Here is a 72,089-nt window from a genome sequence, read left to right on the forward strand (position 1 = left end):
TCTTCAGGGACGCTAGCAACCTCACGCTGAGAACTTACTGCCTGCAATTCTGTAACAGAAGAAGTGGTTCTTCAGCTACTACAAAGGTGACAAGGAAAACAGTATGTGTTCTGAGAACATAAAAATATTAGTAATCACTGATATTACACCTTGAATTCATAGGTTTCACCTTTCTTTGCAAAGTTTTCCAGACATGATTTCTTGTATGCTTAGAAATGTAGGAAAATAGAGACAAATCAAGTCCAGAAAGTTGCTTGGAAATTTCCTAAAATAATCCATAGGACAGATGTGAAACAAATCCCAGTTATCTTGCATTTCAATTTCTTTTATTTATACTGTGACCCTATTTTAAAGGGACAACTTTCTAAATACACAAGCTTTCCCATAAAGTCTGTATCAAAAGAGAAAAGCTTTTCAGGAGTGGAAGAAAGACTCCTGAATGTGTCATTCCTGAGTCGTCTTCTATTTGAAGTTTTTTTGTGTTCCTTCCACCCACTCAAAGGTACTTCCAGCATGTGATCACTTAGAATTTTCACAGTCACATGTGTTGGTCAAAAAAATTATTCCAGAATGTATTTTTCCATAAAGTGACTGAAAATTTCTTGGCAGAGAAACCCTCCTAAGGACAGGCATCTTGAAGTGGAAAAATCTATTCACAAAGCTTTTTGATGGGTTCCATGTGAGGTTCTTAAGATTTTTGGCAAAATCCATCAGAAAGAGAAGTCCCCAAATTAAAAACTTTACATTTTCCCTGTGGATTATATTCATGCACCCTGAAGCTTACAAATACCAGAGAAAGAACCACACAAACTGTTCAGCCTAAAAGTTTTGTGGTCATCCCTTGACATGGTTTGGGGCGGAGTGAGGAAGAATCTGGACTGTGTTCAAAACAGATACTTCTTGATGTAACCCAGTGAGATGAGCCCCTGAACTGAGCACCCTGCAGCGCTGAAGCAAGGCGTTACCTAGTTGTTGTGTATTGTGGATGCTTAACTGTAATCTGGAGAATGTGCAAGAAGTGTGAGGCAAGCAATTTCCACCCCAGGCTCTACAGTCAGCTGTCTGGTCTGCGCTCCGAAGAAGGTGAGAGAAAGGTTATCGTGGAGGCCTCTCAGTGACTGTTGCTTCGATAAACAGAAAACACATTGCCGAGCCTGATGACACAGATGTGGGAATAAGTTATTAACTGATACATACAATGGAGCTGTAAATGGTTCTAGGGTGTTTCACGCTTGTTGTTGATGCCCTACACCAACTGCAGAACTTAAAGCAGTCCTCTGGCTGCAAACTCCTGTTAATCTCAAATTCTTGAGGGCAATTAAGTATGTCACACTTTTGAGCCCCTGGGACTATACACTTCTGTTAACAGCCCACTTGCCACCCTCTGCCAGCTGCACTGAATCTCCACGTTGCTGCTGCTGCTGTTGTTAAGGCAGAGCTTAAGAATGAGTTTTTAATATCTTTTCACTTGATTAATTTTAAGACAAAATCTTGCTTTAATAAACCTGAGTGGAACCCAGAGATAAGAACATTTAGTGACACTGTTACTTGTGGGAAAAATATTGCTAGAAAGATTAACTCTCTTGGAAAATAATTGCTACTCTGGGCCATTATTTCCCATTTTCAGTTACTTTTTGTATCCAGACTGAACTTCCGGGCCTCTGGGTTTGAGAATGGGAAGACAAACATCTAGTTCTGTGAGGCAGTCATTTTCAATCAACTCAGACTCTACCTCTGATACAACAAATCCAGTGTCCATGTAAATGCAAAACAGCTGACTGTGGATTTTATTAATATCCAACAATAAAACCTTTTATTTGCAGTGGACATCAGCGGAGTAAAAAGAAAGAGGAGATTAGCAATGCCAATCTACTTTATTTCACTCTTTCAAAAGCTATGGATACTGTATCTTTTCAAACCAATGCATTTCCTATGATATTCCCCAAACGCAATTCCATAGGACTTTTCTGGTGTGCAGGTACTAGCAATTTCTTTTATTGATGCTCCTTCACTTTGCATAAAATATTTGCTGTTGGAAGACATATAGTCCAGGTGCTAGAGTGCCGCCATATGAAATGGAACAAAAGATTGCCAGTCTCTGCGGCAGTAAAAATTATCAGCAGGACAACAACTCACTCCTGAATCCCCAGTAGCTTTAGAAGAGGGAATCATGTGCTCATTCATGTCAGGCAGAAGAAAGAACTGAATCTGTCTCTATGTATGTCTGATGAATGATGTGATCATTGCCGAATCCTGTTGTTTCATAAATGGTATCCAACTCTCCCTTTATTTCCATTCAGAAGGTCCAAAATGGAATCGAAAAGCTTTGTTTTGTAATTAAGGCAAAGAAACACTTTTTCTGTGAGGGGAAAAAAACCCCTTTAGTTCAACCTCAACCATTTTCCCCCAATTATTCAGTTCAGTGATTGAACTGAATAATTATAGTGCCTAACTGCTCCTCATCTATCATTCAGGCCAAACTGGAATTGCAGTTATTAATCAAAGTATATTATGATGGTTGGCAAAATGAATCGCTGTTCCTCCAAAAAAAACTCTTTGTCAGTGAAAACTGATACATGTATGATATTTCAGAAAACTTTGCCATTTCTTTTGGTACCTAGCTACAGCTTTAGAGTTCTACAGGACCATTTCTGAAAATATTTATTTAGTGGAAAATACAAGCACATATGAGTTATGGATACCTGAACAAGATTATGTAAGACAAATCTTTTCTATTAGTATTCAGTTTAAACTTATTTTAACAGAAACTTTTGAGAGTTTTAAGATGTTTGAATAACACATTTTCCTAAATATTTCACATGGCTTTTGTGCTCAGAATTCAAATACCATATAAAGAGTTTTATTAAATGCTTGTGGTTTTTGTAGGTCTCCATGAACTTCGTTGAGGACAATAAAACCAAAATAGATAGTGCTGATGAACTTCTGCCTGTCTTAAATTAAGCAACAAGGGAAGTGGCATTAGCAAATTTCCCATTCTAATTTCATAAACATTAAAGGGTTCAAATAGATTGTGCACATTTCCAGCTTATGAAAAATGATATGAAGGGGAAGTAGGAAGAGGAACAGCCATAAGACTTGACTGGCACTTCTATACTTGGTATAGAAGGCACTAAAACTCTTCTGCTGTCACAATAAATCTGCAAGAGTTTTATACAGAAAATATATATTGCTTGATTAACTGCAGTTACACAATTTCCAGGGAGGAAAAAAAAATTAAATTCAGAAAAAAATAGACATATCAAAAGAAAAAAAATTCATAGCTTTTGTAACAAAACAACAGAAACCCTTGCATAGATACTACTGTTTAAAAGCACTCAAAATTGACAATTTCCAGACGTTAGCATCTAATTCTACCTTTAATTGAAATAATATGTGCAAGATTTTAGGATGATATCTACAAATGCTGAACAGTATCTCCTCCAGTCATGCATTTTGATTCAGCTTTTTCTTTATGGAGACTTGGCCATTTCCAAGAAATTTCTTAGACATCTCATCTAAAACATGAGAGTTTTTGCTTTTCCAAATGGTTGGAAAATAACTTTTTTTTTCCAAAATTTTTTTTTACTTACTGTTGTTGTTTAGGTGTAATTTTTTTAAAAGAAGATCCATGTCTAGCAGCTAAAATATATTACTTTACTTGATGGATATTTTTGTCAGCATGGTCAGTATAAGTGAAAAAGTTAGGAGGAGAAGAGTACTTGAAAGAGTGGAAGTAATTTAATTACCTTCCAGGCTGATTTACTCTAAATTTTGACAAAATGCTAAAAAGAAAATAATTTGAGATTAATATTAGTTTTTTACAACTTTATTTTCTTTCAGCTATACTAATTTGAAATATTGATTTGAGGTAATTTGCAAATAATACTTGGAATCTGCAATTCTAAAATTTTAAGCTGAATTGAAGAAAGTACAGTTCCAGATGTTTTAAATCCATCTGTGCTAATGGACAAAAAGTGGGTTAAGTGTCCTTAAAATATCATTCTGCCTGAGTGTTTCTGGACTTTCTCCAGGTAAATCATCGGGTTTTTTATGTCTTGTGAGAAAAACAGTGGAACTGTGGATTAGGTCAAGAGTTCCTTTGCACAGAAAAGACTACAAGACTGAGGTCTCATGCTAGTCAAAGAAACAACAGAATCATGTCTTTACATCTCACTTTTGAGGTGAAAACATCATTACATTATACAATAGGATCCTGTAGGATGTTCCTATGAGGAAAACAGCTGTTTGAAGGGGTGAATATATTCTAACCAAATATTTGTTGTCTCATGGGATATACTTACAGTTTGATGTCACCAGGCACTGGAAATTAGAAGTCACTTAATGAAAATTGAACTACTTATTCAACCAGTGAATGTCAATCACCAATTATGTGTCTCTTGTTAATGCACTATATATACTATTTATTTTTCTTTGCCTTATGATTCTGAATTTATATTTAAACAATAAACTTGGTATCTCTGATCTCTGGAGGATTGTCTTATCTCAATTTAAGAAGATGAACTGAAGCATAATGCGCTAAGGCAAATGCATGCATACCAGGGCATACGAAGAGGAGGCATGAGGAAAAATAAATGTTCACATACATGCTATTGAAGATATAATTATATTATATGTATTATAGTATATGCATATTATGGATTAGGAACTTTATTGAATGGCAATGCTTTTAAGTCTTGATTAGAGGAATAAAACTGTGGAAGTGATTACTGCTGAGCTGCAGTGGTAAATGTAACCTATTAACTCAATTTGGGATAACCAGTAGAGTTAAAAAGGCTCATTACTAGAATAAAATACCATTTGTGGGAAAACATAGTAACAGCTGACCTTGGAGACAAACTACAGATTGAGGTCTCCATCTGTCTTGCCACTGAACTATCAAAATACAAAACCTCAGGAAAAGGTATGATTTTTCTGAATTCAGTGTCTATTAATCAGCAATGTATTTTAGTTATGCAATCAGATTCAGTGAGGCAACATATCTTTAGGCATGCAAGTGATATCAACAATGTCTTTGAGCAGGGTTAAATATCATACCTGGTTCATTGTGCCAAAGGGACAATTTTACCACTATGTATTTCTAACTTTATTTTTGGTTTTTGCTTGGTTAATGCCTGAAAATGGATTATTTATGAACATTACAAATATTCAAATATGCAAATATTACAAGGGGCTAGAATCTAAACAAAATCTAAATACACTCTGGTAGCTGAATCAACACTTCCATATCAAGAAGATTATAGATAACGTTCTTTGAAAATAGATTTTACAGTTATTAGAAATATAAAAATAAAGACCATTCGCTTTCATAGACAAAGTTATTTATTTCTTATTCAGTAGTTCATCTTTTACACCTTTGTTTCTCTAGTATCTTATTGTGCTTCTGTGTAAAAAGTGTGTAGATAGCATGCAAAGGATGTTAGTATCTCTAATATTAATAGTATCTCTAATATCTCCTTAATATCTCTAATTTTAAAAAGCCAATCACATTCTATATATAAACACCAATTTAACTGGGGCAAGCAATCACAACCTTAAGTCAACTGACAAATACATAGATCTGGGAACGCTTAGAAAGATGAGATGAAGTAGAGTTATCTATATCTACTATTTCAAGCCATACCGATAAATTCCTCTTCTGTATGAAAACGAGTATTAGTGATAAACGAATGATATTGCATGTACATGGAATATAGAAAAACATCCCAATCAGAGTAATGGGGAAAAATCCTGGGTATCCAGATGGTATTTGAGTAATGCATGAGATTAAATCATAATTATGGTGGAATTAGGAATAGCAAGGGGTTGGTAGCACGTTCTGCTGCTGGTAGTATCTTTCTTACACAGGAGATCTTCCAGTTCTGTTTCTGTATGCAAGGAGAAGTGATTTTGAGATCTTAGCTACATTTGAATGGTGAATCAATTTCTATATCGATGAATATTTGCACACTTTAAAAGTGTAAATAACTTGCTATTAAAAAGTCTGAAAAACCAGCATTTACCTCCTTTCAGAAACTTTACACAGAAATTTTATTTTCATTTTTCTTTTTTTTTTTTTTTAATTCTTTATCATACACATTTTTCATTGTAATTTTCCATAAATATATATGGACCAACTTGACATACTAGACACTAGTACTAGCCTGGAATAGAAGTTAATGAGCAAAAATGCATTTAAATACAATGTAATGCATTGCATAAGCATTTTACAGGGTTAATATAAATTATGAACAATGAATTTTGTCAGGTCAAAAAAGAATTTGGCATCTAGAAAGAGAATGTTATCATTCACCCAGATCTCTTTGGAACATAAATAGCACCTCTAGCTAATAAACAATTGTCAAAAAAAAAAAAAATATCTAGCCAATATATTCAAGTAAAAACCGTACAGTATTGCAAAATACAAAAAGGAAGAAAAAAATTTGTTAGTCAACAACAATGGCTACTGCATGTTTAATTATTGCATAGCAATACCATGTTCTGTTGGTAGACTGCAGATACGGTGAACTTTCCAAGTAGGCTGTAAGTGGAAAATGCACCTATGTCACACTTCAGGAAGGGTATTTATGTAAGTGCTTTATGTACTACACTGAAAAAATCTCTCAATAACTTTAAGGTAGAGCTTTTAAAGAGTCAGAGACAAATGTAGACTTTTCATGGGCCTGCCTACTTGCAGACAAAGTGAAAAAACCAAAACCTGGTAACGGTATGAAAAATTGTGAGTGTTTTTAGAGCCTAGTGTTCTGGGGAGTTTTCCATAAGAATTTAATGGGAATATTGGTTGCAGGGCCTTGAGTATTCTTATTTTCCATACTTTTTACAAGAATATCATGTCCATGAATACTTCACATGACCTTGTCATACGTACTACAATAGATGAAAACTCAGTCTATGTGTTGCAGTCTGTTCGGAGATCATCCAGTTAATACCTCTACAGCAAAAACACCCAACCAACCCCTTCACCAACAACGTAGGTTTTACAGTCTAACAACAATGAAAATTCTCAGTGATCTTAGGCCACTTTGAACTGAGTCATGGTTGAAATACCAGTGCTATGTAATATATGCAGTTTTCTGAATGAATTTCTACTGTAAATAAAACCAGCAGAAACTGAAAAATAATAAAATACACTCTTACAGAAAATCTTTAAATTTTTCTGTCATTTGCTGAAGTTTTATTTGCTTATAAATATGTTTTATTTATCAGGCACAGTATGCAACTTACTCTAAAACATTATATATATTTTATATATACATAAATATATATAATATATATAAATTAGAGTTCTATATATAGGGGAATACATATATACACACATATGCATATATATTCCCTTATATATATGTCTATATATACATTCCCAAAAGACATAAACCATTCTCTCTGGAAATAAGAAAAATGAAGATTATAAACTGCTGAAGGAACGCATGAAAGGAAATAGATAATTTCCTTCGGGGTTAAACAGATTTGTTCGGATATTTATTTAAATATATCCTCTATATTTTATAATCTACATTCAGAGTTCATGGTGGTTTTTTTTCTATTTACATAGACTATTAAAATAATACATATTGTGCGTTAATTTAGGGACTGATTCATTAGAAATACTATGCAGGCATAGCTAAATTTGCCAGTTGCAACAAATCCTGCATTTGGTGTGTTATATCTGATACTCCTGAGCTTTGATATGGAGAAAATAAGGCTGAAGCCTCCACTGAAGCCACATCACCTGCAATGTCTGATAAAGCTCTTTGATAGTTTTTTTTTATGTTGACTTCAGTGGACTTTGTACTAGGTCCTAGAAGGCAAGAATGGTTTGCAGACTAAAAAGAAGAATATCGTTGAAGAAACAATCATTTATGGTTTTGTAAAGAGCATATGAAGAACAATCATTATTCCTTGGCCCCAATCCAACATTTTGTGACCATCTCCCTCAACTGCCCCACAAAAGGGAAAGCAAGCTAAAATCCTGTATTATTTCTAAACCAAAGAAACATTTTTTTTCAGGGGTGCAAAATGCAAAGTGTTCTGTAATACTTTTTAGAACTGTTTGGATGTATTAACTGTGTAATATTTCCATTTAATTCCACTAACGCAGAAATGGAAAGAAAACAAAAAAAAAAAAAAAAAAAAGGAAGGCCAGCATCTCACAGAAAGGGCAGTAGACTTTGGATATCTAAATGACACATTGAGTTTTTATACCAGTTCAGTGATGTAAAAACTACACCAGTATGGGTCAAGTCTTTAGACTTAATAAAGCTATGCCAATTGATACAAAGGATTTGGTCATAAATATGCACTGCCTTAAAAATAGAACTGTAAGTAGCTTCAAATATTTGGCAGACTTTCTAATAGTCTGTACAGGTTTTATCATTATGCTTTTTGTTAACTGTATTCTTCCAGGGTGGTGCAAGTCTCCAAACTTCAATTGAGAGGTAGATGATGAGAAAAATTTGAACTGCAAAACAACAACATGCAAATTATGTTGAAATTACATAGGAATGCTTATGCAAATTGTGATCAAAAAGGTGATAATACATGCAAACACTTTCTCTCTCTATATATATGCACATATATCAGAAAAGCACCGACCCCCAAAAAAATCCAGAGAGCCTTGTTAAAATTGATATGTCATCTCTGAAAATAATTATTTTAAAATTCCCTTTATATTCCTCTCTGTGAGTAGAAAAATAGTCATCTATAGAGAAACTAACAAAAGTTGCCTCGATTCAATTTTGTTATAGGCAAAATTGTCAGTATCAGTTACAGCATGTTCATCTATAAAAGTGGTCACTGGCTTTGTTTAGTGAAATCCTGACGGTTGCCCCAAATCTGGCTGTATGTGGTGTCTGTAGCTTATTATGTATCTGAATAATACCTTCCCACTAATACTCACAACCATCCAGACCTGACAGCAGCAAGTGAAAAAAGTTGCTTAGGCGTTTGAGGAAAGAGAATGACAAGAAAGCATTTAAGAAAAATCACTACATTCCAGGTCCAAATTCTTTGTGTTACATCAAAATGGAGAATGGGGTGGGGGTGGGGAACCTTCAAGAGGAACAAGAGTTCTCTGGGAGGAACAATTATGTACACACTGCAGATGTTTTTTAAGCACACTGGATGCTGATATGCAAAAAGACCATTAAAATTCATGTGAATTTTGAATCATGATGTCAGTGAAATTGCTGCCATTCACTTCAGCAGTAGGTAAAGTTGAACTTCCTCTCATAAGGACAGCATCATTTAGAAAAAAAATCTATTTGAAGATAAAATAAGACTTTCTCTAACTCTGTCAAAACAGTTCACAAATCACACTCCTGAAATAAAAGGATTGTAGTCTGACTACTTATGCTACAGGATTTCATATAAAAAGATGCTTTTGTGAACTTAGTGGAAATACAGAACTGGCAACAGTTGCAACCATAGTTCAATGGGGACAGGTGGGAGGGGTGAACTTTTGATATATTCCTGAAAAAGTACTGAGAATTGTTGGTGAGAAGTCTTTCTCTGGAGTTGGAAAGGGCAATACAGAAGAACCCTCCAGCTACTTGAGAGTACGATGTCAAAAAACCCTGAAGAGACAAAAGTATCTGGATGTGCACTCTGAAACTACTTGAAATTTAACCTTGGTGTTAAATAGGAAAAATATTTGTGATGTTATCCCCTTTCCTACTAATTTTAAAATTTTGGCATTATTTTTCTTGATTGATCAAATAAGAGCAAGATGATAATTAGGCTCAGTGATATTGTGGCAGAGAAATGAAAAGGATGAAGCATACATGAGTATAAATGAGATTAAGACCAATTAAGGATTTGCTTGCACTGACTGACAGAGACTACAGACTCCATAGTGCATAACAGATCCATGTGGTAAGTCTTGAAGTCTGAGAGTACATTTCTTCATTGTAGGGCAGGGGCATCGTTTAGTCCTGACCCTGCAGTGGTCCAGACTCGGGGCGAGGTAATTAAAAGAAACCAGGGGAACGTAGAGAGATGGTACATACCCAGGTCTTATCCTGAAAGCAGAAATGTAATGATGAAATGATTTGCAGTACAAATTACAGCTCAGTGCAAGTAAGTGATATTCAGGGGTTTGAAGGCAAGTTATACTCATTTTGCTGCCTAGCATAGAGTTGATTCAAGGCAATTTATTATTATTATTATTACTTTTAGAAATAAGAGCTACCTATACAAGGCAATTGCCCCTTTAGGACCTGTTATTTGGAAGACACAGTTTTTTAATTCCAGGCAGTTTTTGCATAGATATGGTTCCAATTTTCTTCATTCATCTCTGGATTTTAACTTCTTTAATATTCAGTAATATCAAGAGTATTCTGATGGGTTTTATTTTGTTGCTAGTATTAAGAGGAAAAGTAATGAAAGAGGTGTAAGAAAATGTTTCACTTGACTCAGTTCCTACTTTATATTGCTCCAGTCGCCTACTACATTATTTTACCTTATGGGATTAAAAATTGCACATTGGTGAGTGGTGGTAAAGTAGCTCTTTCATTCCTATTATTTTTTAACATAATTGACCAGAGATGAAAAAGTAGTATCTCTGCTGAGGATTGTGTTTATATAAATTTTTATTTCCTCTGAGATAGTAACATAATTTTTGTTACTGGTGGTCAGATATGTCTATGGCTTGAGGAACCTTGTTTTTCCCTTATTTCCTATGCCATGTTGCATCATATTCTGCGATCCTGCATAGAACAGGTAGGTTGCCTGCATGTTTCCTGAGAGTCTTTTTTTAATCACCTTTTTTCTGAGTCCTTTATTTACTCAACAGCAACTTTTAACAGACTTAAGTCAAAAGTTGACACTTGTTGTCTTCTACCCTGTATTTCTTAATCACGCTGGTTTTTGCAAAAAGATAATAAGCACCTAGAATTTTGCCTCACTCATGTTGGTTCAGCCTCTATATTAATCTCTTTTCAAATAATCTCTGCCTTTCTACCATTTGCTGTCAAGAGCAGAGTGATGTTCCTGATGACTACTCTTTAGCTAAAATTTCAGTTCATCTTTCACAATCCAGTATTTATAACCGATATTCCTCACTGTATGAAAGCTTAGTGTCTATGAAACTCCTCATCACTTTCTGGCTCTGGGCACGTAGGGCCTTCACAGATCCTGGAATTCACCCTGTATGTTTGTATAGCCAAAACCAGAGCAATGCTTTTACTTCATGGAGTGCTGGCAGGGCTGCGGTTCGGAAGGAGGTGCAATGTATTTATTTCTTCTCTGAACCTGGGGGCTAGGAGAGGAACTGTAATTTTACTGGGACTAAATCATTCTCCTTTACGCAGTTCACTGCTCAGATCTGAGCATGTAACCCATATTTTCTCCCCAAACTCTGAAATGCACATATTTTGTTGCTGATGCACCTGTAAAATTACAGGACTTGTAGAAGATGTTTGGTTTTCCTGCATATAATTAGGTAAAAAGTAGGTATTAATTTCTGTACCATGCTGCGAGTAGATTCATGATGCTTCTCCCCCAAAACAGTGCTGAGATAATGAAAAAGTTCAGCATTACTGTGGAACTTCATAGTATATAATATGGTAACCTAGCAAAACACAAGCAAGTACTACCAACATTTTTTGAAGAATGAAAATAATATTGAACACTACTCTTAAGAAATGGCTATCTTAAAATCTGCTAGATTTTACTATTCATTTTTTTCTTTTGTTATTGGCACTTCAAAGTGTGTTTTACACAGCTAGCTGTCTGTCCAATATATTTACAACTTTTTGAGATTTAAAAGAGGGCTAAAATGAATGATATTCTTTTCCCGAAATTAAGTGTATGTGTATCCTGCATAAACAGTGCATAAATGTTTTATGAATCAGACCCTTAATTTTCACAATTTCTGAGGCTTTTATATGCATCTATCCAAAATGAATAGCACTTTTCCTCACCTACAAATAGAACAGAAATATTTTCACTTAATACCTTCAGAAACTTGCACTTTTAGCTTTCAAGTGCAATGTTAAATGATTTCTGTAAAGTAAAATTGTAGACTTATGCTTTGTTTTGCCTAAAGGAAGAGGAACAATTGTGTACATTTTAATTGATATGAGTGTCTGTGTGAAATTGTAGACACAAGACCAAATATTCTGCACAAAAATGATATGTAAGTACAAAGTTTCCAGACTGGCACTGTCAATGTGCCTTGCAGCATTTTTGCTCGAACTGGCATTACAAAAAAAAGAAGTAGCATTTCACTAAATACATGGGAAAGGGAGGTGAGAACTGGTATGAAGTTACCTGTCTGCAAAGACTTGAAGTTAGACCTTAAATCTCCTCTCAGTAGACCGTCAAACAACTAATGACTTGCCAATAAACCCAAGTATGTACTTTAAAGTCATTACCATGAAACTGATTCAGGCCACAAAAGCCAAGGGTGAGTATCCTTTTAGCATCAGCAGGTTCTGAATCTAGTCCCTTTAGGAAGAAGGCTTCACAGTCCAATCCAGATCCTTCAGCCATACAGGAATACATAATCAAACAAAGTAATTGCCACTCTTGTTAGCAATGTAAATCTTGGTTTTAAAACCTTTTATGTACAGGCAGATTTTAGCTTAGTTTGAATTAGTGAGGTCTGAATGTACTTTGTGTTCAAATATATATGTTGAAGTACAATGTAGTCAGCTATCACGGGAGGAAACAACTTCTGGAATATATCGTAATTCAGCTGTTTATTGTATTTTAGAGATGGTGCCCACCAGTTGTTCATCTTCTAGCCTTAACTTTTACAGCTATATTATAATTGTTTATACAGATATAATGTATCTTTTTGATCTAGTGGGCATACAAAAGAGAAAAAAGTTTCAGTGTGCTTCACTCAGGTACTCTGTCTCTTTTGAAACAAATCTTTGAGCTTATATTCTCTTTAATATTAGTGGTAAGAACAGTTTGGGCAGATTATTTCAACAGACTTTAACAATACTCTAAAGTTGAACACAAAGTATCTTCCCAAATAAGAGCAGGAGATACTTTTGCATTAGATATACTTTTGAAACAAAACTGTTTGTCATTGGAAGGCTTTATAGTCTGGTTTACCTGACTCTTGATTGTCCAGAGTCATAGTTTGATGGACTCATTTGCATGGAGTCACTACCTCTGTAATCTCAATTTTGTATCACTGAAATAAATAAACTGTAGATAGTAATTTAACTCAGAGTCTTGCCATGGGGCAAAAAATCTGTTCCCATCCAATATTGTGACTGAACATTATTACCACAAAACCTGGCCTGTGTCTTGAAGACGTATTTCTAATGGAAGTCATAAATGTTGCCTTCTGAGCTATATTGCAGATTAAATATTGGTTTCTCTTTCTGAAGGATCTTCAAGAGCTTTATCAGCTCTGCTGGCAGTATCTTCGTTCTCATTGTTTGTTAATGGTTCCGCTTCCTTTGAGTCAGCATTCTTCTGTGCTTTCTGCTTCTCATCTTCTAACTTCTTTTCTTTTGCCAAAAGCCTGTAGTTAATAGCATTGCCAATGAACAACCAGATACTGGCCACAATCACAATCACTCCGCAGACAAAATACATGTACTGATATTCACCAGTAACATCCACTAACCAACCTGAAATACAAAGACAAGAGGAGAGAAAAAGAGTCTTTAGAATAGGATGCCCAATACAATCCAGATCTTTCCCTAGGAGAAATATCTATATATTGCTTGGTTTTGAAGTTAGAGCAGAAAAGCATTTTCAGCATGTTCAAATTGTCTAACATATACAGCCCAACTCTAACGAAACCTGTATTAGTCAAAGTAGCAATTGTCATTGGAATCACTGACAATGATAAAATATTGAAGAACAAAGTAAGTAAAGCTTAACGAATAATGACAGACAGTTTTTTAGTTCTTTCGTTTTCATTCTTTCATTGCCTTATTATTTTATTCACCTCCTAATTTTGTTTTCTATTGTTTTGGAGTGACTGTCTGACACTCACGGAGGCTGCATACAGACAATAGGATGAAGAGGTATGTGCCTTTTTAGGCTGCTGTCACTGTGCATCAACTGCCTGCTTTTCATTTTTACTTTCCTGTGACTGGTGAAAGAAATAGAAAGGCTTGTCCATTCAGCTATCATGCTCAACTGCTAAGTTTTAAACTACGAAGCCTGTACCTAAAAATTACATCCTCTTATTACCTCTGAGATTAATTTGATCATGACAAGGAAAATAAAATATAACTGTTCTTCCACTTTATGAGACATTCTTTCTAAATTTTCCCAACTCCCAAATTAACATTTGTACGCATCCAAGTATTTAGCTCTGAACTCTGCTACACTGTAATTGAAATTCACAGGATAACCTGCGCACTTCAATTTAGTATGTATTTAGATGCTTTTACTGGGTTGAAGCCATAATGCCAGCCTGTTCACCTGATACACATTTACAAGCCATCAAATTATTTTAGTCTTTTCTTTATTTCACAAGCCTAGTATTAGGAAAAACTCAAATAGCACTGCAAGTGTATAATTCACCTATTAGTGTAAATAATACAATTTACTGTTTTTTATCGATGAGCAGTCTCATAAAACTGATGATTAAAAATGAAATTCTGCATTAAAATTACTTCAGCATAATATTTTAAAGGCTATGAACTAGTCAAAACTGGAATTTAGCTTTTCCATGTGTTCATCTCCTTTGTTGTCTCTGTTTAACAAGATAAATCAATTATTCATACAGTTATAGCACAAACACATGCTTTTCAAAACTCCTGCAAAGCTAATATACTGAAAAATAAATAGCTTCATATGCTATTGCTCCATAAATATTAGATTTAATGTCTTTAGAGTTAATATTAATATTGATTTCAGAACCTGACTGAAAAGGCTGGACTCCAGCGGTCACAGGCTCAGTCCCCCCACTAGGTGGCATAGGAAGAGTCTGTGTGAGAAGAATATGTTTTGTTCCACCATTACCAAAATGAATTTGTATGTTAAAAGATGAGGGAAATATGGAATATCTTGAGGACTATTAAACATTTACATGTACAAATATTATTGTACTGAAGTGAGTGGAATTGTTTTGGCATACTTAAAATTTCACTCAACAATGCTGTTTTCATAGAAATACTGACAGTAACCCTTAAAATACTTCGATATGTATAAATGGTTTTAGGCACATATAATCTTGCTGACTTCTGTGGCACTGTTTATGTGGGTATAGTGTATGTTCACAAGGCTGGTAATCTCACTGTCTTTATATGCTCATATTGTTGGGCTTACACTGCAACACACACACACATACATTTAACCAATACTTTTCAATAAGATTTGAGCATCTATTTCTTTAGTCTCTTATATAATCAGAAATTTTAAGATTATAAAACTTACTAACACCATTACTAAATACTGACTAAAAAGCTAGCAGACAGAAAATACTTTAGATAAGACTCTTCATCATTTTTGGTGCTAGAAGCCCAAAAGTTATGAATATAGTCCAAGCTATACAACCAGGTTCCCTTTAAGCTCCCCTTACACTCAAAAGAGAGAAGTTGGCAACATTATCATCTTTCAGTCAGTTCACACTCTGAATTGCCTTACATATATCTGTTGGCTATAGAAACAGGCTAAAGGACTGGCTGCGAGCAGGGCTGTGGTGTGAAATCATGGCAGGGCGCAACGCTCCACGGCACTGCACTTGAATCCCACCATGCGCGGACCCTGCCTAGGCTGCTGAGCATGCCCCTGTCCTTTCTGGCACCTCCCTGCTGGTTTCTTCTCTCTAGAAATGCCAATCATCTCCATTTAGACAAAATAAAGTTGCTATTTTAAATTTAAACGAGGGCTCCTCTAGCTGCCACTAGGCTAGAGAAACTGTAAGCCACTCTGTGACATCTTCACAAAAACTGACCAGTGGATTTGACCAATTCAAGAGAGTAAGAACTGTGTTGGCAAAGAGCAAATTGGAGCTGAATACACGTAAATCAAGGTTGCAAAGTTAGCACTACGTGCTATAAGGAAAACATGTATTTATCACTTGGATTTATGGGCCAGTAGAGATACGGTCTTTATCTACTGCACATACATGTAATGTATGCTTTTAGCTTCTCATGTGGACCCGCAGCTGTGAAGCCCAAAATAATTGATGCAGTACACTGTTGCTGCAGTACACTGTTGCTACAGTACATTCCTAGTCACAGCGAAAACATTAAATAACATTAAGAACAATGTTTATATTAATTTAATGCTAAATTGCAAGATTATGCTGTAATGTCTGAAAAAAATGGAATAAAAGAGATTCTTACCTCCTAAAGGAGGGCCTATGAGCACAGGGCAACATTCCACGATGGTGACAAGTCCAACCGCACTGGAAAATCTGGCAGCCCCAACGAGGTCCATCAATGTCTCAAAAAGAACGCTGCTAACCATTCCAAATGCAAACCCAAAAAATACAGCATATATCACCAAGCCAGTGTAATTTGTTGCCAGAGGGCACAAGATATGACAGACACCATTGTACAAGACAGCAAAACTAAAAAAGTACTGAATCTTTGGCCGGATAAACTTGGAGTTTGCTACGAGTCCCATTGAAGGCCTAGCGAACATGTCTACAAAGGCTAAGATAGATAGCAAAAAAGCAGCAGAATATTCATCAATTCCCTTGTGCTTGGCATAAGGAGCCAAGAATACTATTGGAGCGAAGAAACCGATAAACATAATGACATTTCCTGACAAATAGATCAGAAACCCTCTGTGTTTGAAGAGGGACAGATCTAGATATTTATTCATAGTTTGCCAAAAAGACTTCTTGTTGTTTTTGTGCAAGGTAGAATCTCCTGTGCCTTTTTCAACATCTTTTTTCACAGGAGGGACTGTTTTCGGTCCAACAGGTCTCATAAGTGACCCAGCCACACAGCAGTTCAAAAGAAGTCCTCCCAGAATGAGAAAGCTTCCTTTCCAGCCAAATGCATTAAAGAGGAATTGATTGAGAGGTGCCAATGTGCTCAGAAACACTGGACTTCCAGCCATGGCCAACCCATTAGCAATGGGACGCTTCTTATAGAAATACTTGCCAATCATGGTCAAGGCAGGCTGTAAGTTGAATGCTAAACCCAGACCTAAACAACACATAAAAGACAGTATTATTGCAGGTCATGCACTGAAAAACATATCACACCTCTTTCAAGTTATTTTTAAAATGACTAGTATCTAATCCAGTGATTCCCAATGAAGATAGAAACCAACTAGCATCAGAGAATGAAATACAGCTTCATTGCTGTCTATGTGTGTTAATGCCAAGACTATGTCATGGTGGCATTCTGCCATTTCCCCCTGTAGCACTGCAATAAAAGCCAAAACTCCTTGTTGCATTTCAGCAATGATAGAGACAGGGGAATCACAGAGGAATGATGGTATCAGTGCCTTGACTCACCATTTTTATATTCCCTAAGCTATAATGCAATTCTCTCTTGGCTCATTTCACAGAAGTTATTAAATGTCACCTCAGCTACAATGAATGCAGGGCGTATTTAAATGCATAAGTCTCCTCATTTCTTATTTCCAGCCCTATTTAAGATCAAACTTGTGTACAAAAGTGGAGCTTAAAATGGCTAATTATTTTGGAGCACACTCTGCTCTACCTTCCCTGGTATGGAAGTCATTACTGAAGGTGGAAGAGTTGCAGAGGACATGCATGGGAGCAGACCACCCATCCACATCAGCTGAGTGTATAAGCTGAACGTCTAGGCCTTCTCTCTGTATTAAGACATCTAGGCAATAAGGTCTAAGTAGCTATGCCTCTGCTGCATGGCACAAGAGAGCAGTTTTCTTCTCTGATAGGCCCGTTCCTGGACCCTGACTCTATTCTTTCAGTGGGCCCCAAGTTTAGGATGTAAAAAATAAGAGCTTTAAGAAATAATTACTGAACAAAGAAGGACTCCTTTAGTCCCAAGATAAAGAAAGATGAGCTTGAATAAAGGAACAAGTATTATCTCATTCATTTATTACCTGCCAATATTTCACCTCACTTGCCTTCCTTATTCTGAGGAGGTAGTTTAAGAAAAACCCCACAGCTTTTGATAAGGAGGTTATTTAATTTACTGGCTTTATGATCACTTTAGTTCATTGCCTTAGGCAATATCCAGGCCTTTGATGTTATATGAATAATTTTATTTGGGGATTGACCCTGGGGGATTTTAAACAGAAAGCTATTGAACTGAAAGTTGTTATACTTTTCTGTGAAAGTATATGTATGTACAAACCTACAGAAAGCTGGTACTAGCTTTCGCATTTTTACTAGAATTCTTCTAGCCTCTGCCACCCCGTTTGAAGTGCAACATGATTGAAAGCTAAAAGAATGAATGTGAAATTCTACACAAATGACTGTAATAAGTGCTGTCACGAGCCAATCAATTTTTATACCATAATTACAGTGCAGTGTGGAACAGTACATACATACAGCATTTATTGAATAAAATCATCAGTTGTTCCTGAAATATCCTAAGAAATAATTTAACATCATACCAGCTAATTTAAAGGATTAGATCATTCAGGTAGCTGAAATGAACTGATCTTGCTACCTTCTTGGTTTGCATTTGTACAATGCCTTGCACAGTGGGTTCTTGATCAGTAAGGCTCATTGGTAGAACAGTATTAGAAATAATATAATATGATATAATAATAATATGATATAATATAATATAATATAATATAATATAATATAATAATACCTTTTAAACAGGACTCTTACCTCCAACGACACCAATACATAGATAAAGTTCCAGGACACTATTGCAGAAAGAGGAAGCAATCATTCCAAATGAACACAGGATACCTCCTGCTATCATCACAGGTCGGCTACCATACTTATTCACCAAAATGCTGCTTATGGGACCTGTTGGTAGAAAGAAAACACATTAACAGGTAACAGGCAACTCCATCATACATGTCTTTGTATTTAGGATATGTTGGAACGCTTTCCTGTTCCATCCTGGAAAATGTTTAGCTGTTTCTATACCAATCTGTCTTACAAACACACTCTGTGAGTTTGCAGACACCTGAGCCTGGATGTGGATATATTGCCTCCATGACAATGTAAATATTGATTAGTCACGGAGATGGATAAAAAGATTAAAGACATCAGACAAGCAAGAGTGATTGTTATAGTTCACAAGCAATCAATACTGAGATCGGTCAATGGAAGTTTTGAAAGTGCAAGGACTGAAGAATTTCAAGTATGAGACGGATAGCAAAACTCCACAGAGCAGGAGGAATCTCCAGGCAAGCAAACTAATAAGTGACCTTAATACTGTAGCATCTCCTGGACCTCTACTTAAAACTATACATAGACTGAAAAATATTGTCAAATCAGAATGTAAATCTCTGGCCCCTGAGGCTCGTTTTCCCTTACCTCATCCAGAAAGGAGTGTTAATGGGCAGTAAGATGACTATAGGTTGTCTGAGAAAATCTAAGATGTGGTTTAGCATAAAGACCTATAAACTTTGAAAATATTGCTACAGGTCCGTTTTTCAGTTTCAACTGCAATTCAGTTTATGGTGTAATTACGTCCATACTACACAAACAGCTAGTGTGCAATTTAGCATGACATGCATTATATGTTTTTTAAACGACCATGACTAGAATAGATGGTGTGCTACATATCAAGATTAAGAGGTTGTCAAAGCTCTTTAGGGAAACCTGCATACCATCTGACTGCACTATATTTGGCCCAAAACATTACGAATAGTCTTGCTTTTGCAATAACTAAACTTATCCAATTCAAAAACAAAAAAAAACCCAACATAATAAAAAGCAATAAATTTCGAACTCAAGATAAAGCAAGCACCTGGCATAAAGTGGAATGCCAAGCTCTGCATCTGATTGCACTGCAAATCATTCACTGTACTGGTAACTCTCTTTTTATAAATATCTAAAGGAATAAATGCTAGAAACTCCATGATGTGAAAAAGCCAAATCCAACCAAATTTAAGAGTGTATTTTCATAGGTACAGTGTTATTTTAGACTCCACTGTTTGAATTACCTTAAATGTACTAAAGTATTATTATGGATGTACTGTAAATGCTAATTACAACTTGCATATCAACAACAAAAGTCTTAAGCATATGCCAAATGATCAATTTTTACCTTACTTCCTTACGGAAATAAGCCTCTACAATAGTGTTGCCCTGTGCCTGCCCGTCTTTTCTAATAGCTTGTGAATCCAGTCGTCAGTTTGAAACTAACTTGACTGAAAAGCAAAGATTTGAGTGATGTTTAGATCTTACGGTTTGTGCATTCATTAAATAGCTTGGGTCTCAAGGAGTCTAGGGAAGCTCCTACAGGCGCCCTGTCCAGGCAGCACAGACACTGGCCAATACACTCAGCTTTTCACCAGTAAAAGCCATCTATCTTCTTGCCTAGGCAGCTGTACCTTTCAAGGTAGGTGAGGGCATAGAGGATAAACAGGGTGGCTATTTTACTGAGAAGGTAAAGGATGCTCAGGCTGAAGGCATTAGGGCTCATCTTACAGACACATAAGCATAGGAGATCAGGCTCTGCTGCTCACTGAACTGCAGCTTAAGCACAACCATATATTGAAACCAACAGACTTAAACAGCCACAGCACGGAACGGCCCACCAAATACACAATAGCCGAGAGATTTATTAAAAGACTTTAAATCACATATGAAGCACTAAAACATTTCACCGACAGCTTATATGATGAGATACCTAACACTTCTTTATTTCCATTTGGGAGGAACCACTGAGCAGAACAGTGACGAGGTGGGCTTTCTCCTTTGGGGCCATATGGAGAAAACAGTGAAACATGAAGGACGGACAAACTACACTCCAAGCACTTCCCAAATATATCATGCTTATTTCTCCTGTCTTAATAAACTTGTGCTCTCATAACTATGCTGAAGCATAACTTCAATCACGATTTTTTTATTTATAGAGCTATGTTTGGACAATCAGCAGTTTGGCTCATGTTTGAGTTAGAAAGAAAGCCCTTTTGAAATACATGAACAACACAAATATTTTCTCTGGGCCAAAAAAGCCCCTTTTAACTGGAACTCTTTGTTTAACTCAAAGCAAAAAGTTTCAACCCAATATCAAGTAATATTTAAATTTTTGAAAATAAATTAAATCTAAGGCAATTTTCTGGAAAAAAAAAAGATTTAATTGTTATCATTGCTAAACGCAATAACAGTATTTCACTTCAAAGGTATCAAAATAATGATTTTTAAAATTATTTTCAAGTTCTTTTTCATGTGATGAGATGGAAGTATTTACAAAATTGTAAATGAAAAATTTGTTTAGTATTTGTTAATATTCTGACCTCTCCCCCAAATTACGGCTGTAATAATGTTGCCTTGTTCTAGTCTTACTTAAAATTTTCCTTTGCTGATCCTTAGAAAAAAATGCAGGAAAGAGGCATCATAGCAAAGAAATATTTGACCGTACTATTTACAGATTTATTCACTACAGGCAGCACCTTGAATGGTACCCTTACCTAAATACTTCAGTTATGATGTAGATAGACCAGTTAGCAATCTGTTTCTTTTCTCATTAAACAAAGAGCGTGAAAAGCCAGAAGGATAGGTGTGAGATCAAATGAAAAAGATGAGGTAAATCCACACATAGCAGACTATCAAATATTGGAAAGAGAGGAATGGCATTAAAGATTGTTGTGCAATATTGCTATATTTTTAGCATTTTAAATAAAATTATGGATCAAAAAGACAGCATTGCACAGCACTGACAAAGTTTTCCAACCATAATCAAGGACAAAGATGAGCTCTGCTGTAATATTCACCCCAAAAGAGTACTGACCATAATATTAATATTCTTTAATACTGTTCCATCAATCCTTCCTTCCTTCTTCTCCAGTAGGACAGGAAAATGAGCCAGATTCTTGTTTGTTTAGGGTTTGGGGAAGAGGTTTGTTTTTAGTGTTTGGTTGGTTGTGTTTTTTGGGGGTTGTCCAGAAAAGGCAAGTTTCCCTCTCCTTTGAGGGAAATCATTTTGCAGAGAGTTCCTTATCAGGAACAAGAAAACTGCATCTCTGCAGATCTTAACTGTGGCATTTAGGCCAGGACTACAAGTTACAGCTTTTCAGATCAAAACATGAAATGTTAGCCTCACCTACAAGACCTGTTAGCTGAGGTCAAATATGGATGTATTAATTTAGGTAGGCAGTGGATGAAGACACCAGAGGAAAGACAAAGCTGTCTGATGGGTCTGAGCTCTGTACTTTCAAATGACCTAAATCTGGAATGTATTATGAATTTAAAATTCCTTTAAACATAATATTCTCTTTGAGATGTTTTCCTTAAGTTAATGATGTGTATTTACCACCACAGCTCCATTTAATTTTGGGTTTTCTTTTAGTATATTCCAGTATTTTGATTTAAAATTTGTGCCTGTGGGAAATATTAATTGTTCTGTAAGCCATAAAGTTAGTTTAAGCTTACTCCCTAAGTTACCTAGGAACCCTTCCAATCTGATGAGTAGTTTAAACATTTTCTTGTGACATCTGTGTAGATACTTGGTTTTGGAGTCTCATAAAATAATACATATTCATATGTATATTAATCTACATAAATTCCAGCTGTTTTCCTGCCGTCATACTTTTTATAACCATGCACAAATTTCATTTCACATCTAACAGCTTCTACAATTATTTAAGCAATGCTCACATGCCATCATGTATCTATATTCCTTGCATATTTTTTCTTTGTAGCAGAAGGAAGATTAAGCTGTTTAAGTGCTGTGACACTGCCAAAACCATGCTATACATTAATGCACATTAACGCACTAAAGGACTGCTGGATCTCCGAGTCTACTTTCCCAAAGCCTGAAGTAACTACATAGCAGATGTTAAGTCAGGAAACCCACAAGAATATTTACTCTGATCTCTCCCTTAGCACCTACAAACCATCAGCCACAAAAGACTATACACTCCCTAAACCAAATTTAAGACAATTATCATAATATGCTAACAGTCTCCTGGCTGTATTTTTGTTTTATATCTTTCTGTTTGAGGCAAATGACCAGACTGTGAGAAGGAATAAGACAGCAACTGGAACCGGTGCCACTAAAGAACAGTTTCAGGAAGGGCTGTACAGCAGGACACAAATGCTTTAGAAGATGACAAGAGAAAATAGCAGCTTTTCACGTTCTTCGTCATATGTCAAGGGAAATATGGCAAAAGTCAGTTCAGCTATGTAAGCAGAGACTGGCTCATGCATTTGGGAGCTGTTTATGATGTTTTATACAAAGCCTACGATAATGTGACACCTATGTTCTGTTTTGATGGCTCAGCAGAACATTCACTTGCACATCTGTATTGTGCAAAATGTGAGGACAAAGCTGCTTTTGCTGGTCTTCAGTGAATACCAAGACCTCTCAGAAGAACTATATTGCTTACATATGAGATTAATTATTTCTTATAATAACAAAGCTAGCAATAATCCATATTTTCCTCTCACTTAGAAGTTTAACTTTTCAATCACCATTTAAATCTTCCTCCTTCTGCTAAGCCATACTGTTGTAAATGAAAAGCAATAAAAAAGACTACATAACTGAATAATAAGTAGATTTAAAAAGCAGATGTTTGAAGAAATAATAACTTTTTTCCCCTTAAAGGATGCTTATTGTGCTAATATGGTTTAAACATAACTCAAACATTAAAGTTTCTTTTTAAAGAAATGTACTGCTTGCTATTTTTGTGGAAATGAATAGAGGGCCCAAGCTATGCACTATAATATTCTTTCTCATATAGTTACATTCTCAGAGATACACACACACTCATATACACACATCTGTCCATTGATTCGTGTTTTTCAGCCCTAACAAAATATACACTTCAAAAAATGATCTGACTCTGGAGACAATGCAACAACTTTGTACCTAGTATCTCTAAAAGCTTCAAGGATGCAAACTAGATAACAATATTTCCATTTCATAATACCTTGAGGTAATAGTACAGGCAGATCAGTTTTAAGGCCATTAAATAGAATAAAGGAAGATTTATTTGGCATAAAATCTATATCTTGCTCAGCTCTCAGGTAGAATAACATTTATAAGTCCAAATGTATTAGGTACACTCCATTAATTTATAAGAGGAAGAGAATCTAGGACACTAGAATTCTTGCTGCCTTTTCTCTTTTCCATTAATTTTTTTCTTACCAAAATAAAAAAAAAAAGAATTTACTTTAGACAGTTCTCCCGTAAATAGACACCACTTTCTGTGGGGGATGAAAAAATGTTCTGCAACTTAAATGTATATTAACTAGTCAGAATGGTTACAATAGTAGGGATTGGTTTGTAGCAGAATCAAGCTGCCGTAATTGTATTTTATGTCCATAATGAGGTCATCTTTGGGTCTATTCTATATTTATATTCACTGTAGGAATGAAAGTTTCTTTAAAAAGTATATAACCTAGGTTTTAGCATTTAATTTATTTGTCATGGTTTGATTTCTCACTGCTATAATACAGTGATGTAATTAAAGATCATTCACATCTGTAATTTATTTCACATACAGCCAGTGCATTTATGCTTTTTATTTGGCTACCTGCATTATTTTTAGTATGGAACTAAAGATGAACCTTCCTGATATAAAGGTAATTTTTTAAACATATATTGACAATGTCATACAGTGTTCATAGTGTCATTGATCCAAAGCAACCTGAAATGACTCAGTCTGAACAATATGACATTTATTTAAATAAAGTGAATTGCTGGAAGAAGTTGAAAATAAATGCAATAATAATATTTCAAGTTGCACTAATGCAATATTGTAGATTACATCCTGTCAAGTCAAGTGATTTAAACACCAGTACATTTTCAGCCATCTGCTCTACAGAGTCAATGCAGCTATTTTTCCAGTCCAGCTTTATTTTTTATTTCTGTTTCCTACAAGGCTGGAAAAGCCCGAGGAGCTCCAAGAATCAACATTAGGATAAACTACTTGCTAATATCAGTCAGACTTTCTTTTCCTTTTTCTTTTCCTTTTTATTTTTCTCTTTCCTTTTCTTTTTCCTTTTTTCTTTTGCCTTTTCTTTTTCTTCTTCTTCTCCTTCTTCTTCTCCTTCTTCTTCTTCTTTTCTTTTTCCTTTTACAAAATATAAAATCCACTTGCAGGAGCTGATTTGCTTTGTTTGGCAAAGAATCGCCAATATTTTGCTAAAGTAGAGCCTTATCTTTCACTTTAAAACAACTCCTTCAACCACAAATGCTTTAAGCAAGTACTTAGTACTGCTGTTGGAATGTTGTCTCTGGCATCCAGAGGAAACACAACTCAAAATTGATTCTGATCATGTTTAAAACCTGTCCATTAAGTTGGAAAACGCTTTAAAAATATGCTGCTTTTCTCAAGCAGGACTAAGTCAAAATACTGAGCTTTCTATGACAGTCATCTCTAGTTCAAAAACCTTTGGCTAAATACTTTTAGTACTCTTGGATAGGCATTTAGAGAGGGCAGACAGAAAAAAATCCAAAAAAGTAGCGATGAATTTGAAAATATTAAAATGTCATGCAACTATTTTTGTGTTAGATTCTTTATTACATTTCTGGGAATGGTAACCTGTGTTTCTGTCATATCCTATGTGTTTGTGTAACAGCAATGAAGGTAACAGTTCAACAATCATTGGAAATCTTTCTCTGTAGTTCCTCTGTGCATTTGGCAGTATTTTTTTTCCATTTCATATAACATTTACAACTGGCTGCACTGATTCAATAAACCTAGATAATATAGTAACCTTGACAGAAAGCAAAGAGAAAAAAATGCTCTTGCAATAAATATCACCAAAAAGAACCGGCTAACATTGAGTTAGGGTCGCTAAACTATGAGTTAAGATAGCTCAGCAGCTGAAAGCACAGCATGCCGGGGAGTAAGCAGTCGTTCAACCATCCATCACACTTTGCTCACCACTTCCCCTCCTCTAACTACATTTCCTCAGTGTCATTACCCTGAATGCACACGTTCTCACTTGTGTCCTGAAGGATCCTTGAATTCTATTAAGTTTCTATCTTTTGATTACTAATGAAGATTAATTTGACCTTCAGATATTCCTTAGGACTTTTATAAGAAATACAGTGGTAACCCATGGGAGCCTGGCTGATGGTAGAGTGCCTCAACACACTGGCTCCTCCTTCATGGTTCCTCCTCCCAAAAGGTTACATCTGATAATTTTGAACTGATGTGCTCAAGTCAGGAACACGTATGTCTGGCTGCAAATACGACCTGTCTTTTTCCTGAAATGTTCAGAAGAAAGAAAATAAGTGATCAGTGGTGTTGGTGCTTGCTCTAAATGTACTGCTTTTATGTAGAAATTACAGATCCTTGATCTGTTTTGGTATTTTGGGTTTTTTTTCCAGTGATACATCAGAGACATGAACCAAGGGCATTACGTATTTTGATTAAAGCTGTTGTTTGGCTTACAGGTTTTATTCTTGTTTTCTAGGGTGTGAATGTGTATGGAGTTATGGACCATGTAATTTAGAAAACATCTTCAAGTTAGCAAATCACTCTATGTCTATGAATTTTAAAAAGTTGGAAAATTGCCCAGTTTTTAATCAAAGAGTAGCCATGCTGATTATTATTTACATGGATACATATTGATACTTTATCTTAGTTATCTTTTGCATGCTCTACTACAGCATTTTTTTCATGAAAGACTAAAACACTTGATCACAAAGCAGAAGTCTGTAAGATGATTTATGACATTTCTTTTGAAATTAGCAATATGAAACTTCATAATATTTAATAGGAAATGAGTGTAATTCTATGAGTGGCTGAACACTCAGCAGTTTTCAGAAACATTTATGGTCACTGACTATAAAAAAAAGTTCTATCCCAAAATTAATTGCCCATATTTCACATTGACACATTTATTGTGAAATGAAGTCAGATGCAGCAAAATATTTCAGCATTTTTTAAAAATTTCCTTATATTTGTATTCCTGTTACCTTCAGTATCACTGAGTGAAGTGAAGCCCGTGCACAGATATTTGCAAAAACTAGTCTTTCAACTTGGAAAAAGGCGAGAAACAAGAAAGAAGAAAGGAGGGAACAAGCTAATGACGAGATGGAACCAAAGCACCTATAAGAGAGATGCGTATAAATAGAGACATTGTAACACCAGGCACATATTTTTCACAAAGTGGCCTGCATGCCTCGGCAAAGGGGATAGCTGGAAATAGCATCAGCACGATATGTGCATCAAAACGGTCTTCTCAGAAAAATGTTCTTTTCTTCTCAGAAAACTGATGCAACCAGCTTGTAACTTAAGCAGTAAACGTCATGTAGTGTATCAACATGAACATTAGAAAATTCAGTGGCAAATATAAGGTACTTGGAAGAATTCATGAAAGTCTCCTGCAGAAGAAAAGACAATGAATTTTTAAAGCTTAGTATTTAACCACAATTAACTCCTCAGGACTTCATAGGCTTGCATAAATCTAAAATTGAAACAGCTTTCAGACCCAAAAAATGTGTTGGGGATTTCACTTAAATTATATTACTGTTGACACGCACAATGAACCTGTGCCATTAAAGGTTACTTCTCCTTCAAATGAAAATCCAAACAAGGACTTACTCATTTTTCCTCTCTGGAAATACAGTAAAGATAATAATACTAATGTATAAATATTAGTAAATATAATTCTCTATAGCAGTAGTTAATATGAAGGTATTAATAATAAACTTCACTAAATTTATATCCTTTTCAGGGTTTCACCAGGAATTTCAGGAGGCATAACTCTAAGTATAGAAATGCTCCAATGAAAACATTTAGTGGTTTTCTTCCAGAGGTCTGTATTGGGTTTGCATGGCAAGGTTTTGGTAGCAAGGGGGCTACAGGGGTGGCTTCTGTGAGAAGCTGCTAGAAGCTTCCCCTGTGTTCGATAAAGCCAATGCCAGCCGGCTCCAAGATGGACCCACTGCTGGCCAAGGCTGAGCCCATCAGCGACGGTGGTAGCACCTCTGGGATAACATATTTAAGAAAAGGAAAAAGACCTATACAAACAGCAACTGCAGCCGGGAGGGGGAGTGAGAAGAGGTGAGAGGAACAACTCTGCAGACACCAAGGTCAGGGAAGAAGGAGGGGGAGGAGGTGCTCCAGGCGCCGGAGCAGAGATTGCCCTGCAGCCTGTGGTGAAGACCATGGTGAGGCAGGCTGTCCCCCTGCAGCTCATGGAGGTCCACGGTGGAGCAGATATCCACCTGCAGCCCATGGAGGACCCCACGCTGGAGCAGGTGGATGCCCAAAGGACGCTGTGACCCCATGGGAAGCCTGCGCTGGAGCAGGCTCCTGGCAGGACCTGTGGTCCTGTGGAGAGAGGAGCCCACGCTGGAGCAGGTTTGCTGGCAGGGCTTGTGACTCCACAGGGGACCCACGCTGGAGCAGTCTGTTCCTGAAGGACTACACCCCGTGGAAGGGACCCACGCTGGAGCAGTTTGTGAAGAACTGCAGCCCATGGGAAGGACTCACATTGGAGAAGTTTGTGGAGGACTGTCTCCCATGGGAGGGACCCCATGCTGGAGCAGGGGAAGAGTGTGAGGAGCCCTCCCCCCGAGGAGGAAGGAGCGGCAGAAATAATGTGTGATGAACTGACCGCAACCCCATTCCCCATCCCCGTGCGCTGCTGGGGGGAGAAGGTAGAAAATTCGGGAGTAAAGTTAAGCATGGGAAGAAGGGAGGGGTGGGGGGAAGGTGTTTTTAAGATTTGGTTTTATTTCTCATTATCCTACTCTGATTTGACTGGTAATTAATTAAATTAATTTTTTTCCCCAAGTCGAGTCTGTTTTGCCTGTGACGTTAACTGCTGAGCGATCTCCCTGTCCTTATCTTGACCCACGAGCCTTTCGTTATATTTTCTCTCCCTTGTCCAGCTGAGGAGGGGAGTGATAGAACAGCTTTGGTGGGCACCTGGCATCCACCCAGGGTCAACCCACCACAGGTCTCATCCTTGAACTATTATCCATTCATCTCAGTGGCTGCTCCTTCTTTCTCTGTGGATGGTTGCAAGTGAAAGACTTAGTCCAACGTGGTAATATCTGTGTTTGAGCACTTGTACTGAAAGAAGCATCACATTTCTGAAAAGATTAAAATAAATCCTATCTAATATGTCTGCTTTCAGGGAACAAAGGAAAATTAATACTAATCCGAAACTAGAGGTTCATTTATAGCTATCCAGTATTTCTACTAGTTTTTCTATCTCAAAAATAATCTTACTAAAAAACTGCTATGCCCAGACATAGAGACTACATATTCACATAAACACACACAAAAAACCAAAAAACCCCCACCGCTTTTCCTCATCTGATTGTTGGACTCCGAATGATATAAATGAGTTGTTTCTTCCTGGGATAATAGAAAGTACTCATCCCATTTATAAGTATTTTTCACCTGGAAACTTCTGGACTCACTCTTTCAAGTTCAAAGAACTTGAAAACTTGCAGCAGAAGAAGACAGTGTTTAGTACTTTGTGCCTTGCCAAAGCAGATTACAATTTTTAGCTATAAAACTTGTCTTTACAGCTTGCTAACTGTGTGAACCAGATTGCCAAACATGTTCTGTATATTCTGCTGTTACAAAGGGAGGACAATTTTCTGTATTGTTGCAGATCATAAAACTGAAAAGAAAGACAGAGGTTGCAGTATACCATTGTCACAACTACAATTATAGCAACTTGAAAATAAGAGATATGTTGTTAATCTCAGAGCTAATTGTTGGGAAAGAAAAAAAAAACCCAACAAACAGTGCTTGCAAATATTTATTTTAAATCTTCATAGACATTTTCCTAAACCATGTTATTAGCTAGTTACAAATATTTCCTTTTTTTCTTTCTCCCTCTTTGAGGAATGACTGTCTATTCTACAAATCTGTGTATGCACATGTGAACACAATATTCGTAAATGTTCATTACTCACCACTTCCTATTTATTATTCCCTATTATTATTCATGATTTTTACACACTTTCGTTAAAATCTCCGGCTACTTTTCCTGGAAGCAGAACAATACTTTGTCATTTGGAAGCCTAGCAGACATCACAGAGAGCAAAAAGTCATAGCAAACACTTTCAGAAGACCTTGCACAGGCTATTTAGTAGTTCTTATGAATGTAGGGTATATTCTCTGTAACTGAAATCATTACATTTTTCAGATAAAGCATTCACTGTGAAAAATTCAGCCAACTTCAGTTAAGATTAATATTGTCATTTGGCTTTCTCTGTCTTCTACAAATTGCCCATCATATTAATGTTCATACAATATCCCATTTTCACGCTGCACATCATCCTACATTTTATTTGTTTTCTACCAGAATAATATTATAACTAACTCAAGTTGGAAATGATTCCTTATATACTGTTACAGGCAATAAGATGTAATTTCAGAGAAAGCACAAGATACATGCTTCTTCCTAGTTGCTCCTTTATCATATTCCTTTCTGGTCTCAATTTTGCACTGTATAATTAAACTTCAAATTGAAAATACTCAATCTACTACCTATGATGTTTCCATGGACCACTTACTGTGAATTATGGATCATGAGTGGATCATTAAATCTCATCTACATATTCTGAATATATGTAATGAGAAGTATAAATCTGGATGTATTTATAACTTGGAAGTGTCTTGAGAAGTCATCATATTTAGGTCATTGTCAATAACATAGTAAGATTATTTCCAAATGCATTTGCTATTTAACACATATGTATCATTAAGCTTAAAACATATGTTACAGAAAAATCTTTCTAAAACATTATTTTATCATTATTTTCTTTATATTTTTAATAATATCCAATAAAATGCATATGGTAACTTTCAGCGGTAACAATTAGAAGCTTAAGAGTGGGAATTTCCCAAATTCCTTTACATTCCATAAATTAGATTATGTCTGAAGAACTGTATAGGGTAAATATATGTGAATAATATTTAGTTCATAACATACTTGGGGAATGGGAAGAGGAAGGGAAGGGGGAAGAGGGAAGAGGGAGGGGAAAGGAAAGGGAAAAGAAAAGAGGAGGGGGAAGGGAATTTATTTGTATTTCAAAGATATCATACAAAATGGGAACTGAGTATTCTCATTAGGTTTTGGCACCTAAGGTATTTAGAGCATAAGTGCAGACAATGGTAGTATATTAATGGGATCATACCAGGTACAGAATTCACATTTTTCCCAGTATTTTGCAAAAGGGGAGACCGAGAAATTGGGATGGGGGGAGACACAACCATATTCAGTTGTCAATTAAAAGTGAGAATCTTTGGGGGGTTCATTTGTGTTTTTTTTCCCTGTTTTCAGACAAGTGAAAAAATAACACGTATGCCTATTGAGAAAATCTGTTTAATTATAGAATAATATGTAAAGGTAACATTGAATATTTTGTCTTCCAGGTCAAAAAGACTAAAAGCAATAGAAACTGTTAAATGGCTAGAAACAAAGAAAAAAATCAAAACTAGAATAATGAAAAGCCAAAAGTTATCAAAAGATTATTCTCTTGATCAACAATAGTAACAAGATTTATGTGATCTTTTCCATCTTTCAATACATTTCTTTATTTCAGCTGTGCCTGAATCAGTAGCCTTTATTATACCCTAGAGGAAGCGGAACCTTTGGAGACAACTTAGTGAACAGGTCCAGAATTCTGAAGGTCCCACAGGTTCAGATCAGAACATTTTCCAATTTACTTAAACTTTAGACAACTCACATTTAACTGCTTTTTAAAAATAATCTTCAGGAAAATATTTGCTGATTAATCAGTAATTTAAGAATGAGTTGTAATCTCTTCTCTCCTCATGCTTTTTTCCTTGCTTCTCCCTAGCCTTTTACAGCAAAATAAACATGCCTGAGAATAACACTCTATCCAATAAAATTGAGAGAGAAATCAATACATTTTTTTAATCTATACATTATCTGAGCAGATGTCAGTTTATCTTTGCATATTCCCATACCCACCTCATATACTTTTTGTCATCAGAGTTGAATTTGTCATCAAGTTGACACTTTTAGATTTCCATCTACAATGGAAAGAGCTTTACCTGATGCGTCTTTCAAATTTTTAGATGTTTCCTTTGTACAGTCACATGCCATTTCTTTTGTGGACTGGATCAATAAATACACTTTCCATGGACTGTAATCAACCAAAACATGATGACTTCCTTTAATGAGGGGGAAAGTATGCCTTCCCCTATGAAAACAATATTTCATAAAATATGACCAAGTAAGGAGTGAAAGATTCATGAAAAATTAGTAGAGGAAGCCCGGGACTTAAGCAGTGGAAAAGGAATATATTATGAGGCAGCTGGGCAAATGCCTCTATGGCATTTGTGTTTTGCCTGGACTGGAGAGGAAACAACACGTATAATGTTCTCTACACAGTCCTTTCCCTTGTAGCAGCAGAGGATACATCTCCATAGACAAGGTCTTCTGCAAATGGGGGAGGTGGAGGGGTAGGAGAAGTCTAGATTGGGTCTGCTTACATGAACAGGGAATATTTGAGCTCTGCTGCAAAAAGCAACATGAAGTGGCTTGGTGACCTAGTGCCATCTTACTGCACTTGAAGGTAATATTTGTGTGGCTTTTGAACCAGGCGTATTTTCTTATCTAGTGTGAAGAAATAAAACAACCCACCACTGGCAGAAACCTTATTCTCCACCGAGTAATGTCAAGCAGCTTACTTTTAATGATTGTGATGCATCATAAATTCAAAATAAATTAGTGCCCATTAAAATATATGCTTCTCATGATTTGTATTACAGATGCTGCCTAAACATCATGCATTCCTGAAGCCACCTTTCATCGAAGGAGTTATGTTGATATTCTTCAGCCAGAACATATTCAAATAATCCAATGAAATATACCTGCTTCTGCAAGGATTTAACATGTGTGCCTGTGAGGAGAATATTACTTAGGTTTACTAATGAAAGAATTATTTTCTTCCCGCAGGAGGAACTATGTTTCTTTAGTAAGTTTTAATACATCTTACTGAAAAGCAATTGGTTAGAAAGTTGACTGATCTAGGCAATATGTATATCTGAACACCTTGTCAGGTAATTTTTTTATAACATCAGGAGAAATGATCCAGAAGAAATTCTGAGATACAGATTTGTTCTTGTCTTAATCCCATATGCCACTTCAGCTCTGTTTCTCTGAGCATAGGGTCAAGTGCTTTGCACTTGGGTTACTATTTACATTTGAGTAAGTAAATGTGAAAAGCTTCTAAATCACAATGGCAATGGTTTATATAATCTTGCACACTCTTTGTACAGGTATAAACTATGGTGCTGTGCGAAAGACGAGAATCACTCCCACGTACTATCTTTGTGACATGCTGTCGTGGTTTAACCCCAGTCAGCAACTCAGCACCACGCAGCCGTTTCCCCCTCCCCCTCCCAGTGGGGTGAGGAGGAGGAAAGCAAAGGAAAAAAAGTAAAACTCGTGGGTTGAGATAAGAACAGTTTAATAACTAAAGTAAAATATAATACTAACAATAGTAATAATGAAATATAATAATAATAGTAATGAAAAGGAATATAACAAAAAAGGAAGGGGGGGGGAAGAAAAAAACCAGTGATGCACAATGCAATTGCTCACCACCCGCTGACCAATGCCCAGTTAGTTCCCGAGCCGCAATCCACACCTCCCGGCCAACTCCCCCTTGTTTATATACTGGGCATGAAGTTCCATGGTATGGAATACCCCTTTGGCTAGTTCAGGTCAGCTGCCCCGGCTCTGCTCCCTCCCAGCTTCTTGCACACCTGCTTGCTGGCAGAGCGTGGGAAACTGAAAAGTCCTTGGCTGAAGATAAGTGCTACTTGGCAACAACTAAAACATCAGAGTGTTGTCAACATCATTCTCACACTAAATCCAAAACACAGCACTGTACCAGCTACTAAAAAGAAAGTTAACTCTGTCCCAGCCGAAACCAGGACACATGCTATTTGGTTTTTAAGGAACGATACATAAAATTAGAACTAGCATTGCATGAAACACTCTTACGCTTTAACGTCCATTTTATTCCCAAGCTGAAATAAAAATTTCAAGTCTCAGAATTTTCAGCAGAATTAAAACTCTTCAAATAAGTCACTCTGAAATATCCCAAATGTCTTCTGTCGTAAAAATAAACAAATTAGAAATATAACTATCTGGCATTCCCATGATCTAATTCTTCCTCTTAGTTTTTCAAAATAACTGCAAAAATTTTGTTTCAGGTCATTTGGTACTATATTGCATTTCATTACCAAACCGTCTTTAAAAATTTAAGCTTTAAAAAAGCTCTACAGTGTGTTAATTTAGTATAAGGCCAATTGCTGGACTGCGTTGCTCATTATTGTATATGCAGTCACATAACACACATTGGACCTTGCTCTGAGATGAATTGCCCCATCACGTTCTGGGAGGTGTAGTCCTTCTGCAAGTCCAGCCCATAGGAGAGAGGGGTTTGTGGGTTTTTTTTGTCAAACTTTTTTTTTTTTTTTAGATTTTCTGTAACTTTCTATGACAATAAAAATGTGTTAATCAAAAATGATTTTTCAGGCCATCAGCCCCTTACAACCATCTCTAATGTTGACTACATTCTCTTCCCACGTGAGAATCATACAATTGCAGGTCATTACCTGAAAGTGTTTTGTTACATAGTTTGTTGCTTCAATGAATAATCAGAACAATCCTTACAGTCACGGTGCCTGATTCTCCACTCCTCAGTGCACTTTGCAGCACTGGAACTCTATGGAATCCAATAAATTAAAATTGAAGTTAGGAGACTCATACTTAAGGTCAAATTGTACTGTGTCCTTAGGTTTTTATTTTTTATTTATGAAGCAGAGATAAGTTTACTGACAAATAAGTAAAAAGTTAAATCAAATGATTACTTTAATAAAGTGAATACCACCAGTTTTGCTCAAATACTGTAAATCCTCAAAGCTAACCTTCTATATTTTATTTATATTTTATTTTGGGGAAAAGACATGAATCATTTATGGATAATGTCTTTTTAAGGTTGATATAAATAAAAACAAGATTTTAATGAGTGCCTCTGGGAGCACTTAAGTCATTGAAGGTACACTGTCAAGAGATCTTGATGTTACAAACATCTATGGATAAACATACTTGCATAAATATATAAACATGTTTATACGTTGACTTTAAGCACGTGAAAAATTTATTTTAACTTTGAACTTTATGAGATCATTAAGGCATTTAAAATTAAGCACATATTGCAGGATTAGCACCATGGTGCCCATACTTGGAACGGAGTTCCAGGCAGTTATTTTACATGTCTCTGATAAAAGCATAATGTCGTCAGTGAAAACTGTCAGTCATCACTATGTATATCAATGGAACTGTTTATGCACATGGGTGCATATCTCTAACAGGAACATTCTTAGATTTCAAGGTCTCAAGGGAGCGAAATGCAATGTAGTAGTATAGGGCAACAATCATGTAGGGTGGCAGCACCTCAGATTTGTGCAATATGGACATCTGAACTCTTCCTCTAGATTCCTTTAACACTCAAAAGACAGAGAAGTCTTTCTAAAACATGATTCATTTGATGTATTCCAGACATTTAACTTAGGAAGGGATGAATCGTTTTTATTGACTGACAATAGAAGATGGCTAGACAACTGGATCAGATGTAGGGGCCTATGCTGAGGAAGACTAAACACATGAATCCTGTCCATATAATCTCTAGATACTACTGTTAAAAAGCTGCAAGGGTAGCACTACTTCCTTCAAAGTTTTCTAAAAGTCAAAGCACTTAATGATAAGTGTTTCAAAGCAGTACACGTAGAAAACCAAACAGGGCACATGTTCCCATCATCAGTGGGAAAGTGTTGCAAGAAGTGTTTGAACTAGATGAGGAAATCAACGTCTTATTTCACAATACAGTCTCCTATTTTAATCACATTCTTTCATTTGGTTGTCTAGTCATAGTACATATTCACCCGAACAAGAGTCAGGTAAAACTGCAGTGAAAATGCTTAACTGTTTCTTGACAATTAAAAAAAAAACTGCCAAAATTTGTGGAAAAGAAAGGTAAGCTTTTCTTTTGTTTGTATGCACTAACGAAACATATTACCTACTAAAGCTGCAGTTGTTTGTGCTCTTTGACATACATAATAGAATGTCACTGTCAGACGAAAAGGTTCTGACTGATCAAAAACTCTTCGTATGGTATATATGCTTATCTACGTGTCATACGTGATCTCTGCAAAAATCTTCAAAACCAGTTAGTCAATTAAAAGAGCGTTTAAAGTAATCATAAAAGACAATTTAAAACCACCTCATTCTTTGATTTCTGTAGTTCCCCTGCTATCAGCATAAACTTGTCACTAAGTCCCTGGTCCACTTACTTCTGTTGACGACTACAGATCTACATATCTTTATGAATCACAGTAAAAGTCTCAGCTGTTACCATTTGATACTGGCTTAGAATATCTTCTAAACATATCAGTACAACTCTGTTTCCCTTGAATATACCCTTCAAAATAAACAAGGGAGTAGTTCTTAGACATTCCAAAACAATGGACCAGTAAAATTCTATAATAAGTTCTTTGTAAAGTGCTGGGTTTATTATTTCATTTGAAGTGCTGGTGTGACTACAATGGTATACACAGACTTTTCCTTCCCCACAGTACTTCTCTGGTATCTGCTTAAATATCTCATGATTCCCAGTTGTTCTAGACCATTGTTTCATTACCTTTGAATTACCCAACAAACATCACAAATACAACCATTGTATGATCCAGTGATATGAAAAGCTATATGGGAACTAATCCAACGCTGTTAGTATACACAAAATAAGCATTCTTTCATCAAAGTTTTACAAGCTCAATGAACATATCAAAGGCCTAAGTTCGTCCCTTGATATCTTTCTTAAACAAACCCAAAGTTTTAGCCCCTTAGAAAATGTATTCTATGATGCATGTTATTTATTATTGTTTGACTTTGACCCTTTACTTGAAACTAAGTGAGAGAGAAAAAAGAATCTTCTTTGCAGATAAAAAAGCCATCAATATTGATTACTTTACTTATAGAAATCCCTGGCTATAAAACCAAATGAAGATCAAGACAAATACAAAGCCTTAAATAGGAGAAGAGTGCTTAACTAACGTTCATTATGTAATCCACGTTGCCTACTTGTATGTAAATGAGAACTGTTTTAGTAAAGGGCTTGAGTTAATTAAATTTAAGTTACCACAAGTATTTCTATGATATGCATCAAATCATTACTAATAACCTATGGTTTGGATACTGAAAGAGCTTGGTAGAAGCACAGTGGGAATTCTTTGTCGCTTAATGTCTTTCTGACAATTATTCAAAATTAACATAAGCGTACAATAAAAGACAAAAAAACCTTATTTCTCTCAGTGGCAGCATGTCCTTGACTTTGAGACTGGCTTCCTGAGTGTGGCTCAGTAGATCCCACTAAAAATTATGTTTCATGAAAAATTGACAAAATTGGATCCCCAAAAGGCAATGAATATTTAACAATTAGATCTTATCTGTTCAGCCAAACTTAACAAGTTGCAGAGTAAAAAAACAGCTTGCTCCTGTAGATGGGATGAAAAACCTGTTTGAAAAAAAAGTATAAAACCACCTACAACAGATCTGCTTTTTTTCATCTTTCTTCCCATGACTATTTTAAAGAGTGTTTTCTAAACATTAGGGAAGGCCGCTGTTCAAAACAGCCATTGCTACCGCAGAACACTGCCCTACAAGGTACAGTTTTACTAAAACTCAAAGCCTTCCAAGAAATGTAAGAAGTGGCTGCATTACCCTTCAGAGGCTTTATCAGGCTTCCTTAGCATTCAGGTCTTCTTTTTTAAAAACTGAACTACTGTAAATCCATAATATTTTTGTTACTCTTGATACCTCTTTTTTGTACTTATCTCCATTTGCTAGTATGATTCAAAATGCTCTGTTCTTATGTCACCTCATTATAACTTCTTTGCCTTTACCTGTGAGTCTCAAATTAACTTGACATAGATGTTTTACATATATTTTAGGCTAAATGTGAAGTATTCCCTCATGCCCATGAGGCATTCAGAAAGTTGATAAGTTCTGCTTTCAAGGACACTCTAAATGAGGTTATTAAAATTCAACACTTTGCATATTCTGATGGAGAAAAACCCTCGTCCCTGACAACAAAGGACATAGGTCAATTTAAGAAAGCTTCTCAATCTCCTTATCCATGGCCACCGAATTCCTTGTGCCAGTATTTGTAAAACCGAAATAAGAAAATGTTACCAGGGAGGAAGAAAAATGTAGGAGCCCAGGTCCTGTCCAAAAGTAAAAATCCATAACCATCTGTTGTTTGCGTTACATGGATTTTGCAACTGTCATCTCCACTGTGCATGCCATTTCATCTTCACAGCAATATCACCAACACACCCACTGAGATAAAATCACAAATATTTTGAACACACCATATGATATGTTATTTTCCAAATTAATATTTGACAAAGTCAAAATGAGAACTTGTCTATAGGTTACTTTTGTGTTGTCACCTGAAAAATCCTTTAAGGGTTTGCTACTGTTTGGAAATACTTAATCTCACATTTGAATAACTTAAGAAATACAGAAGAAGAGAGAGGAAGCTACTAAATGCTGCATTTTTTAATTATAAGCATGTTTTCAAAAATGGGAATGGTCACTACTTACACTTATATAGCATCTTTCTTCAAAAGGGGTCCAAAGGTGCTTTTAAAATTATTTACTTAGAAATATCATCTAGAATTTAAATGGAGTTTTCTATTTGAACTTCAAACCAGCAAGACTATCCCACATTTCACAGCTGGGTATGGCCTGAAGGATTTATCAGTTCTCAAGTTAATCTCTATAACCCAATGTCACACCCAAAAAGTTATTTTGGACCAAAAACCCAAACAAAACAAAGAAACAAAAGACCCAAACTGAAATTGTCCTTGGAAAAATGACAGAAAAAGAGTTAAAGACAAGTGAATAAACCAACTGCTTTTTCCCTAAGGAAATCTAACACTCAAGGTCAGCTGTGTCTGAAATCACCGGACCTGTCACATGGCTTTCATAGCTGCCACTGAGGCTCCTATCAAACCTACACTGAAAGCAATGAAAACATTTTTACTGGAAACAGATCGAGCTCCGATAAGAAGCTCTCTAATCACCTGTGGCTGTTAACGTTGCGCAAAGTGAGAGGTGAAGTTTTGAAAAAGAGAAGAGTGAACTGAGAGAACATGAGGTCAAATGTATTTGATCTTTTTCTTGAATTCCTTAACGCTTGTGTGTGTTAGAGCATAAATATGGCTCTAGAACTATATGAATACATATCTAATTTATGTAAGAATACATACACGCACACACATTTTATATACATACATGTTCACACACATACAGAAACACAGATTGCCCTGTCAGCATAAATTAACTACTTCCATTTTATCCCAGCTTCTGTCCTCCAGTAACAAAAGTCTGGTGGTCTCAGTCACAGTCCCTTGGGTGTAGGAGTCCCTCACAAAACCATCGCCCTTAATTTAATACAATTGACAGCCTCTGCTCAAGAGAGGCAGAAGAAGGAGTTGCCATGGAGACTGAACTATTGCTCTTCTCCAGAGGACGCTTTTTTCAAGCACGGGCTGAACAGCAGAGGCTGTGCAATACCTGTAACCTTGATCCCATTACAGGATCTTGCTTTTTGGGATGGCTTTTTAGTAAACTCTAACAAACATCCAGGAGATGAGGGGGGGGGAAAGAGAGAGCTTAAGAAAACAAACAAACAAACAAATGAAACCCGAAACCCAAAACCCAACAAAAACCAGTACGAAAGTGCATATTATGCCAGATTGCGAGGGGAAAAGAGTTTCATATTGATTTATCAGATTTGTCACCTCTGCTTAGTGCTTTCCTAACGGGGTGAATGCTGTGCTTGACCTATTTGCTGGAATTAACCAGGACTGCAGGAGACCATATGGATTGCCAGATGGTCTGCTATAATTTAATGCCATTTATTCTAAGTATGAAGTGAGTGATAAACATAATTAACATTCTTTTAGCTCCTTACTGGATGCTTTTTATTAGTTTCTTTTTTTTTTTCCTCAGGCCTTGAAAGGTAAGTTAATACGTTGTTACTGAAACACAGATGCCAGCTAATTACTGCAAGAGGCTGCAGCCTCCAACGCAAAAAGTGTCTGCACAGACTCTAACTTATTCACTGACCCCACTGTGATGATTAATAGGTTGAATGCTAAGCTCTAATGAGGATGACAGATCTTAGATGTTTTCAGGTTACCTTAATTAGTAGTATGATGAACAGAGTGTTCATCACAGACATACATATCACACTTCATAGTAAACAATACACCTTGTACTCATGGTCTGAACGTGTATTTCACATTACAGCACATCAAATGCTAAGGAATCAAACCACCTTCAGACAGTAAAAACAATGGAGTGATTTCCTTCAGAAATGTTTTTCCTGATTGCTATTTCATATTCTGCCAGTGATTGTCTAAATGGCCTATTTTTTAGGAAGTGGTTCTAGAGAAGCTATGGCTTCAAAGAGTGTTTATATCAGGCAGGGTTGTCATTCTCAGCATTTTAAAACCACGAGTCTGTAACAAGATATCCAAACAACTTTGCCTACTGTTCCTGTGCTGATAATCTTCCTAGTGACTGGGGTAGGTGTTAAAAGAATGAATAGTAAACCATTTTGTAATTTTTAATGTCAATGTACAGGTGAAGTTAGCATTCTGGTACTCAGAACAGTAAAGGAAGTATTAGAGAAAAGGCAGAAGTACGGAATGCTTTGTAGTTTACATGAAAAGTTGTGCACATTGAACCTCGCAGATAAAAATGACCACAGCTAAACGTCCTGTGATTTGCATCTGTACTGTTAATACAACTTGGGTGAACTTTGAGATGACAGAAACAGCATAAATGAAAAGTTATTCAAAGATTAAAACAAAAGAACAGCACCTGTGCTATAAAGCAAATCTGTCCTTAGAAAATTTAGCTCCGATTAGAAAACGTGGTGAAAAAGAGTCCAGGTCAAAAGTCACAGCATAGGGAAAGCAGAAACAAACTCCAGCTTTTCAACCCCTGTGCTCTTCCCTTGTTCCAGATGGGTCCAGCACTTGTTCAGGGGCCTCCGCAGTTACACATGTACACGCCACAGTGCAAGTGCTGATGCATCCTTAAGAAGCAACTACATTAGAGGGGACCTGAATGTGACGGGACAAACCTGCTCTTTTACTCCACTCTTGATTGCATTAGTTCAAGTTATTTCTTCACCTGGTGAATTTTGGTGAATCACTTGGTTATTGTTGCTGGTGCTATAAAATCCGTTATGATTCTCTACTAGTATATGAATAATTTATGATTCTCTGCTAGTATATGAATAAAAATGGGATCAAAATATCTGAACAGCAAGCTTTTGTTGATGTTGACACCACTTGTCAAGACGTCTTTACAAGGTCTCTGTCTCTGCCAGCATTTGAAAGAAGGATCCATTTTTCCATCCCATTAACTGAAAGATATTTACCTGAGGTACTTAAGCTAATGCTATGCTGGCTGCAGGTTCATTTTTATAGTCAGAGGGGAAAAACAGGTACTTAGAGAGAGCAACTCAGGTAGCCTGAATTCCTCTCTGTAGGCATCTCACTCTCTTCCCTGACTGCTAAAGGAGCTAGGGTCATTCAGGTGTCAAAATTCAGGTAGCTTGAAATCAGAGATAAAAAATTAGCATGCTAAAAACGAGACTTCATGCTTCCTTCAATAGGTTGTTTACTGAACCTGATAATACCATACTTTACTATTACACAGATACCACTTCTGAAAAATATTGGAGTGATGCTCTTCAGTGATTAAAGATATTGAATCTTAATGTGCTATTGGCACAATGTTTTCAACTTCTATGTATATATATTTATACATATGTATATATACATACACACACACATATATATAAATGTATGCATTTAATTGCTCCATCATTGCAAACAGTCCGAGATGGTCCAAGTCGTTATCTCATAACATCCAAAGAAAAGGCAATGCCAGATCTATTACCTGAAATAACCTCTTATTCGGACCTCTAGACTGCCTGAAAAAGTGTTTTGCCTAAGTAGCAGCTAGCTCCCACCAATACTTAAAAAAAAAAAAAATTCTGAAAGAATGAAGAAATCAAGCAGAATTTAAGTTAGTCTTTGAGGTTGATAGACACAAAACCTGCCAAAGTAGGTTTGACACTTAGTACTTAAACATGGCTTTATACTTTAAAATCCTTTTTCATCTGTCTTGTTCATTACATGCTTTCTCACAAGAAAAAAGATATCAGAGAATTTATGTTCACTGTTCATTTCAGTCCCAAGAATAAGATTGTCTGTATCTTAGCTGTCATACAGATGGCAGGTATGAAACATGGCTCTTGGCCTAAATGGAAAGTAGGATTTTATTTTAGGGCAAACAGGGACAAGATACAAAATCCCTGTCTGCAGAGGAATGCCTGTGCCTGACTAATGAACCCTCATTGCCATAATAATTTTCTGTGTTTAAGCTCCATCATCTGATCTACTGAGGGATCTCACCGAGGCAGTGGAAACTGAGCAAATACGTCCCCAGTCCCAGGAGAAGTTACCTGGGCATTGCTTTGTTGGAAAACGTGACTCTCAGAAACTGTGAATTTAGGGCAAAATTGCAAAATAGAATTAGGTAGAGGAACAAACAAAAGGCCCTAAGGGGAAAACAAAAAGGAAGAGAATATAAAATGTTTTAAAAGAGAAAGGAAACAGTGCTTTAATGATGATATGGCTACCAGTACTCTCTGATAAAGTATGATACAAAAAGCAGCATGTATTTTGGTAAATTCTTTAGGTAATAACGATAAAATCAGGTAGTAATTAACTTTAAATGCTTTAAGACCATAGGAAAAAAACCAAACTGTGATATTTGCAAATTTCATAAATGTCTTACCTCCTGCATACATGACAGCCAACATTATTGATGATATCCAAGCTATCTCACTATATGATGTGTGGAAGATTTCTTGTATTTCTTTGAAGAATACCGTGATGGCTTTGGGGAATGCATAGGAAAATCCAATGGAGATAAAAGCCCCAAAGACCACAACCCATCCCCAACCTCCATCTGGAGGTGGGTATTGTGGCGCTGCTGTTGCTGATGGCATTTTTGGTCTCTGTCTCCTCTCCAACTAGGCTGAAAAAGAAGAGAAGAAACAAGGTTTCAAACAATTTTCCTTTTTTCTTCATCAAACTGCAGTATTCAATCATCGTCTGCAGGGATTATAAAGAATCCTCAGAGCAGAGACCAATTTCCAGCTTTCGTGGGACCACAGAACACGAGTACCTGTTTTAGAAGCAAAATCTGTTCTGCAAAAGAACTTCTGGCAAGAATATTTGCAATATCCTATTCAGTATGTGGCAACCGTTACAAATCACTGATCTCCGTCACTGAAGTTGTATTTGCAATTAGTCACTTATTGGAAAGTGACGTGTTTGTGTGGGTTAATTTACGTAGCTCTACTATTTACAGTGTGGATCTAACACAGGAATGAAACAGGAAAAAAAAACCTGGAAATTGGACTTATAGGAAACAATGGAAAAAAGTTACAGTAAATTATCACTAAATGCCATTGTGTTAGCAAGATTTACTGGTACCTCAGCAAAATCATCAGCAATGACAGCAAGGAATAAATTCATTACACAGGTTTTTATCATATGCTGTCATTATCCCATTTTTGACCATTGTTGATCTCTCTTGCTTATCTCACGAGAACATCTAAAAAGCGGGTTCTAAGGAGAGATTTAAAATTCCCTGTGTATCCATAAAATAAATACAAAATGTTCCAGTTCCATATTGTACTCTTATTTTTAAAATTTTCATCTTCATATTAGTTGATGTTGATATTACTTGCAGAAACAAGGTGGAGCTTGATGGTACTATTTTTGCTCTGTTTCCACAGGTCAGAAGACATCAGGAAGTCTTTCACTAATAACCTCACAACCTTTCCACAGGGTTTCTCTAATTTAGAATTTACCATAATAGATGCCACCAAAGTGATATCTTACAGAGGTTCTGAGAGGTGCATCCAACATATTCAGGCAGCTCAAGAAATCGTAGGTAATCCACATAAAACTCCTAAGGTCTGAAATAAATTTCATACTGTTATTATCATCCTGATATCTAAAAACTTAAGCTTTCTACATTCTGCATAACCTTTTCAGAAACATGTAGGAGTGAGAATCCATTTTGTGATTCTGAGATTTTTCCACTATTAAATCCCTTTATTATTAAACACAGAGCTGGAGTCCACTGTGTTGTCTTCTGTGTAATCCAGCCTACACAGACAGCATGAACTGAAAATTCCTCCTTCCTCCCTGTTTCTTTCTTGGGCATTTAGGCAACTTATTACTCTTGATTGGTCTCTTGCCATACCAGTATCAAAAGCTGTGGACGATAACAGTGTGTAGGTTGCTGTTATGCTTATGATTACCAGCAAGTCTCTACGTGATTTCTTCCGTGCCACTTAAGGCATATTCCAATTTCTCGCAGCAAACTGCATTAGCAGTGGGAGTGATATGATTACGTTAACAAAAACTAAAAAACGAACTGTGTCAGCTTATATTAATCTCTCGGGATACTGCCTGGAGTTCTTGCAGGGTAAACGCCATGTAGCACCGCGTGCAATATGTGCCACAAAACAAGCAAAGTGTTGCTTTTAAGATTATCTATCACTAGGCTAGCCCTGTGATAGATTCTGATTCTCCACTTTACTGAAGCTGATTGTAGACATCACCCTGATATTGGCAGACCTCTGGGGAGAAGCTAAATCAACGACTAAAACATCTGGCTTCTATGCAAGGTTGCAAAAGCCCAAGTAGTTTGGCTTCTGCATCATACCATACAGATTTGCTGCTGGCAGCAATAGATATCTATATTGCTCTGTACACAGAGCATATAAAACTTTTTATACGCATGTCCAGAAAGAATCTCTGGCATGTACTTTGTTTCTGCTTATCCTAGTCTCAGCTTAATATTAGTCCACTGACATACATCAGTGAGGAAAACCTGGGCCTGCCACTAGAAGAAGTTGGACAAGTAGAGGCAATTCTGGTTGCTGAGACTTAACTTTGGCAAAGCAGTTAAATACCAGTTCGTTTTTGCTGAATCAGGACCTATTAGAAGGAAGAGTATCTCAGAAAGCCCATTGTAACTTATAACACACATAGTGATGATCGATTGCCTTCAAAAGCACAAAACCTCTAATTGGCATGAAAAGCAGAACTCTATTTCTGTGAATTGAGTGACAGTAAACAACAGAGATTGCTATCTGTCCCAGAAAGCTGTTTTCTGCTCATCTAAGAAAACTTTTGGTTATTATTTCCTAAAAAAAGGTTAACTATTGTTTTCTTACACTTCAAAGGTTTGAACATATTTGTTTTCATATTTCATATTCATATGACAACATTTCTATCTCTATTATAAATTTTAGTAATGCCACACATCAAGGCATTGCTCTCCATAAAAATGGAAAGGGATTATCAATTTATTGAGGAAGCACTCCTTTTCCTAAAAATAATACACAACCACTTTGAAAAATCACTGCCACCACATTAGTCAGAAGGATGTTGAAGGTTCCTGCATCTCACTAAGGCATTGGCGCTTTGGAAAGATCCCATTCTATCCACCCCTTTAGGGCAGCAGAACAGGCTCTGACAGCTCAGTGCTTTCCTCCCTTCAAAAGCTTCACAGTAAACTAAGGGGGCATAAAGGAGATAAGCAAAGGGGCATTGGCTGGTCCTATGCCTCAGCCTAGAGGCAAACTCCTGCAAAGCCCACTGCATGGCCAGCTTGTAGCGCTGCTGCAGTAAAAGGCTGTCTGCTAACCTACACTAGACATTACACTGTCACAAAGAAGAGCCTAGATCATCGTATCTCACACCTCCTGTTTATCCCACAGAGTAAAGTTAATAATAGCTTCCCTGATGTTCCTTTATGATTGTGATAGCCAATTTTAGCTCCAGTTAATAAAAGGTGGAAAGGAAAAAAAAAATAAACACATGTTTGCACCAAGAGGAAAAAAGTATTCATTTTGTCAGAAACATTAAATCCAACATCTCAAACATCCCATACCTGCTCAGGAGCTAAACGAACTTTAGTAAAATCTGCACTTAGCATCCCTGAAACTGAACTCCTCCTAAACCAGTCTAGCACATTAATATACCTAGCTCTAATCTAAGCCTAATTAGTAAGATTTGGGCAGTATGGGTAGTATGGGTAGTATAGATGATAATATACGGACAAGCGCAAAATCCATTAGCAACCAAAACAAAACAGCATTTTAGATGAGTGGATATAAATGTTGACAAGGGAAGAGGCAGAAGAGGGAGGAATGAAGCAGTGGCAAGCAAAATGCCTTTTCAGAGCTCTCAGAGCTTATTATGGGCTGTGAAGAATAAAAAGAAATATGGTAGAAAGCATAAAAACAGGCATGTGTGATGATGTTCATGTGAAGGACACGGTACCAGACCAAAAAAAAAGAAAAGCAGCACTTGAGTAAATAAAGGTCACCACCAGTGTTTTTAGTCAGTCATATGGATTCCATCATGTGCTTAAAGCTAGCGAGCGAGCACTGCTCATACCTATGCTTTTATAGGCAAGCAGTGGGTGAGGAACGCTGCCTGCCCTCCGCCCAGGGAAGCAGCAGGGGAAGAGTGACTGAAGTGTGTCCTGAGTGAAGCCATCAATCTCCCTTCTCTCTGTCAGATACAGAGAGGTTGCTCAGCCTTTCCATACTCTCAGTCAGACTGTGCACAAGGATTTTCTCCTAAGCTCCTTCTAGTTCCCCTGTATAAATCCCATTTATGTAAGCGGTGAACAAGAACATAGCTTACTATAGTAAGAGCTGAATGTGTCTACTAACAAATAACAGGAGAGAAACAGGGCAAGAGGACACTTTTAAAACATCTGATATGCAATATTTCTTATTATATACATCTCAGTACATTTGAACTTAATTAGGCAAATGAGAACTAGTGAATGAAAGAGAGAAAGAGAGAAAGGGAGGGAAGTAGGAAGGAAGGGAGGAAGGGAAAGGAAGAAAAAAAGGGCAAAAAAGAAAAAGGGAAAGCAGCAAGCAAGAAACAAGGTCAAACTAAGAGCAAATGCTACAGACAAATAATGTATCTTGATATCATGCACCGTAGACTTCAGTCAGTCATGATCAACCTATTCAGACTGCTCTTGTACCAATGCTTCATTAATATTCTGCAGTTGCCAGCTGCCAGAATCAGCTATCAATACAACAGCTTGTCACAGACTCTTCTGAGAAGGGGTTATGTTGTTCTCTTGTTTACAGAGACACTGATTTTACCGGGAGTTTTAGTTTTGTTTTTCTGCAACATTAAAGTAACTGTTTGCTTTTCTGCTTGCATTTTGTCTGCCTTGTCCTCAATGTGCCCCATCACCACTTGACTCAGCAGCCATTTGTCCCAGAGTAAAAGAGCTGTTATGTGAAAAATCTGTCCCCAGTTGCTGTAGGATAGTAGGAATATTTGGCACGTGTGTACTGCATTCCAGTTCCACACAGTAAGCCAAGGACCGCAAAAACCTTTGCAAACTTGAGCAAATTCAGTCTTATAACGTACCTGTGGGGTGACTGAGAAATATCATCCACTTTCAGACAGGGGAAACAAATATAAAAACAGGCTAAATAACCTAAGTCTAGTCCTAAGTCAGTGGCAGAGCTGGGATGTGGACTAACGTCCAAGTAAGCTGTGAGTTATGACTGAGACTTTTAAGTACATGTGTGTTTTAGAAGCTCATTAAGTAGCCAATGCAGATTAATTGTACTGCTTAATACTTGAGTTAGGAGCATAGGTGGAGTATAACATTAGCTTTATAGGTTTGAATAGTCTGCTGCTCTAACTTACCCTTAACGGATGTTAATTACATTGCTGTATTTGAAATAAATGACTTTGTGGTAGCATTAGTAAAATAATGAGCTATATAGGAATTATACTCTTATAAAAGATCTTTGCTTAAAAGCTGCAAAAATTTCCATTTTCTTATTTTTATTAACAGCTCTTTAACATGTTCCAAGCAGGATGGCAGGATAGCGGGTATCATCTCATCAAATGGTATTGCCTCACCAACTTCTACGAGCTATTGTCATTACCTTGTGAGCAATATTCAGTATTTGAAGAAAAAAATACCTTGTTAGTTTTGTGAGAAGGTTTTGCTCTGACTTGGGATTTTTTTGTGGAGAAAGGGAGGATGCGGAAAGTCTCTGACTGAAGGGATAAAGCGAGCTTGTTCTCTGCTTTTAGCTCTAACTACTCAGTCCTGGAGGTAAAGTAACTCCTAATGAGCTCTGGTACCCAGCCTTAAAGAACTGGCTAATCGTCCTGAAAGAGGAATATAGTCTCCATTTTGTCTGAATGTCTGTATTCAGAGACTGAGGGGTACGCGATAAATGAAACCCAGGCAGATGAAAGATACACTCAGATTCTGACTTTACTGGCTTTTTTCCTCTACGGTCTAACCTGCAGGACAAATATACCCTGTGTGAGACCAAAACTGCTATCTAGCATTTTACAAAGCTGCTGGTTTTTGTAAAGTTTCTCCAACAGGCTTGAATCAAAGGGCCATGTCTGTGAATGCTTTCCAGACTTTTATGTGACAATAAAATAAATTATATATATCTTATATTAAATTGTATTTATGGGGCTTATGTTAGGATTTATTATTTTTGCTAAAAGTCTGAGCAAATCTTTTAAAAAAAAAACCAAAATCACCAGCCTTACTTAAAGTCTATTTCACTTCAGTCTTTAATAGCACAATATCCAACAATATTAAAATATATTACTACAGGTATATTAAGTATAAAGCTATATCTTATTGAGAAAAAACAAACTTTTTTTTTCTTGAAGAAGAGATGAAGGAACTAGTTCTAAATATTGACATCTATGAAACAAACATGGAGTTATTCAACCCATCCATAATTTACAGTTAAGAATCAATATTGTAGTATACTTGTCATCCCACTGAAGCAGTAACAAGACAAGTATGTGCTTGAAGACAGTGTGGGAAAGTAATAGCCCCTCACACATCCAAAGCAGGCATATTAATATCATTCTTCCAAATGCCTAGGAAGTTGGCAGAGACAGGCTCCGTGGAGGGTAGCAGAAGGGAGGGAAAGGCACATGTTGTGAGATAAAAATAAATGAACAATTCCAATAACTTTCTTTCTTCGTAGGGTCTGGCGCTGTAATGGGCTGATTCCCAGTAACAGCATCAGCTGAGCAGATAACTGGATGTAAAAGCAAAAACTGTTTGCTGAGTTAAACAAGGATGATTACAGATGTGAGTTCCTGATGGCTGTGGGAATAATGAAAGGTCAAATTCACTTTTACCAAGAAGACTGGAATAAAGGCACATGTCACGTAATTCCATTCTCCTGTTTGAGGACTCAAAATAGGATTACTGAGACAGAAGTGAGCCCTGTAAGATACTGCCCTATAAAAAGCAAAAATGTATAAATTATGCTGTGAGAGTGTAATTAAAATCCCATTTGCTCTAAGGCCCTATTTCATCACAGTTTAAACAGAGGCTGAGGCCAAAAGCTATTACAAGTCAGTCACTAAAGTCAGGTTTTTATAGAACTGGAATCCCTATCTGAAAAAATTATATTGAAACTATATTGGAATTGTTACATCATTGAAATCAGATTTTGAGCACTGCTGAGTCAGTAGTGAGAAGACTAACATAATTTGTCAAAACTAGTATTAATGCAGCATTTATAATTCCTTGGAGTTTTGTTGGGAGGGGTAGTTGGTTTTTTTCGGTTTTTTTAACCTCGTACGTTGCGCTGTCACATTCTCCTGGGAAACCACAATTTGTATTCACAATCACAGTCAGGGGTTGGACTTCCATTCATCATGTCTTCTGTTATTACCTTTTTTCATTGATTTTAAGGGAAACCTAAATGACTGGCTTACTCTGGATGACTAAATGCCTAGATGACTAAAGTTAAGTGAAATGAATTCCAACCAAAGTGATTGCAATTCTGTTTTAATTACTTCAAAAAAGCAGTCAATAGAATATCTAGCCTGAAGAGGTTGGCACTCCACCCAAATTGAAGTGCACTGAAATGAAATGTTGATGGCTAAATTGAAAATGCCAGTGATCCAGTCTGAAGAATTAACCAGTTTTAACAACAAGCTGACTGAGGTTGGTGAAAAATTCTGCATACCTGGAAAAAAATAAACTGTGAAACTAATCAACCTTTCAAAAAAACCCAAACCAAAACTTTGTTGTGCCATTAAAGAACTAGTTTTAATAAGCTTAGCTAAACCCATCCTTTATAAGCCAAAGTGTTAGCTCCCCACACTGCAAGAATATTGATCCACTTATTAATTCATTTCTAACCACTCGTACCGTCCTTTAAATTCTAGTACTAGTCCCTCATATTTAACTATGGTAGTTACCAGCTTTACAATCTGTTGTATAAACTTATTATTTTAACTCTGTATAGACCAATTTTGAACATTTTTGGCAATATAAGCCTTTTCAGTACATCAGCACACTCACCTTCTTTAAAATTCACATTGAGTGAATGTTAAAAAAAAGAAGAATACCCAGAATAACAGAAGTCATGTAAATCTGGAGCTGTACGTTTGACACATATTTTTAAGAGTTCTGATGTTTGGAAGATGGGGAGTTATATTTTCACTTATTTGTAATATTTTATAAATGGAAGAACTAAGGTTTCAAGTCAGTGTTAATGGAGTTGTCTGCACAGCTGCTGCACATTGCTTGAAAAATAAATAGCATAATCTTTCCAAAGCAGCAGATTTTCCATTATCAATAATAACAGATATTCATTTTAATATCATTCTCTCAATACTAAGCTGCATAAAAAAAATATCAATGATGGGAAAAGCTAGTCTATTCTCAGGCTGTGCTATTAGTTAAGGTTTTCCAAAATTCATATCTTTTTACATAAACATATAATTAGGAAGTGGTAATATTTAATTCATTTATTGCTGAAGATAATATTCATATCCATCTATCAGCTTAATATTTGACGTTATGAAGATGTAATAGATTCCATTTCAAATTCTGCTGACATTACTTTCTGTAAACTTTTTCAAAGTTACTCTGTGCTCTTGAGATTAGAATCCAACCCCTGGCTGTCTTCTCTACTTCAATATTATGGTCCGGTGTACCTTCTGCGTATGTCCTACCACTCGCCTAAATCCTGGCCTGGAAGCATCATCTCACACATATTGGGAAAATATTTTTCTTCTATTCTCGTGCAGCACATGACTCCCATGGGTGGAAATAGTTACTAATGCTTAAGTCTCAGTGACAACTACTTAGATTATGTAATAGGAAGTAAACTGATCTGGATTCTGTTCCTAAGAGCATATGACTGGAAACACATACCAGGCCAAGGCTGGAAAATAACTCCAGACTGCAAAAGCTTATACAGGGTTCACATTTCATTTATTCCTGCCAGTTTGGAAATTGTTACTAGTTGAAGAAATATTTTCTATATTATTAATAAAATGGAAAAAGTTAGGAACACTTCTGATGACATAGAGACTTTTAGAAGTGTCAGCTGGAAAATCTAATGAATTATGAATTATCTCTTAGCACAGCTACAGTTAACTTATGTACTATATAGAAAATTACACAGATAAGGCAAAAAGGAAATGGGCAGCACCACCAAACTTACAATGAGGAAAATAGCTTTTAAAAGAAATTACTTGGGAGCCATTGTATCTTGGAAAAGCCAGAATAGTTTCTGCAGTTGTAGGTATCCAGTCTAAAAAAATCCCCAGGATTTAGGTCATAAGTAAGAAGCTATTTGGTTAATGTAGATTTTAAAAGCTGTGTGAGAGTAGAGAAAGTAAGCCATCTATTTCTATGAAATAAAATTAAAAACACACAGATAATTCAAACTGAAAAATCCAATCGATACAGCTGTGCCCGTAAAGGCTTGATGTGTAAGCTCTTTCTGCCAGTGAAAGCTAAAATGTGAGGCACTGATTCCAAGCACAATATAGCCAAAAGATAAATTAATCCAGAGGTCCTTCCAGAATTACTAAAACGTATTAGGTCAGTAGAAAGAAAGAAAGAAAGAAAGAAAGAAAGAAAGAAAGAAAGAAAGAAAACAAACTTCATCTGCTTTAACACAATGTAGCAGAGATGACAACTTTTTATACATGTATAAAAAATGTTTTTAGAACTGAATCAGTGTGGCTTCATAAAACAAAGTAGAAGAATTCTAAAAATGTCAACATTTTTCTCACAGACGTAGTCTACCTGAGAGTTTTCTAAAGCCTGAGATATTAATTTTCATTTTATTAATCTCATGACTAGTGATACCTATGGCTCTGAAAAAGCAAAACATGACAGCAAAGGTCTGCTCCTCACTCCAACTGTCTCCATTTCCAGGCAGATAGATAATCATGCAGATATGCTGACACAGTGCTCATGTTTGGGGCCATCCTTGAAGATGCGCTTGCCATTTCTTAAGTACAGAAATCAGATTTTAATAGTATCTTGAGGACTGTGCAGGGGAAGGTAACATCTCTAACCACCTAGCATTAAAATAAGACAGCCATGTCCAGCGCACTCAACTTTCAGCCTTTCTTATGCTGATATTTATGCTGATAAAAGATTGTAAAAGAAGGTCTATTCTTATTTGATAGCCTGTAACTTTGAGCAGGCAGCTAAACAAATGGGGAGGTATATTTACATGGGACAGTGTAGTACTACGCAGATACTCCTGCTATCTCTTGATGGCTAAACATGGCTAGTAGGAGCAGAATAGCTATGTTAGCTCAGTATCGCATCGAGGCAACTTAGCTCTGCTCAGGTATCATGGCATTGTGCTACATAAAATAAGTACATGTATGACGATTATTTGTCCAGTCTGGAACATGATGATAAAAAATTCATTTGAAGTATGTACCAAAACTAATATAATTTAGGCAATGGCAATGTTTTAGCATAAACAAATACAGGGAAGGAAGAAGTTATGACTGTATTTGATTTCCATGGGAAGGAAGAGGATGTTTAATTACAAACTTACTATGTACTTTGTCCAAGTGTTAATGAGGTGACCTGCTGATATATACACAAAACAACTTTAAAGACTAAGATGGTTTAATCAAATTCTGATGTGTAGTCCTCAACCCATTGTGAGAAATTGGACATGGGGAGATCAAAAAACCTCTCTTGTCTATTATGGAGGACACTTTTTCCTAACACAGTACACAACATCCAAAGAGTACAACATACTGCTGTACCTCTCAGAGAGTAGTTCTACAATGCTACAGCTAAAACAATCTTCGATTAATTTGCAACAAGCTTTAGAATTCATCAAGAGTTTAATATAAATCATATTGTTTATACATGTATTTTTTGCAACTTTTTTATTCTGCCATTTACTAAATCCCCATAGAATGTCCAGAATATATGCATGAAGCCTGTGGTTCTGCTCTGGCACAGTGGCACTGAAAAGTTGTTTAGTGCTTGTCAATACACTCAAAGAGATGAAGAGATGACCAACTACTGAAGGATGCAAGAGAAGTGCTACATAATTCTGAAACCCCTCCCCTCTCATGCTGACATGAGGAATTTCTGAAGAATCTAGAAATCCTTTTTTTTCCCCATATTTTTTCATATTTTCTTTATTTGAATCTCCCATTATAGATTTTCCATTAATCCCAGCTCTATGCATTTATCTTATATAATATCCATTTCCCCAGCTTACAGCGGGGAATATAAGCCTTCTGGAACATCAGCCTTTTGACCAGAACTTACCAGCTATCTTAGCCTGTTACGAAAGTGCTCCTTTCAAACATTAAGACAAGGGGAACTCCTTTTCTTACTACAAATGGATGATCCAAATAGGCCACTGTCTGGGTTGCAGACCCAAAAAGCAGACCTGAAAACTGAAGTCCTGAAGCGCAACAGCCTGCTAATTACATGATATGAACTTGCTATTGCTATAGTTCTGTTTTAGCTGGTAAATTACTCATTTTTGACAGAGAATATGGGGTAGCATTGCTTCATTACTTGAAAGGAACCTGATAAATCCACAACAAGATGCACTTTTGTTGATATATGCTGGACTCTAACTGTAAAACTTCTCCCATGTACCAAAGTGCTTTGCTCTACATAACCCTTCTTTGTCAAAACCTCACCAAACAGACTCACAAGCATTAGCTTTTACATTTCTGTATCATCACAAGAAAAGCTTTACACTTCAGATTGTTCTCCTGTGAACTGAGGTAATATAACACTCATTATTCTCATTATTGAGAATCTCAATCAAAATAATTCAAATCCTCAGAATTTCACTATAATAGCTGCAATAGAAACAGCAGTACAGTTTACATAAATATATAGCAAATGAGACAAGAAATATAAAGATCTCTGTGGTATTTGCATGTTTCCAATTAGCAAAAGGGCACAGTAAAAATACTCACAGAAGAGACTAGTTAAATCATATTTACCTGGAAGCTTAATAAATCAAGAGCAAGCCATATCGAATGTAGGGCAATGAGCACATCAATCTAAGCAATGACTCTGTTGTCCCTTTCAGGACAGAAGTTTAATCAGTTCAGAGGCAAAAAATTGAGCTGTTTTTCCTCGCGAAAAGCAGATACATACACACGTTTGGTTGTTACCATATGATTTATACTGGAGGCCATAAAACCAAGAGTTTAGCCAAACTTTCTACATGTAAAATTGTCCATAATGTGTAAAAACATGTACAGCACACTCCCCATATCTATTCATTTTATCTTGACAACAAGACAAGGAAGCGGCAGTGGAGTTTTGTAAATCTCAAGGTTTTTCCTTGAGAAAGCAATACAATGCTGGGATTCACAGCCTAAGAGCATTATAGTCCACTGAAGATTACTCTTTCAGTCTTCAAGAGAATAATACTTTCCTTTGTGTACAAAACATCCAACTCTGGAGTTTATACGTTTTTCTAAAACCTTTAAAGACAGCTCTTTTACTCATTTCTACTGAAGTCTTAAACTATTACCCTACCTATGCACAGGTATGCATAGACTACGCATAGACTTCCTATACATATATTTTTACTTTCACATACAGCCCAACTGACTTCAAAGGGGCTTAGATGGATTTGAACTACAAATCCATATTTCTAATTGTCATTTATCTAGATCCTTTCTTAATCAATAGCTGCACATGGAACAACAACCACCTTCTGGGATGACTGGATTTAAGTAAGCATTTTTTAATCTTTACAGATTCTTCTCCAAACACACTTTTCAATATTTCACTTATCTCTCAAAATATTACTGGATGTACTGCCAGGTGTTCCCAAGGGGAGGTTGTACTTGTTTTAATCGGTTTGATTCAAGCACAAAATCTGTGTTCTGTTAAACCTTAGTATTATTATTCCATTTTCATGATAGTTTGCATTTTGTATATTAAACATGGAATTTCAATTCTGTTCTTATTTTTTTCCCCCTGTAATTTATGTAGGGTGAGATTCATCTCTTCAGTCAACAAATTGTTTATACTAAGAGACAAAGGTTGGGTAAAATGAACTCTGCCCTAACTAACTCCAAATAAATTTGTATGGCCTGCATGTGTAGAAAAAGCATGGGTTGCTTCTTTCTCTTCTCCCTAGTATAATTTATGGATTCAAAAGCTATGTCTGTAAAATGCCGCATACATTTATTGCACTGTTTACATGATAAAAAAAGCTATGATGGAAAAACATACCTAAGTTGCATTTTCGTGCCTGCACATTTCAGAAAATGGTACAATGCACGTAGGTGGTAGTACCTATGAAATGAAATTTGAATGCACAGAATTTTTCATTTGCCCTTTGTGGTGAAATGCGTGATTGGCCCCTGCAGAATAAAGCTGACTGTTAAAAGATGCAGCACTGATAAAGCTTGAATTTTTAGGAAGTGAAAAAGGGTAGTAACAGAATGTACCTGTTCAGGTTTCCTGAGCAAATATCAGAGTGCAAAAGGATGAAGCAAATAGTGTTGTTTTCATCTCCAAAATGTGAGCAAAGCTATGACTCATCTTCTTTGCAAAACAAAATAGGACTTTGAGGAGGAGCGCATGAGATGTCGTCTAGCTCTGGCTATTTATGGGTTTTTCAATTGGCTCTAGCTTCTATCTGTTATGCATCAGACCTAAATTTGCCTTGTAGTGTTAGCTGCATTCTATAAAGTCATGCATACATTTGCAGTATATATACATTACAAAATAGCTATTATTATTACCTATGATAGCTGTGCATATTTTAAGCGGTAAATTAACACAAAGTACTGTTTAATTTGCCATCAGTCAAAGGAAAATCTTAATGTTTTCTAGCACCATCCTCAAATAAGACTATTGTAGAATTTTTTCATATGCTAGTTCATAGATTTTTTACAATTATTTAAATGAAAAAAACATAGTAATGCAAAGATGATGTACAAATTCTGTACATAAATGAATAAAATATTTTCTAATGTACACTCCTTCAGTCATATTTCTGGAAGAGACAGAGTGGGGATTCCGTACATTACAATCTGCCAATTCAGTAAAACAGCAGAAAAGCGATAGAATAGAATGCAAAAGTCTGATGTCGAATGATAGCAAATTTTGATGTTCTTTTGACACTTCTCACACCCCACATTTGAACGTGCAGGTGGTGGTTTCTAACAAGTGGATTTTTATGTATCTGTCTCCTGCAAATTTAAGCATGAGTGCTCACTGAAGGCGGGGGGGGGGGACACACACGACAAGGAGGGGAAAGCTCCCTCAAACTTCATTTGGATTTGACAATTAATTCTGAGCTGGAGAGCTGGCACAAAAAATCAGTCCCACAAAAATAAAAGATTAAACCTCCTTTAAATAGAACAGGTACTGTAATTCTTGAATTGTTCTTAGGCATAAAATAAACAGATTGAAGCTCTGCACTCAGAATACTTGTTCGGTTATACTGAATTTGTACTATTAGAGCAGCCAAACATAGAGATACAATGTAGTTCTTAATAAGAGAATTTGACCAAAATTGTGACCAGAAGCACTGTAAGAAAAGAAAACATAAATAAACAAACAAACAAACCAGCACTCCTGTCATATAAAGTTGCATGCCTTCTATGATTCAGAAAAAAACATATAGAACAAAGCACTCAATTCCTTTGAGGCATGTAGGATAAAATTACATGTAAAATAGATACTAAAGCAATACTTTGGTAGACTCAGGGATAAGACTGAGTGATTACTCATTACTTAATGCATAGCACATGTATTTCAGACCAGTGGCTGGACCACCTAATATAAATTCTGCTTTTATAAACACTCCTGTTTACCCTGATTTCTTAAAAGATCAAGAAAAAAACCTCCTGAAGAATATATTATATCTGTCTGCATATTTCATTGCTATGGGTTGCTCCTAAGTGTTTTAAAAGGCTACTCTGACCATTATCTGAGCCTTGAATGACCCACACTCACCCTCTTCAAAGCTTTTATATCACTCACTGAAATTCACTGTATTTTGGCTTCTGCATGAGGAACACCTCCAAGGTTCATTAGACAAATACTTTAATACAACTACTGTAGAATTATTTAGTTTTTTTAAAAAAATTATAATGATTATATAATACTATATAATGATTATATAATACTAAAAAATCATCCAAAATTGTGAAAATGACTTAGAAATAGTAATGATGTTGACATGAGCTGGACAATAAGGTTGTACTTGTGCCTCCTCCATAATTACACAAGGAAAAAATAAGTTACATATTTCATATACACTATATATGTACAAGTCTTTATGATGAAGATATGCATAGCTACACCTTACTTTAACAAAATTATTTATTTTGTCCATTAACAGAGTAAAGCATTGGTTTATTTGCTCTAATATATCATACATACCTGCTCTGATGTGAAATAATGTAATATTACTCAACCATTTGCTGCCAAGTAACTGCAAAATCATTGTTAATTGCCAATAAAGCACTTGAAATAAAGTGCTTATTTAAGCAAAGCAAAGATGGCTCTAGGGCATATTTGCATCATGGGACTGAAATAAAATGGCTACTATACAAACCGAGATGGAGTCTTTATCCTTATCAGTTACAAACAAAGATATATTTTATCAACAAATCACTATCCAAAATAGTATTATTATGTGCATTCCAGGATATTACACTTCATAGAAGAATGCGACATACAGATAAATTTAAATATAATAACTGGTTGTAGATTTTTGTTTCTTCTGGATATCAATGTTGAGTAGCTGAATGTGAAAAATACGCAGCCTTTCTGAAGTATGATGTTTATTTTACAAATAGGTTCATGTTCCCAGGACAGGAAACATGACGCAGAGAGATGTATTAAGTCTTTCAAGGTGTACATTAGCTCTTTCATCCTGGAGCATACTGCCACTCCAGTATGAGTTGATTGGTATGTGTCAAGTTGATTGACACATTTAATTCCTCCTTTTTTGCAATTTCTTGTTTTTAGTAGATGCCACTGTATTTATTCTCTCATCTTAATGATGAATTTTTCATTATCTATATTATTGTATGAGTGTACCAATAATATTAAGTATGCACCTGACTATTTTTAACTCCTTGCCTGACATGGAAGCATAGTCTTCCAGTCAATGCAATGACTTAGGTTTCAGGTGACCTGGACCCATTCTCTCATTCTGCATGAAACTTTTCTTGTAATTTTAGGCAAGCCTTTCATGTCTCAGTTCAACAAAGAGCTTAAGCACGTGCATACATCCATTTTTATTTCAAACAAAACATTTAGGCTCAAGAGCTTCGCAACATGGTTGTTGGTTACAGGTCTCTAACATGTCTGTAGTGGAAACACAGTCACTTCAGGAAAACCTAAAGTCTATATATCCACCTCCAAAGCAGCAATTTCTCCTGCTCAGGCTAAATTTTGTTAGTACTTGCATTTTCAGTGGCCAAGGAATATGAGATTATTGCCTCCAAAATAGAACAATTTTATCAAGATGGACTGACAATGTCCTCCTGAATAGTCTTACAACTGAAGTACTCTCCTGAAATAGAAAAGATATTGGCTAGAATTTTCTTGGATAGAAAACAAACTTGTACATTAGGTAATGTTCTGATCATTGAGCAAGTGCCTAAAAAGGAAGCACCAGAGTCACCTAACACAACCAACAGTGTGACACCCTATTGACCAGGTAATCTCTAAATATGTAGAACAGTCTAGACCTATCAAATTACCTCATGTTGTTTACTTAATAAACCACAATGGGAGTAAGACATCCAGCACAATCAAGGCTGGGGCATTTCTGACCATGCTAAGAAACAGAACATTAGCACTGAATCAACTAGGAGAAGAAATTCAAGGGCCTTCACTATTATGCAGCAGCTCTTTGAGGTTTTGATTACTGAAGTTTATATATAAGCTTATATTTATCATCATGTATGTATGAAGCTTATATATCAAGCTTACATATGAAGCTTATACTCCTGTATCAAACTTTATTGTAGTGAATTGAGGGATGATGAGAACTGGCCAAATAAATATATGTCTCCGATGCAAATAGCAATCAAGACCATTTTCTCTAGCCATGAAAAGCTCTCCATTTAAGTGCCTATATATGATCAGTTTTGTTATCTTTATTTTTTCCATTAAGGGAATCCAGTGATGAGTGGGACTGTTGTAGAATATAGTGTCTATTGGCTTCTTTCCTCTTTCAGTCTTCAGTGTAAGAGAATATGTATGCTTCTCAATGGCAAAGTCTTTAACACTGTATTATTTTTGCCCTTTAAAACTGCCTTTTGCACAAGCCAATGTCAAAACCTATTTAATCTATCTGCATTTTTAAAGCACTTATCGCTCTGGCACTGCCCCAGAGGTGTACAAAGATTAAAAAACAACAGGCAGGCTACCTGCAGGTAGGCAGTGGAATCTACGTGTTCTGAGTACTGTGATACCATGAAGTTTCTTTGGAACAATCAAGGGAGACAGAAAAAAATTAGGGTCTGCACAAAACTTTCCAAAATGAGAGTGGTAGTGGGGAATCCCAAATTTCAAAGCAATTTTTTAAATATATTTATTTATTTATTTATTTTCCCATATTCATGGAAAAGCATCAAAGTTTTATTTATGCAAATAACCTGAACTCAATGGGAAAAAGGTTATTTCAGAAACATTCTTTCTCATTCTGTCTTTCAAAAAGAAAAAAAAAACAAACCACAAAACCCCCCAGATTTTTAAATGCAACTTTCTTATGTGGTCTAGCACACTCATTCAAGGTTTATAGATCCACATATTTTGCAGGGCAAACAATACCAAGTCTTTTTTTAGCTGAAAAAGACACAAAAAGCATCAAAGTCAACATTTCAGATGAGGAGAACTTTGAGCGATATGAGAAACCATAAAAGATTAAAGCCAGTGTTTCAGACTTTGAAAAAATATTCCCCTTTGTCTTCAGTATAAACTTGGCAATTTCAATCCCAATCACATTTTTAATTGAGAGTGAATGAAACCTAGTAGCAGTGTTAATTTGTTGATTATATGATAGCAACAGTCTCTCTACAGTTCATCCCACATTATTTCTCTCTCCTAGGCAAAGAAATGTATCTTTGTGATTATTCTGAATTCAACAGATTCCATCTTCGGTGGGCCAAGTGGAAGTCCAATGTCTAAGTTCTTCTACTGGAAAAATATGACATCTTGATTTTGAAAATTTGAAATCATGATGTAGCAATAACCTCTTCCTTTTACTTGTTGCAAATGAAAGAAGAAATCCATAAATGACCCAGTATTCATCCGGAAATGTAAGGATTTACTGGAAAAATTAAAATCAGTGCTGGCTTTGGTGTTATATGTCACTTAGCTGAAATCATATATGCAAAGTCCACACATTCAGCACTAGCCAAGCTATTGTCTGCATTTTGCAGCATGAGCAAGTGCTTGTTAAAAGACACAGAAAGAAGAGCAGATTAGCATATTTTCTGTGCCAAAGTAGAATTTACTCATAAAAAAGAAAAAGTTGCCATAAACAAAACAGGAAAACATTCTGGGGGATTAGCATGGCATGTATAATATTTTTTGAAGCCTCGATTGTATTTGTCATCCATTCTGCCTTCTGTATCATCACATTTATCTTACTTAAACTGTCTTTTAGTTCTCCAATATTTTAATATCTGTGCTCACACTCAAGGATATTGCAGGAGGACTCAGCTGAGATTTCAGACAAAATATTTGGCATCACAGCAGAACAAGGTCACCTTTTAGCCTCATGACTAGAGGTTTTGGTTCACCCTCATTGACCCTGCCTGTACTATATTCTGAGTTAAGTCATGCAAGGAGGTGGGAAGGATTACGCAAGAAAATGTGGGCAGGCTTAGTCACGTGTATAACAATATGCACCTCTTAGAAAAGAAGTACTCAGCTCTCCCGTCTCAGTAGGGTTTGCTTCTCTCTGTGGTCTTTCAGTTGCCTCTTCCTTTCTCTTCTTTTCTAGTCAAGCCAGAGAAAAATTCTGTGCTTCCACACAAATAATTAAGGTATCTTTCTTTTGTACAGTATAGCACAGTCACAGGTATTTTAAAAAACTATTTGTGGCTTATTATCACCCTGCAGCACTTTTTCCGATAGCCGTTCTCGCCTCAGCTGACCTGCGCAGAATGCCACAGCATTTCTGGAGAAGAACCGCCACACCAAATGGCTTTCAACTGTGAAATCATTCAACAGATTTAGGAAACAATGTAGATCTGGGCCAAACTGCTGGGTTTTATTTCATAGAATTTATCAATACATAATTTCATGGAAATTTAACAGTTTATACCTTCTTCATCAAGTGGTCTGATAAAACACTAGTTTTAGGAGCAAATATAAAATAATTTCTATTGTCTGTAACTGTTTTCTTACTCTTTAGCTTGTTCCCTGGCATCCAGCACACACCTAGTTGTTTCTTTGCAATGATCAGAGTCATTATTTCCTGCAAGAAATACAGATGCATGGGCTTGATCCCCTTTTCCAAAATACTGCTGGCCAACAGAGTAGTGTGAGCACAGCAAAGATCAGCTACAATGAAGAAAACAGAGCAGCAAAATTGTTTTTTATCTTAGAACAATCGGATCCTGAATCAAATTAGAGAGGAACGACAGAGGAGTTTATAACTAGGCTCAGAGGACAGGAATATCTACCAGAAACCTTTTTTCTTCCCTCAATTTCAGAGGTCTTACACACAGGAGGGGGGGGAAAGAGGAGAAAAAAACAACTAGTCTTTATTAGTGGAACAAAATTATGTAAAACTTTTCACAGATTCCTTTAATAGCAGTTTCCAACAATTAAATCTATATGAAACTGGGAGTTTGGGTTTGTTTTTCCCCCAAACTTGTCTCTGAGACAAAAGTCATATGAAATGTTAATGTTGATGCCAAAGTAGTTGAAGAAAAAGATATTGATTGAAATAGGTAAACAAACAAAATCAATATGATTCTAAAACCCTAGAAATTCATTCTCCACACTCATGCTCTATTTGAAGCATGTCTGTCTCACCTGTGCATGCAAATAAAAAAAAGCTGCTCTAGAAAAAAGAATTGCTCTCAACAGTTAAGCTTTAAACAAGGACTCAGAAAGGATGACCTTTAAAATTGACCAGTTATTTCATGAATCTCAATTGCTCAGTAATCAACTCATGTCATCACAAAAAAAAGACTCATTTTCAGAAACTGTAGAAAATTTACACTGTGCAAAGTAACACAGCACAGTTAGGGTGTAAGGCAATAGGAACCTGGTTCTGTGTATGCAAAGCTCTCACCAAGTTTCTCATACAGAAACTAACAAAAATCAACGTATTTTGAAAGCAGACACAACTGCATCTGTATAGCTCCCACCATCACCTGATCCCAAACATTATAGGAGCTTTAGGCTTAAAGAAGACTTTTGACTGTTTATGGGCTGAATATCCAGATTTCAGATTAATGCTGCCTAGGCCTGGCATATTTCTGCCTGAGATTTTCTGGGCAGAAATACGAGCATCTGTTTTATATGACAAAGAAGCAGTGAGTCTCAGGTACTGAGCTGCAGGAGACCACTGTGCATCCACAACAGACATATCTGAGATTTCTGGATAATTGCCAAAGGTCCTAAAATTCTGACGTGAAAAGATTTCCAGATGAGAAACGAGGATCTGCACATCAGAGTACAAATATCTTCTAGATGTACTGAACTAAGCCATAATCCAATTGCAATAAAATACATAGATGAACCCTTCCTCTGTCTATTCTAATAGTTTGGATAATATCTATATGTTTCATATTATCATCTGTGTTTTAATTTGCTTTTGGCAATCCCATTTGCCATTATCCATCCTTTCTTCATCACTTGGTCATATAAAAAATAAATAGCATTTAGAAAGAATTATTTTTGCACTTATATGTGTTTAAATTCCTTATGGTTTCTTTTTATGAAGAGGCAAAAGAATCTTATTTAGAAATTATCTATTAATTCAGAATTCATCCAGCAGCAATGCTGTCCACTTCACTTTCCAATTTCAAAACTAAGATTTTCTTTCTTAGGAAATACATGAAACTTCACCTCGATAATGCAAATGAAGTATCAGAGTATTTCATATCCAAGACATTGATTTATATCTAGCAAAACCAATTTAAGCATGTCACATACGATATGTAGTATTTTATGAAATGGGAGCAACAAGGCAACTGAAGTACAGTGACAAACATTGGAAATGATGTCAAAAGGAATAAAACCAAACCAAACAAACCAAAACCAGCCTTATTTTAGTTTTATTCCACACACCACACCTCAGAAATAACCCTACATTTTACAAAACTTGTTGCAGGACTTAAACTACAAACCCCTTTGCTACTACCTGACAGGGGTAATTAATGATCCATCCAAAATAATAAGGAAGTAAATTCTATACTAACAGAGTAATGTGCTGAACCACCCTCAGCTGGCTGAATCCAGATAAATGAACTAAGTCACGCCATACTCTGTCAAGGCTTAAGTACAATTTTCCTACTTGCATGGTATGCCTGTGACAAATACAGCCTGAGGTTTCCAACAACAGACATGCTGTTATTATGGCAACTGCACAGAGTAATAAAAGAAACCTTGTGAAAATCACACGTGACAAAAGTTGAAAGCAAACTCACAGTAAATAATTGCTTCCCTGAAGCTGGGCCTGCTGCTATTCTTTCAAGCATTTCCATGGCTGTTTGCTAGTCTGTACGTTACACTAATTCCACAATAAAATAATTTTTATTAGTATTACAGGTATGCACATGATATTAGATGCTGAAATGAGAATTTTGTAAAGCAGGTTTTAGGCTAGAAGAATGTATTGATATTTGATTATCATATCATGATAGCATCAATCCATTATCTTCAATGGACTTCATCCTCACTTACAGGGCATAGGAAAGAAATAAAGTTGGTTGTTTATTCATAAAGATGTTAGGATGAGCAAAACCAGGAAAAGGTGGATGTGCCTTTGACATTTCCATGAAACAAAATTGCATTTTATCCCAATACCTGTTTAAATAGGTAAGGCACTTCCAGTTATTAATATAGAGATGTATGAATTTGATGGAAGAAAGAGAAATCAAGGTAAAAATTAAAAAAAAAAAAAGATCAGGAGTTGCGGCTTGACGTCCGAGTGGAGAGCAGTGACAAGTGGTGTTCCTCAGGGGTCGGTATTGCGACCAGCGCTGTGTAACATCTTTGTCAGCAACACGGACAGTGGGATTGAGTGGACCCTCAGCAAGTTTGCCAATGACACCAAGCTGTGCCGTCGACATGCCTGAGGGATGGGATGCCATCCAGAGGGACCTGGACAAGCTCGAGAAGTGGGCCCATGAAAACCTCATGAGGTTCAACAAGGCCAAGTGCAAGGTCCTGCACATGGGCCGGGGCAATCCCAAGCACAAATACAGGCTGGGCAGAGAATGGATTGAGAGCAGCCCGGAGGAGAAGAACTTGGGGGTACTGGTGGATGAAAAGCTGGACATGAGCTGGCAATGTGGGCTTGCAGCCCAGAAAGCCAGCTGTATCCTGGGCTGCATCAAAAGAATTGTGACCAGCAGGTCGAGGGAGGTGATTCTGCGCCTCTACTCCGCTCTCCTGAGATCCCACCCGGAGTACTATGTCCAGCTCTGGGGCCCCCAGCGTAAGAAAGACATGGACCCGCTCGAGCGGGTCCAGAGGAGGGCCACGAAGATGATCAGAGGGCTAGAGCACCTCCCCTATGAGGACAGGCTGAGAGAGTTGGGGTTGTTCAGCCTGGAGAAGAGAAGGCTCTGGGGAGACCTTATTGCAGCCTTTCAATACTTAAAGGGGGCCTATAAGAAGGCTGGAGAGGGACTTTTTACAAGGGCGTGTAGTGATAGGACAACAGGTAATGTCTTTAAACTGGAAGAGGGTAGATTTAGATTAGATGTAAGGAAGAGATTCTTCACGATGAGGGTGGTGAGGCACTGGAAACGGTTGCCCAGAGAAGTTGTGGATGCCCCATCCCTGGAAGTGTTCAAGGCCAGGTTGGATGGGGCTTTGAGCAACCTGATCTAGTGGAAGGTGTCCCTGCCCATGGCAGGGGGGTTGGACTAGATGATCTTTAAGATCCCTTCCAAACCAAACCATTCTGTGATTCTATGAGTTTTAAAGATTAAATTCAGCATAAAAAATTTAGAGGAAATGTGCTGATATAAAAACAGGTAAGTTTGGGGCAATATTAAAGTAATGCAAGTAATTTTTATAACTTGTAATGCTGTCAGATTTTTCCCTGACGTCTCCTCCCAGAAATACTGTCTATGAAGATATGAGGATCTTCTGGAAATATAGCACTTCTAATGTTGGATAAACCTTTTCAGTTCTGAGTAGGCAGAATCACGTTTGTACTGTTCATACTGTGCAACAAAAGAAAAGATGAAGAAGTGGCTAAATGTCAGTAGCTAGGCACTTCTGACTCATACTACAGGTTCAGAAAAACCCTCTTTCCAGTTCATTACAGAGTCAACATATTTCAGAAATTGTAGCACTCACCATGAATAAATAAACAAACAATGCTCTGAAAGCAAGTTCAGACACTGTCCTCGTAAGAAATGAGGAAATAGCAGAAGTAAGCCTTCGTGTGAAAGTACACCTCTCTCTTACCTGCCATTTTGAGACACCACATTGAGATACCTCAGAGGCCAAGATCTAGCTCACCAGTTTAAAATTACCCACAGACTCATCAGCAATGTTTTTTTGTCTGATGCCCCATGCATGTGGCCATCAGGATACAGACATCAGGACAGTCTGTACTTTATGTGGACATTTCATGTCTCGTATAAAAAGCCAATACATCCATCTGTTGATGACACTGGCTTCTATTACCAGGTACCCACACATTGGGCTGTGTGGCATCTGGAAAAACAGTTTTACTAGTATCTTGGTTGGATAAGGACAACGTGAATGTGTGTATTTAGATGAAGGAACAGAAAGAAAGGGGAGAGAGAAACAAAACGTGCAAGAAAGAGCAAAGGAGAGAAAGAAAGATGGATAAAGTGATACTTGAGAGAGAAGAAAATTAATTGTTCTTACATTGAGTATTGGCAGACAAGGAAAAACAGTTTCAACTTCTTCACTATTATGGTTAGCAGGGAAGGAGAGATGAGGAATTTATATTTAGCTAAAGAACTACATTTCCCTAGTGACATAAGGAAATTAATGCATACCTACTTTTCTATGAACTTAAGGTTAAATTGCCCTTCAGACACCTTTCTGTTAGAAATGAAATGCTCCTCAAGAATAGATATCAACTGTTACCCCAGTCTTTAGAAGCAATTTGGTGACACAGCTGATAGGACAGTTGCAATAACTAATGAAGCTGCATTTCTGTCATTGATATATTCCATTGTGATATGTATAATACTTCTATTTGTGAAGGATTTGCTTCTGTAATTTCTCTTCAAATCTTCTATTTCAACTCTACAATACCCAGCAAATCATCAGCCTTACAGTATGATTTGATTATACACAGGGCTAGCACTATTTTCCTCAGTTTATATCTACTGCTTGAATTACAGTAACTTTCATTTTGGAACTAATTACATTTTCCCATATTAACACATCTCAAACTGTCTCTACTTTGTCAGTCTGTTTAACCAGCATTGCACAAGAATACTGGGCTCTTGAGCCTAAAATTATGTATATTTGACTGCCATTTTCTTCTCTTACTGCTGTCGCACGAGTAATTCAGCTGCACTATACAGCCAGATGTTAGTACATACAGTTGATCTAGATCATTCTTGCCAAGTCAGAAATTAATATCATGGGATCATTCTGAACAAATAAAGTACTTACTGAGGGACAGAAAACAATGTGTCTTATGTGAAGGATGCAATGCATCCCACAAGGCTTTTTTATAGACTGTAATTAACTCTTTAATATTTTCATATATTATAGAAAGTCTTCCTCATAAGTCAGACATGAATTACTAAGCAAAAAATGTTAATGTTTGTTCCAATGCTGTATTTCATACTGATTGATACAAATTAGTTTCCTAATAATATGTGAAGAGAGTTCATTAGTAGAGCAAAAATTCCTGCTCTATGGAGTTACATTCCTGTTCACCTCTTTTCTTATTTCCAAGTTAAAAATGACTCATTTGGAATTTAAAATTGAGGACATATCAGTAATTTTATGTATCGCAATGATACTAAAACTCAATTCATACTCTCTGAAAAGTCTTACAAAAAATAAAAAAGAATGAATTCAGGTCAGTTAAGACACAGAAATAGACACCCAAAAGCACTTAAATGGTTGTTTCATTATACCAGTATTTTAGTACAGTGATGGTCTACTTATGACTAGTGATTTAAAGTGCCTGTAATGCCAGATTTGGTTAAAATACTTTTTAAAGATTCCTGATTTGTCATTAGGTGGGATTTCTTCTCCCTTTTCCATTTTTCTTTATTTCACTATTCAATATCTTTATTTTAAGTGCCTGTTTTGTGGGGATGAAGGTGCATAAAATGAAAAATTGCTTCCTCCTCACACGACGCTTAGTCTTCTGATTTGCAGGTGTAATTTTGCCCTCATTCAAACAGATCTTTCCAAATGTTGACTTCTACTCTTGAGATGAGTGGTTGTTATAAAACTATCATCTGGGGAGAAGGGGGATGGCTTTCCCTCTCACAGCTTAAAGATTTCTGCCTTTGAGTAGCTAAACTCAGATAACCATGCCCAAAAACAGCTGATTCTCCTTCTTGTAGCCCTATCTCAATTGTCCTAATCCAGAAAACACCAAAAAGAAGGGGGTTTTGGCTGCCTCTCATGGAGCCTTCTTCATGTTGTATGGTCATGAACATCATATTCTCTTCATCCCAGATACCTCCTCAGTCCTTTTGCCTTTCTACTGCATGTTTCAAGGTCTCACCTCACTTCATGCCTGCCATCATTCCCTATGTGCAAAGGAACAAAACCTAAGGGGCTCAAAAAGACTTTTTTTCCCACAGATCAACTGTCCTAGTTTTGCTTTTCTACCTCCTTTTCTCGACCTAGCGCACTACCAATGCAGATTGCTTGAGTTGCACACCACCATCAGGCTGTCAGCTAAAGTTATAATGACCTCAGGCCGAAGTTACATCAACCTGCCATTTACAATGTAGATTAAGTTTTCCTTCTCCTGGCGCCCTAATTCAGATGTCTTCAGGCAAGGGCTAGCCAGCAGCGTAGGCATGTGCGCAAGTTACCTCCTAACTTCTTCTGGGAGCGCTGGCTGCTGCGTACAGCCTGCCCGGGGCTTCCCTTCCACCAGCAACCCGGGTACCCAGGCTGCACCAGCATGTCTCCACATCTGCATTCCCAAGGAAGTGCAGGCTGCAAAACAAACACAAAGACCAAGCCAAAAACATTCACACTATGTTATCTAATAGAGTATCCCTTTTTTGCAATATCCATTTCTATCATACTCTTCTTTCACAAATACCTGATGTTTACTGTCAACCAGGGCAAGCACTTCAGCTTTAATGAATCTGATAGCAATGAGGGAGAATGGAACTTCATACAGCCACCAGAGATAGCCAGCCAGAATAAAGTGGAATACATGAGAAGGCTCTTCCCAGTCAACATAAAGATGATGTAATGACATCAATCACATATTCTTGCTGCTCTATGTCTGTGACACTGTAAAAACTCAATGATGTAGAGAAGGATAGTCGGTAACAACTGCTTGCTATTTCTCACAATACAAGGATGAGGAGCTACTCAAAGAAATGATCAGGTAGATTCTTTAATGATGCATGTTTTTACGGCAAATCCACAGAGTGAATTGTATTCCATTCTACTTCCCTAAAAAAACTTTGAACGTTGCCTGAAACCTAGTGGAAAAAAAAACAGACAAAAAACCACTACCCTTCCCTTAGAAATCCTACTCCTCAAACAATCCTAATGGCCATGTCACCATCCCTTTCTCTCAGAACAAACATTAAAGAGGTGTTTTCTCGGTATTTTATCCTTCTCCCACGGGTCTAGATTTCAGAAGACACGGTGTGGACTGCCACATTTTGCAGTCACTGTCAGAGTATTTCCTGAACATATTGCAAAATGAACCATTTTGAAAAAGGGAGAGTCATTATTATTCCCAAATGTGGGAGTTAGTCCTTAGAGACAGTGATGAGAGCTCTCTTGACACAAGGCAATGGTAAATTTAATGAAATATAAAATAGTTTGTTAACTACTAAGCATTGTAAACCAATAGTTACCAGGAAAGCACTCATTTCTTCCAACAATATTCCCTACAACAAACCTCAATAAACAATCTCATTATCTCTCCTAAGGAGGACTGTATGCTTCTTTCTAGGAAAAGACTCCTCAGTGATTCAGTGGCACAAACACATGGTAAGTATTTTTTCTGGATCAGAGCTAGAAAGCCCAACACACCCAGGGACTGAATTCTAGACAGGCAAACAACTGCGAAGAAGTGCACCTTCCCCTTTTAATTCATGTTTGCAGCTCAGCTGCATGATGGCTCGAGAGCATAACTACTATTGTCAGGCTGATCTCATGAAAAGGAGGGGGATGTACAGGACAGCTGGCCAGCAACAGATGGGGATATGCTGTTCCATCTCACAGGTTGGTAGAGCTCCTGTTGCAGCACATGCTGTCCAGAAGGAATTCTAACTCTAATGCAGCACCGGTCTTCCAAAGGAGGCCTGGCTTTAAGCCACAGTCACGTCCTAGAATTCAAAGAACTTCTTAAATTGTCTATCTACTCCTTAAACAGTCCAGTCATTTATAGTTCAGATCAGTTGTTTGCGCTGGAAATTAATTAGTCAGTTCTTTAAATTCTTTTTTGTTTAAGATAAGGTGAAAGCATGCCATAACCTTCTCCGGTTTTGTGAACAGAACTTGATATACCTGTTGACAGCTTAAGATTTCTTGTCCTTGAAGGACAAAATTCTTTGCTTTTCTAATCACATAATAAATGCAAAAAGGTCATCATCAGTCCCAGTCACCACAAGGATGATTGCTTTCACTCATTCTGCTTTACAGTAACATTGGCTGTGACCATCAGTTGACTTCTAAAATAGTTAAGCTGCATTAAAATTAGACTGTTGTTATTGAAATTTACAATGACCTGAATTTATCTTTTATTCATTCTCTTAACTTTGTATAGACACCTAGAGTTTAATTTTGTTCTTTTGATATTTTGAATTAAATATTACTTGAAAACAAAAAAGTAAAACTCATTTGAAAACTTATAGAAACAGAAATGAAGATACCAGTTCATTTTGAACGTCTGAGTGGAAAGAAATGAATGAATTAAACATTTATGCCATTTCTCATTATCAAGGTGACTGGACACAATTGTAGGGAGCTCTTTCCACTATTGAAACTCACCCTGACCCAACTAGTCATTGTGTGTCAATATAAAGAATTATCGTCTCATCTTATCTTCTTAAAATAGAGATACTGTCTATTATGGATAAAGTTATCTGTACCATGTCATACACAGAATATCAGAGGACAGTATTCATTTGTAGTGCTAGATTCAAAATCAGGGTTTAAATTACAAAGCACTAATATAAAATAATGGAAAAGCTGAACAAATACCTGAATATACAAAATGTAACAAGAAAGTTAAAGGGGATTACAAAATAGGATTTGGCTGAGAAATACTGTTTCTTTGCATTATCATCTGTGGCACTGCGTACAAAAAGTGTTATAACTTCACAGAGTATGACAAGACACCTTGAGCTCATACTTGGCAGATTATTAGAAATTTTCTGCAAAAGCCACCTGTACAATACCATATAGAGCCATAAGTGTTCAGTAGGACGTTTTTTTCTTTATGCCTTTTTTCTCTTTTAAAATGGCTTTCAAGTAAAAAAGATACGTATTAACAGTGATGTATAAACACAACTCTGTAGTAAATCCTTTTTAAACACACAAATTATGAATGAGAAAAATGGATATGGTCTAACATTCATTAAATGTTATTTTTGTATTATGTATTTCCTTTTTTTTTAAACTGAAGGATCAGTTTACAGAAATACATATACAGTCTGACCCTTTTGAAATGCCTACTGACTTCAAACAAAATCTATCTAAGAACAGGAATGCGTGTTTTACAGCTTCTTCCTCATTATCAACAAATATTTCAGTATTTGAACTAAAGAAGCAATTCTTGTGAATGCTTACACATAGCATTTCAGTACTTGTGCATATTCTTACTAGACCTTACAGCATTATGTTTCACTCTGATGAGCCTCTTAAAGTGAGTTTTGATGAAAAAACCCACAACTTTGCACAATGTGCTCTATAAAAAACAACAGGATACTCAGAGTACTCATACAAATAAAATTAATATTCAGACTAAATTTTACAGATGTGAGCCTTCAAACAAATGCAGTGAGCTAGAATTGAGTTTACCTTACTCTCTTAGCTACTAATTCACCCTCACCATAAACCAGAATACAGAATCAGATACAGTTCTACCCAGAAAAAGGAGTTGAATTTGCTGAATAAAATATTGCCATTTTTATGTCTTCTCTATCCCTGCAAAGTCACAGCCTACCCTTTTCCTTTTTCA

At 36.5% G+C, this 72,089-nt stretch overlaps 1 protein-coding gene across 1 annotated transcript; it reads right to left on the reverse strand.

Annotated features, from left to right (window-relative positions):
• Window positions 1-13,012: 13,012 nt before the first annotated feature.
• On the reverse strand, window positions 13,013-43,148 carry SLC16A7 (solute carrier family 16 member 7). The gene is made up of 4 exons (XM_050904205.1): window positions 42,935-43,148; window positions 18,728-18,871; window positions 16,284-17,096; window positions 13,013-13,607 (listed from the first exon to the last, which is right to left on the reverse strand). The coding sequence occupies exons 1-4, from the start codon at window positions 43,146-43,148 to the stop codon at window positions 13,336-13,338; spliced, it is 1,443 nt and encodes a 480-aa protein (XP_050760162.1). The 3' UTR covers window positions 13,013-13,335.
• Window positions 43,149-72,089: the final 28,941 nt, after the last annotated feature.

This window comes from Gymnogyps californianus, chromosome 1 (genome assembly GCF_018139145.2).
Source record: "Gymnogyps californianus isolate 813 chromosome 1, ASM1813914v2, whole genome shotgun sequence".
NCBI lineage: Eukaryota > Metazoa > Chordata > Aves > Accipitriformes > Cathartidae > Gymnogyps > Gymnogyps californianus.

Excerpts from the sequence above, each read along its gene's own strand:
- SLC16A7 (XM_050904205.1), bottom strand. The coding sequence starts at position 43,148 with ATGCCATCAGCAACAGCAGCGCCACAATACCCACCTCCAGATGGAGGT. Across the intron at positions 18,872-42,934 it reads GGCTGTCATGTATGCAGGAG|GTCCCATAAGCAGCATTTTG; the intron begins GTAAGACATTTA and ends TTCTACCAACAG. Across the intron at positions 17,097-18,727 it reads ATGTATTGGTGTCGTTGGAG|GTCTGGGTTTAGCATTCAAC; the intron begins GTAAGAGTCCTG and ends TGTGTTGTTTAG.